Source organism: Aethalodelphis obliquidens, unplaced genomic scaffold (genome assembly GCF_003676395.1).
Source record: "Aethalodelphis obliquidens isolate GAN/ISIS:26980383/991018 unplaced genomic scaffold, ASM367639v1 scaffold74, whole genome shotgun sequence".
Classification (NCBI taxonomy): Eukaryota; Metazoa; Chordata; class Mammalia; order Artiodactyla; family Delphinidae; genus Aethalodelphis; species Aethalodelphis obliquidens.
Window position 1 is genome coordinate 7,030,881 of NW_020838018.1, and position 72,089 is coordinate 7,102,969.

Consider the following 72,089-nt stretch of genomic DNA (forward strand, 5'->3'; position numbering starts at 1 on the left):
TGTAGTATCATTTTTTTAATTGTTCATACTTTAGAAAAGACAAGGCACAGATGCTCTGCTACACATTCTGTAGTTCTGGGTAGCAGCTCCCAGAACTACATACAGAGCAAGGATATTTTTTAAACTGAGGTATAGTTGTTTTACAGTATTATTTAGGTTTCAGGTGTACAAGATAATGATTCACAATTTTTAAATTTTTAGTTATTATATAATATTGACTATATTCCCTGTGTTGTACAATATATCCTTGTAGCTTATTTATTTTATAAATAGTAGGTTGTACTTCTTTTTTTTTTTTTTTTTTTGGCGATACATGGGCCTCTCACTGTTGTGGCCTCTCCCATTGCGGAGCACAGGCTCCGGACGCGCAGGCTCAGCGGCCATGGCTCACGGGCCCAGCCACTCCACAACATGTGGGATCTTCCCGGACCAGGGCACGAGCCCATGTCCCCTGCATCGCCAGGCGGACTCTCAACCACTGCGCCACCAGGGAAGCCCCAGTTGTACTTCTTAATCCCCTACCCCTATCTTACCTCTCTCCCCTTCCCTCTCCTCACTGGTAACTACTAGTTTGTTCTCTATATCTGTGACTCTGTTTCTCTTTTGTTATATTCATTAGTTTGTTGTTTTTTTAAGATTCCACATATAAGTGATATCATATTTGCCTTTCTCTATCTAACTTATCTCACTAAGCATAATACCCTTCAGGTTTACCCATGTTGTTGCAAATGGCAAATTTTCATTCTTTTTTATGGCTAAGTAGTATTCCAGTGTGTGTGTGTGTGTGTGTGTATATATATATATATATATATATATAAAATGCCTTCTTTATCTATTCATCTGCTGATGGACATAGGTTTCTTCCATATCTTGGCTTTTGTAAATAGTGCTGTTATGAACATTGGGGTGCATGTATCTTTTTAAATTAGAGTTTTCTCTGGATATATGCCCAGGAGTGGGATTGCAGGATCATATGGTAACTCTATTTTTACTTTTTCAGAGAATCCCCATACTGTTCTCCTTAATGGCTGCACCAATTTACATTTTCACCAAAAGTATAGGAAGGTTCCCTTTTCTCCACATTCTCACCAACATTTTTTATCTGTGGTCTTTTAGATGATAGGCATTCTGAGAAGTGTGAAGTAATATCTCACTGTGGTTTTAATTTGCATTTCCCTGATAATTAATGATATTGAGCATTCTTTTAACTGTATCATGTAAGTTTCAATATGTCACGTTCTTTTTTCCATCAGTTGAAAATTTTTCTAATTTCTCTGGTTGATTCTTATTAAGAAGATATTTTGTTTAATTTAAAAATATTAGCTGATTTACCAAATTTCTTTTGATTTTTAAAATTTTTAATTTAATTCTGTTGTAGATAGAGAACATACTTTGAATTTTTTAATATTGATGAAGGCCTATTTTAAGGCCTAGCATAGAGTTTTCTAGAAAATGTTCCATGTGTTCTTGAAAAGAATGCATTTTCTTCTCTTCTGGGGTGGTATTTCTATAAATGTCAATTAGGTCACACTGGTTGATGAGGTTGTTCAAGTGTTCTATATCTTGGATGATTTTATGTCTAGCTGTTTTTTCTAAATATTGTAAGTGTGGCATTGAAATCTCCAACTATGAATTGGAGACAATTGTGAATTGTCTACATCTATCAGTTCTATCAGTCTTATATTAATATATTTTGAGCTTTTTAATGAGGTGTTCATACATTTTAACTATTATAGCTTCCTGATACATTAGCCCTTTTATTATGAAATGTCCATTTTGTTCTCTAAAAATATTAAAAATCTATTTTGTCTGATAACAATATAGCCACTCCAGCTCTCATGTGGATACTGTTTGCCTGCTCTATCTTTTCCATCCTATTAATTTCAAAGTAGTTGTTTTTTCTATCTGTAATGTATCTCTTGTGGATACCATATAGCTGAATCTTGATTTTTTTATCCATTCTGACAATTTTTGCCTTTTTAGTGACCTGTATAGTCCATCCTATCTAATCTAATTATTTCTTTTCTGAGATTCTTTGTTGAATCGTTATCATTTTTTCTTTAATTTTTAAAATATTTATAAAAGCTGCTTTGAAATCTTTGTTAACTGTCTGGGCCTACTTAGAGTATGTTTTACTCTCTGTATTGTTTTGTTCTGTTCTCCTGAGTGTGGGTCACAGCTTCTGTAAAATACTGGATATATTTAGTGAATATATTGTAGCAACTCTAATCAGCCTTTGACATCTGCCACTGGGCCACTGTAGCTCCCTCACAAGCCCAGTCTATACCATTGTCTTATCATTGTTTTTTTCCTTCTGTAGTCAGATAATTAACCTCAAATGTGATGTATAGGAAGAGAGTCAGGGATAAGGAAAAAAATCAGGAGCAAACACCTATAAGAACTATGTCTTTGGTAGGAGACCTTCAAGATGGTGGAGGAGTAAGGCATGGAGATCACCTTCCTCCACACAAATACATCAAAAATACATCTACATGTGGAACAACTCCTACAGAACACCTACTGAATGCTAGCAGAAGACCTCAGACTTCCCAAAAGCAAAAAAATCCCCATGTACCTGGGTAGGGCAAAAGAAAAAGCAGAGACAATAGGGACAGGACCTGCACCTCTGGGAGAGAGCCGTGAAGGAGAAAAAGTTTCCACAAACTACGAAGCCCCTTCACTGGTGGGGGTGGGGGGAACTTCGGCACCACAGAGGAGAGCACAGCAACAGGGGAGCAGAGGGCAAAGTGGAGAGATTCCTGCACAGATGATCTGTACCAACCAGCACTCACCAGACCGAGAGACTTTTCTGAGGCTCGGGCTTCAGAGTTCAGATCCTTGTCTAAGGGAGCTGAGGCTCGGGCTTCAGAGTTCGGATCCCAGGGAGAGGACTGGGGTTGGCTGTGTGAAGACAACCTGAAGGGGGCTAGTGCGCCACAGCTAGCCGGGAGGTAGTCGGGAAAAAGTCTGGAGCTGCCTAAGGGTCAAGAGACCATTGTTTTGTGTTTAGGAGGTGTTAGAGCACCTCCTAAATGAGCTTCAGAGATAGGTGCAAGCTGCAGCTATCAGCAAGGACACAAGAGACAGGCACGAAACACTAATGCTGCTGCAGCCACCAAGAATCCTGTGTGCAAGCATGGGGCACTATCCACAGCTCCCACTCCCCCACCCTGTAGCCTGTGCAGCCCACCACTGCCAGGGTCCCGTGATCCAGGGACAATTTCCCCGGGAGAACACACAGAGTGCTTCAGGCTGTTGCAACATCACACCAGCATCTGCTGCAGCAGGCTCGCCCCACATTGTAATTACAACTACCATACCCCTCCCTCCCCCTGGCATGAGTGAGCCAGAGAGGCCTAATCAGCTGCTACTTTAACCCCCTCTTGTCTGGGCAGGGAACAGACACCCTCAGGTGACCTACACGCAGAGGCAGGGCCAAAACCAAAGCTGAACCCCAGGAGCTGTGTGAACAAAGAAGAGAAAGGGACGCTTCTCCATGAAGCCTCAGTAGCAGCAGATTAAATCCCCACAATCAACTTGATGTACCCTGCATCTATGGAATACCTGAAGAGACAATAAATCATCCCAAAATTGAGGCAGTGGACTTTGGGAGCAACTGTAGACTTGGAGTTTGCTGTATGCGACTGACTTGTCTCTGATTTTTATGTTTATCTTAGTATAGTTTTTAGGGTTTGATATCACTTGTGGATTTGTTTATTGGTTTGGTTGCTCTCTTCTTATTTTTATTACTTTAAATTTTTTTTATTTTAATAATTTAAATTTTCTTATTTTAATCATTTTATTTTTTTTTCTTTCATTTATTTTCTCACTTTTCTTCTGAGCCATGTGGCTAACATAGGTTTGGTGCTCTGGCCTAGTGTCAGCCATGAGCCTCTGAGTTGGGAGAGCCAAGATCAGGACATTGGAACACCAGAGACCTCCCGGCCCCATGTAATATGAATCGGTGAGAGCTCTCCCAGAGGTCTCCATCTCAACGCTAATACAAGGCTGCACTCAACGGCCAGCAAGCTCCAGTGCTGGAAGCCCCATGCCAAACAACTAGCAAGATAAGAACACAACCCCACCTATTAGCAGAGAGGCTGCCTAAAATCATAATAGGTTCACAGACACCTCAAAACACACCACCAGATGTGGCCCTGTCTAGCAGAAAGACAAGATCCAGCTGCACCCACCAGAATACAGACACCACTCCCCCCACACCTGGAAGCCTACACAACCCACTGAACCAATCTTACCCACTGGGGGCAGACATCAAAAACAACAGGAACTAAAAACTCCTTTGTGAAAAGGAGATCCCAAAAACAGTAGGTAGAGCCAAATGAGAAGACACAGAAATAAGCAGCATGAAGGAGCAAGGTAAAAACCCACCAGACCAAACAAATGAAGAGGAAATAGGCAGCCTACCTGAAAAAGAATTCAGAGTAATGATAGTAAAGATGATTCAAAGTCTTGGAAATAGAATTGAGAAAATACAAGAAACGTTTAACAAGAACCTGGAGGAGCTAAAGAGCAAACAAACGATGATGAACAACACAAAAATGAAATTTAAAATTCTCTAGAAGGAATCAATAGCAAAATAACTGAGGCAGAAGAACGGATAAGTGACCTGGACAATAAAATAAGTGGAAATAACTACCACAGAGCGGAATAAAGAAAAGAGAATGAAAAGCATTGAGGACAGTCTCAGAGACCTCTGGGACAACATTAAACACACCAACATTCGAATTATATGGGTCCCAGAAGAAGAAGAGAAAAAGAAAGGGTCTGAGAAGATGTTTGAAGAGATTATACTTCAAAACTTCCCTTACATAGGAAAGGAAATAATCAGGCCCAGGAAGCACAGAGAGTCCCATACAGGATAAATCCAAGGAGAAAAATACCAAGACACGTATTAATCAAACTATCAAAAATTAAATACAAAGAAAAACTATTAAAAGCAGCAAGGAAAAACAACAAATAACATACAAAGAAATCTTTCAGCAGAAACTCTGCAAGCCAGAAGGGTAAGGCAAGACATATTTAAAATGATGAAAGGGAAACACCTACAACAAAGATTACTCTACACAGCAAAGATCTCATTCAGATTTGATGGAGAAATTAAAATCTTTACAGGCAAGCAAAAGCTAAGAAAATTCAGCACCACCAAATCAGCTTTACAACAAATGCTAAAGGAACTTCTCTAGGCAGGAAACACAAGAGAAGGAAAAGACCTACAATAACAAACCCAAAACAATTAAGAAAATGGTAATAGGAACATACATATCAATAACTACCTTAAATGTAAATGGATTAAATGCTCCAACCAAAAGACATAGACTGGCTGAATGGATACAAAAACAAGACCCATATCTATGCTGTCTAGAAGAGACTCACTTCAGACCTAGGGACACATACAGATTGAAAGTGAGGGGATGGAAAAAGATAATCCATGCAAATGGAAATCAAAAGAAAGCTGGAGTAGCAATTCTCATAACAGATAAAATAGATTTTAAAATAAAGACTATTACAAGAGACAAAGAAGGACACTACATAGTGATCAAGGGATCAATCCAAGAAGAAGATATAAGAATTGTAAATATTTATGCACCCAACATAGGAGTACATCAATACATAAGGCAAATGCTAACAGCCATAAAAGGGGAAATTGACAGTAACACAGTCATAGTAAGGGACTTTAACACCCCACTTTCACCAATGAAGAGGTCATCCAAAATGAAAATAAATAAGGAAACACAAGCTTTAAATGACTCATTAAACAAGATAGACTTAATTGATATTTAAAGGACATTCCATCCAAAAACAACAGAATACACTTTCTTCTCAAGTGCTCATGGAACATTCCCAAGGATAGATCATATATTGGGTCACAAATCAAGCCTTGGTAAATTTAAGAAAATTGAAATCCTATTAAGTATCTCTTCCAACCACAACGCTATGAGAGTAGATATCAATTACCAGAAGAAAACTGTAAAAAATACAAACACAGGGAGGCTAAACAATACACTACTAAATAACCAAGATATTACTGAAGAAATCAAAAAGGAAATCAAAAAATACCTAGAAACAAATGACAATGAAAACACGAAGACCTAAAAACCTATGGTATGCAACAAAAGCGGTTCTAAGAGGGAAGTTTATAGCAATAAAATCCTACCTCAAGACACAAGAAAAATCTCAAATAACCTAATCTTATGCCTAAAGCAATTAGAGAAAGAAGAACAAAAAAAAAAAAAAAAAAAAACCCCAAAGTTAGCAGAAGAAAAGGAATCATAAAGATCAGATCAGAAATAAATGAAAAAGAAATGAAGGAAACAACAGCAAAGATCAATGACACTAAAAGCTGGTTCTTTGAGCACATAAATAAAATTCATAAGCCTCTAGCAAGACTCATCAAGAAAAGAAGGGAGAAGACTCAAATCAACAGAATTAGAAATGAAAAAGGAGAAGTAATAACTGACACTGCAGAACTACAAAGGATCATGAGAGATTACTACAGACAACAATAAGCCAATAAAATGGACAACCTTGAAGAAAAGGACAAATTCTTAGAAAATCACCACCTCCCTAGACTAAACCAGGAAGAAGTAGAAAACGTAAAGAGAACAATCACAAGCACTGAAATTGAAACTGTGATTAAAAATCTTCCAACAAACAAAAGCCCAGGACCAGATGGCTTCACAGGCGAATTCTATCAAACATTTAGGGAAGAGGTAACACCTATCCTTCTCAAACTCTTCCAAAATATAGCAGAGAGAGGAATACTCCCAAACTCATTCTATGAGGCCAATATTACCCTGATACCAAAACCAGACAAAGATGTAACAAAGAAAGAAAACTACAGACCAATATCACTGATAAACTTAGACGCAAATATCCTCAACAAAATACTAGCAAACAGAATCCAACAATACATGTAAAGGATCAACAACCGTGATCAAGTGGAATTTATCCCAGGAATGCAAGGATTCTTCAATATATGCAAATCAATCACTGTGATACACCATATTAACAAATTGAAGGGTAAGAAGCATATGATAATATCAATAGATGCAGAAAAAGTTTTGACAAAATTCAACACCCATTTATGATAAAAACTCTCCAGAAAGTAGGCATACAGGGAACTTACCTCAACATAATAAAGGTCATATATGACAAACTCACAGCCAACATCATTCTCAATGGTGAAAAACTGAAACCATTTCCTCTAAAATCAGGAAAAAGACAAGGTTGCCCAATTTCACCACTATTATTAAACACAGTTTTGGAAGTTTTAACCACAGCAATCAGAGAAGAAAAAGAAATAAAAGGAATCCAAATTGGAAAAGAAGAAGTAAAACTTTCACTGATTGCAGATGACATGATACTATACATAGAGAATCCCAAAGATACTACCTGAAAACTACTAGAGCTAATCAATGAATTTGGTAAAATAGCAGGATACAAAATTAATGCACAGAAATCTCTTTCATTCCTATACACTAATGATGGAAAATCTGAAAGAGAAATTAAGGAAACACTCCCATTTACCATTGCAACAAAAAGAATAAAATACCTAGCAATAAACCTAGCTAAGGAGACAAAAGACCTGTATACAGAAAACTATAAGACACTGATGAAATAAATTAAAGATGATACAAACAGATGGAGAGATATACCATGTTCTTGGATGGGAAGAATCAACATTGTGAAAATGACTCTACTACCCAAAGCAATCTACAGATTCAATGCAATCCCTATCAAAATACCAATGACATTTTTCACAGAACTAGAACAAAAAATTTCGCAATTTGTATAGAAACACAAAAGACCCCAAATAGCCAAAGCAATCTTGAGAAATACAAATAGAGCTGGAGGAATCAGGCTCCCTGACTTCAGACTATACTACAAAGCTACAGTAATCAAGACAATATGGTACTGGTGCGAAAACAGAAATATAGATCAATGGAACAGGATAGAGAGCCCAGAGATAAAACCATACACATATGGTCACCTTATCTTTGATAAAGGAGGCAAGAATATACAATGGAGAAAAGACAGCCTCTTCAATAAGTGGTGCTGTGAAAACTGACCAGCTACATGTAAAAGAATGAAATTAGAACACTCCCTAACACCATACACAAAAATATACTCAAAATGGTTTAAAGACCTAAATGTAAGGCCAGACACTAGAAAACTCTTAGAGGACAACATAGGCAGAACACTCTATGACATAAATCACAGCAAGATCCTTTTTGATCCACCCCAAAAATTTCTCTTCACCTAGAGAAATGGAAATAAAAACAAAAATTAATAAATGGGACCTAATGAAACTTAAAAGCTTTTGCACAGCAAAAGAAACCATAAACAAGACGAAAAGACAACCCTCAGAATGGGACAAAATATTTGCAAATGAAGCAACTGACAAAGGATTAATCTCCAAAATTTACAAGCAGCTCACACAGCTCAATATCAGCTTAATATCACACACACAAAAAAATCCAATCCCATAATGGTTAGAAGGCCTAAATAGACATTTCTCCAAAGAAGATATACAGATTGCCAGCAAACACATGAAAGGATGCTTAACATCATTAATCATTAGAGAAATGCAAATCAAAACTGCAATGAAGTATCACCTCACACCGGTCATAGTGACCATCATCCAAAAATCTACAAACAATTTATGCTGCAGAGGGTGTGGAGAAAACGGAACCCTCTTACACTGTTGCTGGGAATGTAAATTGATACAGACACTATGGAGAACAGTATGGGGGTTCCTTAAAAAACTGAAAATAGAACTACCATACGACCCAGTAATTCTGCTACTGAGCTTATACCCTGAGAAAATCATAATTCAAAAAGAGTCATGTACCACAATGTTCACTGCAGCACTATTTACAATAGCCAGGACATGGAAGCAACCTAAGTGTCCATTGACAGCTGAATGGATAAAGAAGATATGTCACATATATACAATCGAATATTACTCAGCCATAAAAAGAAACTAAATTGAGCTATTTGTAGTGAGGTGGATGGACCTAGAGTCTGTCATACAGAGTGAAGTAAGTGAGAAAGAGAAAAACGTATATCATATGCTAACACATATATATGGAATCTAAAAAAAAAAAAATGTTTCTGATGAAGCTAGGGGCAGGACAGGAATAAAGACACAGACGTAGAGCTGGGACAAAATGAGAGAGTGGCATGAACTTATATACATTACCAAATATAAAATAGATAGCTAATGAGAAACAACCGTGTAGCACAGGGAGATCAGCTTGGTGCTTTGTGACCACCTAGAGGGATGGGATAGGGAGGTTGGGAGGGAGACACAAGAGGGAGGGGATATGGGGATATATGTATACGTATAGCTGATTCACTTTGTTATACAGCAGAAACTAACACACCATTGTAAAGCAATTATACTCCAATAAAGATGTTAAAAAAAAAACTTTGTGAGTATCCTTATATACTGCAAACATAGCATTGTGTACTCTGAAAGAAACGTTGAGAGATATTTTAAAGAGCAAAAAATCTCACCCATATTCCCACCTGTAACTTTAATATAATCTCGCCACCCTAATGAAACTGTTAGCACGTTTTAGATCCCCTCCCAGTCTCTATCCATATGCACTGATTTCACAACATTGTGATCATTTCTAAAAATAATTTCATGAAGAGCTTCTATCCCTACCAGTAACCCAAGTTAAGCCATCTAAAATAAATTTAATGTAACAAGACAGCGCTGTGTGACATGGATTCTGAGATTGTTTGTTTTTTTCAGACCTTGAATCATACAAGAAACAGTGGCCTGGACAGAACTGGAATTCCCAGCCTTTGGGAAATGTAATGTTGAAGAATGTGATGATTGATGGCATTGGAGCTCAGAGCCTGTAGATGGGAGTGGCTTCTTCATGGAGAGAGAAATGTTAATTCTGGAGCTGGGAAGAAGGATGTAAGCAGCCAGCTTTAGGCAACTGAGAGGGAAAGAACTTCCTCTTCTCTCTAGTGGGGGAGTGGGGTGCTAATTGGGCCAGTCCTAACATTCTTGAACAGCTTGACAACTTCAAAATGCTGCTCCTGGCCACAAGAAGGCAGGAAGGGTTCCTGGTGTGGACCCAGTCTGCAGTTTCCTGGGGTGCCTCTGGACCTACCCTCCGAATTACGGAGAGTAGTCGTAATTACTCTCTGCATTTATCTCCCCTTCTAGGATCTCCAAACTGTTAGTATAGATATTTAAAGGTTACAGCCTGATATCAGGTATCTGAGTTAGTTTCCCAGGGCTGTTAGAACAAACTACTGCAGACTTGGTAGCTTAAAACCACAGAAATCTATTCTTTTACTCTTCAGGGGGTCAGAAGTCTGAGATCAAGGTGTTGACAGGACTGTGCTTTTTACAAAGGCTCAGGGAGAATCCTTCCTCCCATCTTCCTGCTTGGCTCCAGGCATTACTTGGATTGTGGCTGTATCCCTCCAATCTCTGTTTCCCTCTTCAATAATCTTTTCTGTGTCTGTATCGTCTCCTCTTCTACTTATACGATCATTTGCCATTGGATAATCTAGGATGAGCTCATCTTCAGATCTTCAACTTAATTACATTTTCAAAGACCTCTTTTCCAAATAAAGTCACATTCACATGTTCCATTGATTCTTTTTGGCGGGGGTTGGGGGATGACCATTCAACCTGCTACAGCTGTGGTGTAGGGCATTAAAGTCAGAGATTATACCACTTTGGGACAAAGACGAGTGAAGGGCAGTATCCCCACCCCCACAGCCAGAGTTATGGGACAGCAGCCCCAGCAGGGGACACCTGGGCACAGTGGAGGTCTCACAGGGCACCAAAGGTAAAAGGGTCAGCAGAAACAGCACAGAACCATGACAAAGAAACCAATTCCCAGGACATGGGGGACTGGTGATTTCTCCAGAATTTCTGCCTATTAAGGCAGTGGGGCAGCAAGAAACCACTTTGATATTCTAGTGCTAATTCTGGTTCCTTCCAAGCTGGTAAACTAGTAGGAAGGGTGGATCTCTACCAAGAGATCACAACGGTATTCTGGTCTAGCCTCCACCCATACTCATAATTGATTACAAAATAATCAATATCTTGGGGCAGGGGGAGGCACACATGCCAAAATAAGAAGACATTTGAGAGGCACCACCACTTCACATAAAAAGCAATATGTTGGGTTACTGTGTGCACTAAAAGTGGAATAATTAAGAGAAAAGTATCAATTATTCAAAATTACTTCTAAAAACATTCAAAGAGGTTGCAAAGAATAATTTTCAAAAAAATGAAACTATGGTTCTCACACAAATTACAATAAAGACATATTTTAACTCTGATTCTTTTAGCTCAGTAAAACCAGCAGAGTAGTAAAGTTGGTTCAAATGAGAAGTTGAGAGATTGGCTATGTGTAGTTGATGGAAGAAAGATGACTGGAATATGACTGCTAAATCAGACACAAAACTGGTTAATGTCTTATAGAGCAAAAGAAAAAATAATAATAATAACCTTTCAGGTTACCTTTTTCAAACAGACAGAAATTAGCTTGTATTTATCAATTATCTTAGTTTAACCTGAAGCTTCACACAGCATGAGCCCTAGTTAGTTATAAATAGTAAGTCAAAAGTGCATTCTCCTACAGAGTTAGATAATCCTCCAATGGGACTAGACTGTACTCCAGTATGACATTGAAAGGCCTTGCAATTAGCCCTTGCCTTAGTTCCAAGTTTCATACAGCTTTTCTGAAGAGAGATAAGAGAAGATGTTAGTCACATGAAATAGAAATAAGATACAAAAATAAAAAAACAGAAATATTTGGCATAAAATATGTAAATGTTGTTAAATAAACACAAAAGACAATAGCAGAAGGAATTCAACTAAGAGAGGAACTTGTGATTTGGAAGACCAGATTGAGGAAATCTCTCAAAATAAAGAATGACTGATAGAAAATATAAGAGAAAAGCTATGAGAAATGGGGATAGAATTTAAACTACTGACATTTAGATTAAAAAGAAATCCCAGAAAGAGTGATAAACATAAATAGAAAGAAGAAAATATTTGAATAGTGGAGATATATTTTCTGGATTGAAAAGGGACGAATCTATCAGATAGAAAAAAAACCTGGTAAAGTGACAAAGAAAGGAGATCAAGAAAAACCACATCTAAACACACCACAGAGAAATTTAAGAATACATATTAAAAAGATAAGTCATAAAAACTTAAAGAGAAAGAGCAGGTAACATCCAAGAAATAGGAATCTGATTAATATCAGATTTTTTAAAATAACACTACATGCAAGATAATAATGGAGTAGTGATTTCAAAGTATTAAGCAAATAGACATAAAATTTAGAATAATATATTGAGTCAAACGGTTTTCAAATATGAGGACATAACAAAAAATATCCTAGGTATACAAAGTCTCAGATAAATTGCCAAAGAAATACCCACACTGAAAACAGTTTAAAATAAAGTACCTAAATAAATGAGAAGTAAATCCAGGAGATCTTGGGGTAAGATCATGAGGTAAGGTGATCAAAATTTTCATAAGAAGAATACTGGAAAAATTGAAATAATGTATTATAATATTATGTATTATAATATTATAATACATATATATATTATATGTATACATATATATATATTATATGTATATGTATACATATATATATTATAATATAATGTATTAAAATATTATAAATTGGCCCAAATACATGAGTAATTAAAATATATTTTAGACAATTATTAGGCAAAAATTGACATTTTGATTTTTTTTATTTTGATTTTTTTAACTTCTGGTATATGGTGTCCTAAAAGAGAAAAACTAAATCTTACAGAAAAAGAAGTTGAAAATAAAAGGATGGAAAATAGTGTATCAGGCAAATTCTAGCCAAAGAAAGATGATATAGATATTTTAAAATGACTTAAGCTAGACTAACAGAAAAAAAATGTTATTAGGGATAAAGAGAGCCACTTTGTAATGATAACAGTTTTGATTCACCAAAAATATATAGTAATTTTAAAAGAATATATTCATCTAATAAAATAACCTTAACATGCATAGAGGAAAAATGATAGAAATTTTGATAAATCACCATTATAGTAGGAAATTTCAACACTCCTCTCTATATTATTGATAGGTCAAGTAGAGAAAAACTATCAAGGATAACAATATGAACAACACAATTAGTCAACTTGACTTCATGAACATACATAGATTTCAGTATCCAACAACTATATAATATGCATTTTTCAAGCTAATATGAAGTATTTACAGAATTTAATCATGTACTAGGCACACAAGAAAACTCTCAACAAATTTCAAACTGTGTATCATATAGACCATAATTTCTGGCCATAGCTCTTTTAAATTAAGTATTTATAATAAAAAATATAAATTCCCACAATTTGAAAATCTAAAACTGCACTCTGCTTAGCTTGTGAGTTAAAGAAGAAATCATAAAATTTTAAAATTTTCAGAACTGAGTGATAATGAAAACATTTGATAATGAATAAAAGCAATGCTACAAGAGAAATTTATTGCTATAAACACCTATTTTGCAAAAAAAATGAAGCCTCAAATTACTGAGTTAATTTTCTTTCATCTTAGTGAACAAAAGAATAAACCAAAAGTAATAAATAAAAGAAAAACAATAGGAGAGGAAATTAACAAAATAGGAAACAAACATAGAGTTTATCAACAAATCAAAGCTGATTCTTTGAAAAACAGAAGCATAAAACTTGAGAAACCTCTGAACACTAACAAAAAGAGAAGAAGGAACATAAATGAAAACTACTGTGAATGAAAGAGGGGGTAATCTACAAAAAAAAACCTTCGGACAAAAAAAATGTGATAATAAAATAATACTATCAGAAACTATTTGTCAATAATTTTGAATAGTTCCATAAACTGGATAAAGAAATTGAAGCTGTGCTTTAAAATTTTCCCACAAATAAAATACCAGATCTGGTTTTACAGGTGATATTTTTCCTGTAAAACTTTTAAGTAATAGACTATCCCAATTTTATGCAACCCCTTCTAGAAAATAGAAAAGGAGGGCACATTCTCCAGCTTATTGATGTGGCCCCAATAGTAAAACCGCAACCCTAATACTAAAACCACACAAAGATGTTCCAGGAAAGGAAAAAAAATTATTTTGAATATATATGCAGATATTCTTTAAAATATTAGCAAATCTGACCTAAAAACATTAAAAATTATACCTTGACCAAATTAGCTTTATCCCAGGTATGGAAGAATGATTCACTACTATGAAAATCAAGAAATATAATTCACCATATTAAGAAATAAACAGGAAAAGACAGACAAATTTGTCAATAAATGTAGGGAAAATTTTTGATAAAATTCAACAACCATTCTTTTTTATTGAAGTATAGTTGATTTGCAGTATTATGTTAGTTTCAGGTATACAGCAGTGTGATTCAATAATTTTCAAGATTATACTCCATTAAAAGTCATTACAAGATAATGGCTATAATTTCCTCTGCTATACAATATATCCTTGTTGTTCATCCATTTTATACATAATAATTTGTATCTGTTAATCCCATATCCCTAATTTTCCCCTTCCCCCTTCCCCCTTCCCTCTCTCCTTTGGTAACCACTAGTTTGTTTTCTGTATCTGTGAATCTGTTTCTGTTTTGCATATACATTCGTTTGTATTGTCTTTTAGATTCCACATATACATATTTGTATTTGTCTCTGTCTGATTTTTGCTAAGCGTAATATTCTCTAGGTACATCCATGTTGGTGCAAATGGCAGAATTTTGTTCTTTTCTATGGCTGAGTAATATACATATATATCACATCTTCTTTATCCATTCATCTGTTGATAGACACTTAGGTTGCTTCCATATCTTGGCTACTGTAAATAATGTTGCTATGAACATTGGCATGCACGTATCTTTTCAAATTATTGTTTTCATTTTCTTCAGATTTATACCCAGGAATGGAATTGCCAGATTGTATGATAGTTCTATTTTTAGTTTTTGAGAAACTTCCTTTCCACAGTTGTTGCACAAATTTACATTCCCATCAAGAGTGTACAATGATTCCTTTTTTCCACACCCTCGCCAACATTTGTTATTTGTAGACTTTTTGATGATGGCCATTCTGACGGGTGTGAGGTGATATCATTGTTTTGATTTGCATTTTTCTAATAATTAGTGATGTTGAGCATCTTTTCATGTGCCTAGTAGCCATCTGTATGTCTTCTTTGGAAAAATGTCTATGCAGGTCTTCTGCCCACTTTTTGTTTGGGTTTTTGGTTTTAGATATTAAGTAGTATTAGCTGTTTATATATTTTGGATATTAACCCCTTATAAGTCATATCATTTGCAAATATTTTCTCCCATTCAGTAGGTTGTCTTTTTGTTTTGTTCATTGTTTCCTTTGCTGTGCAAAACTTTTAATTTTAATTAGGTCACATTTGTTTATTTTTTACTTCTTTTCCTTAGAAGACAGATCCAAAAAATTATTGCTATAATTTATGTCAAAGAATGTTCCATTTACATTCTCTTCTAGAAGTTTTATTGTTTCAGGTCTTTAAATAATTTTGAGTTTATTTTTGTATGTATTGTGAGATAATGTTCTAATCTCATTGTTTTACATGTAGCTGTCCAGTTTTCCCAGAACCATATGTTGAAGAGACTATCTTTTCTCCATTGTATATTCTTGTCTCCTTTGTCACAGATTAATTGACCATAGGTGCATGGGTTTATTTCTGGGCTCTTTATTCTGTTCCATTGACCTATGTGTCTGTTCATGTGCGAGTACAATGCTGTTTTGATTGCTGTAGCTTTTTAGTACAGATTGAAGTCTGGAAGGTAATATTTTCAGCTTTGTTCTTTTTTCTCAAGATTTCTTTGTCAGTTTGAGGTCTTTGTGGTTTCATATAAATTTTAGGATTATTTGTTCTAGTTTTGTGAAAAATGTCTGTATTTTGATAGGGATTTCATTAAATCTGTAGATTGCTTTAGGTAGTATGAACATTTTAATAATAATTCCTCCAGTCCAAGAGCACAGGATATCTTTCCATTTCTTTGTATCGTCTTCAATTTCCTTCATCAATGTTTTATAGTTTTCAGAGTATAGGTCTTTCACCTCCTTGGTTAAGTTTATTCCTAGGTATTTTATTCTTTTTGCTGCAATTTTAAAGAGGATTTTTTTTTTTACTTTCTCTTTCCGATAGTTCATTATTAGTGTATAGAAATGCAACAGATTTCTGTATATTAATTTTTTATCCTGCAAGTTTGCTGAATTCATTTATTTGTTCTAAAAGTTTTGGGGCAGGTACTTTAGGGTATTCTAAATAAAGTATCATGTCACCTACAAATAGGGACAGTTTTACCTCTTTCTTCCAATTTGGATGCTTTTTATTTCTTTTTCTTGTCTGATTGCTGTGACTAGAAATTCCAATACTATGTTAAATAGAAGTGGTAAGAGTGCGCAGCCTTGTCTTGTTCCTGAATTTATAGGAAAGGCTTTCAGCTTTTCAGCATTGTGTATGATGTTGGCTGTGGTTTTGTCACAAAGGCCTTTATTATGTTGAGATTTGGTTCCCCTTTACCCACTTTGATGAGACTTTTTATCATCAATCGATGCTGAATTTGTCAAATACTTTTTTGCACATATTGAAACAATCATGTGATTTTTATCCTTCCTTTCATTAATGTGGTGTATCACATTGATAAATTTGTGAATGTTGAACCATCCTTGAGACACTAGAATAAATACAACTTCATCACAGTGTATGATCTTTTTTATATATTGTTGGAATATTTTGCTAATATTTTTTGAGGATTTTTGCATCTATATTCATCCAAGATATTGGCCTGCAATTTTCTTTTTTGTTTTCTATATCTGTGTTTTGTAGTTCTTCTCTGTTCATTTCTTTTTCTTTTTGTTAACTCCCTTATGGTTTGATTATTTTTTTAGTAGTGTGCTTGTATTTCTTTCCATTTGGTTTTTGTGTATTTATTATAGGCTTTTGATTTGTGGTTACCATGGGGTTTGTATATGCTAACCCATAATTATATCTACTTGTTTTAAACTGGTTGTCATTTAAATTCAAACACATTCTAAAAGATCTATATTTTTATTCCTTTCTCTCATATTTTGTGTTTTTTAATGTTATAGTTTACATCTTCATGCTTACACCTTAACTGTTCATTGTAGTCACAGTTGCTTTTACACTTTTTTCTTTTAATCTATATATTGGCTTATTTGAGTCATCTTCAATCCTTACTATACATTTGCCTTTCCTAATGTGTTAGGGTTAGGGTTAAGGTTAGGGTTAGGGTTAGGATTAGGGTTAGTATTGATGAATTCTTTTGGTTTTTACTTGTCTGAGAAGTTCTTTATCCCTCCTTCTATTCCAAATGATAATCTTGCTAAGTAGAGTACCCTAGGTTGCAGGGTTTTTCCTTTCAGAGCTTGGAATATATCATTCCACTCTCTTCTGGCCTGCAAAATTTCTACAGAGAAATCATCTGATAGCCTAATGGGAATTCCCTTGTATATGATTCTTTCTTTTTCTCTTGCTGCCTTTAGAATTCTCTCTTTATTTTAAATTTTTGTCATTTAAATGATGATATGTCTTGGTGTGTCTATTTGGATTCATCTTGTTTGGGACCCTCTGTGCTTCCTGTAACTGGATATCTGTTTCTTTATTTAGGTTTGGGAAGTTTTCAGTCATAATTTCTTCAAATATATTTTCAAAAACCCTTTCTCTCTCTCTTCTCCTTTTGTATCACTTAGTCTGCAATTCATTCCTTTAAGTGTGTTTTCTATTTCAGCTATTGAATTACTAATTTTTGATTGGGTCTTTTTGAATATTTTCTTGTTCTTTATTAAAATATTCAGTGTTTAGATCAATTCTTTTTCCTAATTCAGTTAATATTTGTATTACCATGTTAGAATTCTTTACCTGCTAAATTGTTTATTTCTGTTTCATTATTTATGTTTTCACAAATTTTCTCTTGCTCTTTCAGTGGAGAGTAGTTCCTCTGCCTTCTCATTTTACTTAACTTTCTCTGTCTTTATGAATTTAGGTGAAACAGTTAACTGTTGCCATCTTGAAGGGGTGTTCTTATGTGGGAGCATCCCTATACAGAGTACCTGTGCCCAATGCCTTTGATGAGAGGGCTGGATTTAATTTGGATTCTCGTCACTTCTTTCCTCAGGGTGTTCTGGCAGCTATCATCTTGGTAGGGGGTAGACCTGGAGATGGAGGGGCTGGAGCATGCACCAGGTGAGAGGTGAGACTTTCTCTTGGGTCAGTGGCTATCACATCCTGTTAAGGATGGGGTCTGATCCCAAGTTGCTGGGGCAGAAGCCCTGAGAGCTGGGCTTGAGCTGGCTCTGTTTCTTTTAACTGTGTGTTTTTCTTTCTCCCTGCATTGAGAATTTTGTCCCAGAGGAGGGGAGGGCTGAAGCAAATAGGGTCTGTGCGCATACAGAGGTCCGATGCACTGCCTGTTTAGGCATCTGTGGCTTTGCTAAGATGCAGCCCACAGTTGAATCTTTTCCTCGGTCATGGCTGCCCCATATCCAATGCTGTTCTGTGGCATAGTCTGAGCAGGGCCAGAGTTTTCACTTAGCTTGGACTGGGGTTCACTGCGCTGTGACCCACGGTGAGGCTGTTGCAAGACACCTGGCAACTGGTAGTGCAGAATTCTCTCTGCCCTGCCTTGGGGACAAGACTCATTTGTCTCTCACAGCTGATCACTGCCCCCCATCTCTGCCACTCTTACCCTGTGGTGGCACTGCTCCATGGGGGATGTGGGGCCTGTGTGGTTGCTCTGTATGAGTCGGGGTGGCAAGTTGCGCTGTGGCCAAGCAGCTGCTGTCAGAAATCTGGGTTCCTTCTGAGGTGCTGTTTGAGTAAGTGTCAACAAGGGCCACTGCAGCTCCCCCTAGGCTATGCCCTAGGGCCAGGCCACCTCGGCATCCCAAGGTTAAGTTTTTTCCCTGGACCTGGCCTCCCCAGATCCAGTGCTGAGGCATGGAGTGAATGGGGCTGGAGCGTTCACTTGGCTCAGGCTGAGGCATGTGGCAAGGTGGTCAAAGGAAACCCAGAATTTGCTAAGGCAGACCTCTGTCCACCCTGCTTCAGGGACAAGCCAACATGTGCTCCTCATGAGCAGAGTCCAGGCTTTTTCAGGCTTTTAGGCTGTCCCTGTGGTCCTCCAACCTGCCAAGAGGGCTTGTCTTCTCTGTGTAGGACCCCAGGAGTGGGACACCTAGTCTGTGGCTCAACCTGCTCACTCCCCAGAGTGGGCGTCCACTGGTGTGATCTCTCTTTTCCTCTGAGTCCCTTCCCAGGGTCACAGGTCCCCACCCAATCACTTTTCTTCCCTTTCCATCTGGTTACATGTGTATCTTTCTTATAGCCTTGGTTGTACAGGAGTCCTTCTGTCAGTTCCCAGGTAGTTTTCAGTGAGAATTGTTCCACATTTGTTTTTCTTTCCGTTCAGGATTTTATTTTTTAAAAAAAACATCTTTATTGGAGTATATTTGCTTTACAATGGTGTGTTAGTTTCTGCTCTATAACAAAGTGAATCAGCTATACATATACATATATCCCCATATCTCCTCCCTCTTACATCTCCCTCCCACCCTCCCAATCCCACCCTTCTAGGTGGTCACAAAGTACTGAGCTGATCTCTCTGTGCTATGTGGCTGCTTCCCACTAGCTATCTATTTTACATTTGGTAGTGTATATATGTCCATGCCACTCTCCCACTTCGTCCCAGCTTACACTTACCCCTCCCCATGACCTCAGGTCCATTCTCTATGTCTACATCTTTATTCCTGTCCTGCCTCTAGGTTCTTCAGAACCTTTTTTTTTTTATATTCAAATATATATATATATATATATGTATTAGCATACCATATTTGTTTTTCTCTTTCTGACTTACTTCACTCTGTATGACAGACTCTAGGTCCATCCACCTCACTACAAATAACTCAATTTTGTTTCCTTTTATGGCTGAGTAATATTCCATTGTATATATGTGCCACATCTTTATCCATTCATCTGTCGATGAATATTTAGGTTGCTTCCATGTCCTGGCTATTGTAAACAGAGCTGCAATGAACATTGTGGTACATGACTCTTGTTGAATTATGGTTTTCTCAGGGTATATGACCAGTAGTGGGATTGCTGGGTCATATGGTAGTTTTATTTTTAGTTTTTTAAGGAACCTCCATACTGTTCTCCATAGTGGCTGTATCAATTTATATTCCCACCAACAGTGCAAAAGGGTTCCCTTTTCTCCACACCCTCTCCAGCATTTATTGTCTGTAGAGTTTTTGATGATGGCCATTCTGACGGGTGTGAGGTGATACCCCATTGTAGTTTTGATTTGCATTTCTCTAATGATTGCTCCACAGGTATTGATAGATGTATTTTTTGATGTGTTTGTGGGGGGAGACGAGCGCCATGTCCTCTTACTCCACCACCTTAATCTCAACAATCATTCTTAATTCTCACTAAGTTAGTAATAAACAGGAACTTCCTTATCTCATGAAGAGTATCTATTTTGAAATCTAAGGAAAATATGATCTTATGCCATTCTTATAACTGTAGAATAATTACAATTACCACTTACATTCCAGATTTTAATGGAAGAATTAGGCAGCAAAATAAACCAAGAAAAAGAAATTAGACTCATAAGGATTTATAGATGATATGGTCTTTTAGATAGACAATCTAAAAGAATCTACAGATAAATTACTAGAATATGAGAATTTAGCAAAGTAGCTGGATATAAGATCTAGCTTTACTGCATTAAGAAATATAAAAAGAAGACATCATTTACAGCAATATCAAAGAATATCTAAGAATGTATCTAACAAAAGACATGAAAGACTCTATGAGGAAAATTTTAAAACTTTATTAAGAGATATTTTTAAAGAATTAAATAAATTGTGAGATTGATAAATTTAAACATGTTAAAATAAAGAACTTTGTTTTTTTTTTTGTGGTACGTGGGCCACTCACTGTTGTGGCCTCTCCCATTGTGGAGCACAGGCTCCGGACGCGCAGGCTCAGCGGCCATGGCTCACGGGCCCGGCCGCTCCGCGATATGTGGGATCTTCCCGGACCGGGGCACGAACCCGTGTTCCCTGCATCGGCAGGCAGACTCTCAACCACTGCGCCACCAGGGAAGCCCTAAAATAAAGAACTTTTATTCATTAAAATATTCTTTAAGGAAAGTAAAAATAAAATTAATATTGATGGAATATATTTGTATTGCATGGCTCCAACAAATAATTAACATATAAAATTTATAAAGACTTTCAAATCAATAGGAAATATACAAACATCCTATTATAAAAATAGACAAACACAAATAGACATTTCACAGAAGAAATACGTGACCAAGAAACATAAGAAGATACCTTTAATCATTGAAATGAAAACTAAGACCATGTTTTAAAGTTATTTAACTGTCAAGAACATTTAAAAATCTGACAAAACCAAGAATAGGAGAAGACATGTTGGGATTGATGCAGTAAATTGATGCAATCATTTTGGATAAAACTTTGGTGATATTTCCTAAATTTGACCATGTATACATCATATGACACAGCAATTTCTCTCTTAATGCATACTTAAAAGAAATTTTTGAGCATGTGCAAAAGGAGATGTATACAAGAACATTCAAATGATCACAGTTCTTCATAGCAAAAAATCTTGAAAATACGCAAATGCTCATCAATGGGAGAATAAATGAACCAAGTGTGAAACGGTCACAAGATAGATAAGCAGTAGAAGTGAATAAACTTGCAATGATATGCATAAATCTTAGCATTTTTATATTAAGTGGAAAAGTAACCACCACCCCCCCAAATTACATAGATCTTGATATTTTTGTTGATTCTAAAATAACTAAAATCAAAATAGGCTTTTAAAGACTACATACAGGTGAAATAAAACGATTTAAAAAGCAAAGCAAGAAAATGATGGATACAGGTTTCAGGATAAAGTTTGTTTCAGATGGGAGGAGCCAGAGATGTGATGAGATGAAATGCAACCATGTGGTTAGATATAGGTTACAGTCCATATCCTAGCTTTCATTTGCATTGGTGGTTTTGTAAATGCTCATTACATTATTAAAAATACTAAATAAATTTGTATGTTCCAGTGATGAGAGTGATGTACTAAGGACATGATTAATCCAATTCTGTGCACCTAAGGTCCATAGAGAGTTTAAAAATAGGAAAAAGGAAAAAAAGGGCTATTTGGTGGAGATACTATCAGATGTGAAGTCACTTGTGGAGAGTCAGGGAAAAGTTGAGAAAGAAAAAGTAAAATGGAATAAAATAAATAAATGAAGATGAAAGTAAAGAAATAAATGATAGCTGTGAGGGGGCTTTCCCCATCATATCTGAGTTACACGATGTTTTGTAAAAGGCGTTTTTTTGATCCACGATACCAATGAGCCATTCTTGCCTTTCCTGATAAAGCCAGTTGACATGAAAACACTCTGCTCTATTATAAAGAGATATTGCTAAGTTGAACTCCGTTTCTAGGACAGCTTCTACTAGAAAGCAGTTGCTAAATGTTTCTAGAGGGAACCAGCTGTGGGAAAACTGTTAATTAGTCCCAGTCATTATATGCAGATTAAATTGGTTAACTCACTATAGAAAGCAGATAAGAAGAGTTGGAATGATGTTCTCTTGATATGGTAAGAAAAGCATACAAGATTTTTATTGTTCCCAGTCGACTAGAAAGAGGTTTTTAGCTAAGAGAAAGCCCAAAGTAGCTCCTGACTAGAGAAGCAATACAGGATATTTCTTGGATTGGGGAAGAAACAGTGAGATTACCCTTGAAGAGAAAGGCAAATTATCATTAGAGAGATACGCTTAAAAGACTATGGTGGCTCAAACTCATAAAGGTGGGCTCCAGAAATTTGTAGAACATTGATAACCAAAATAAAATTTGAGGCAAGTTCCAAGACATAATACAGATTATTTTTAAAAGTTACAGTAAGGGTTAGTAGGAAATTACATTTAAATGTGCCACATAGGGGCTTCCCTGGTGGCACAGTGGTTGAGAGTCCGCCTGCCGATGCAGGGGACACGGGTTCGTGCCCCGGTCCGGGAAGATCCCACATGCCACGGAGCGGCTGGGCCCATGAGCCATGGCCACTGAGCCTGCGCGTCCGGAGCCTGTGCTCTGCAACGGGAGAGGCCACAGCAGTGAAAGGCCCGCGTACCGCAAAAAAAAAAAAAAAAAAAAAAAGTGCCACATAATTTTTTCATTAAGAAAATTCTAAACCATTTCAAACTTTTCCACCATTAAAACTAAAAAGAGAGACCTTGAACCCCTAGGTGTCCAAGGACACAGCAGTGGCCCACCACAAGACAGTTTTTTATTTGAAGTTCCATTTTTAATCTTAAAAATTCATATAAATTTTACATTCTACTATGTATATATCCAGATTTGCTTCAATGGAAAAATGTTAATGCCTTACTATTTTTTTTTCAAATTGCTGGAAAACTTTAATCTTATTTTAAAATTGATCTGACTATTTAGGTTTATATTAATATCAAAGGCCAGAAGTGCCTAGATATTTTAGTATACAGGAAGTCCTATAGACAACTAAATGTTAGGGAACCTTCCAAAAAAAAAGAAAAAATTTAAACAGGTATTAGCTGTGGGTACAAAGAGTTCCCCCATTGAAAGGGAGAATTTTTCTTTCCTATATCCATTTTCTAACATTTGTTATGGCACTAAATTATAGGGATGAATGAAAACAAGAGCATTAACAATTCAAGAATGAAAAAGTCCCTCCCAAAATATCAGAAAGTAACAAAAATTAATGGAAACCTTGAAAATAATGCTGACTCGCTCTTTAAATGATGGTACTAGATATTACATATAACATAATTTGCAAAGGGCGATGTCACTCTTTCATATCCTTACATCCATCCAGATTTTGCCCCACCATTTTGCTGTTGAGCAGTGTATAGCAGTTCAATTTCATAGGTATCATTTATGAGTGGAGACCTCTCTGAAGATTATAAAGCTAAAAGAACTTGGTAGCACTATATAGCCCTTTTAGTGGTCATTTATATATTATAACCAAAAGGCTAAAATCAATTCAATTGAACAAATCTTCATTAAGTCACTACTATTAAGAACAAAATTGCTAGATGCAATGTTCAAGGAACTCACAGCCTAATGAGAGTAGACAAACAAACATACATACGTACATGTACAAACAAATAATAGATGTCTTACTATTAACCAAAAATTAATCATTCAGGTGTGCCAAGCTTATCCTAAGGTTTTGCATCTCCTGCTCTTTAACACATACTCAGTTTTGAGAAGAATTGCTGTAATTATCCCTTTGGGGTTCAAGTTTTGTCCAAGTTTGATTTTTATTTCGTAAAAATATGTATTTCTGGTATATACTTGGAAATTCAAAAACATAATTCCAAGCAGATTGAAGAGAAATGAAATTATGGCCCAAATTGAGAAATTAGCTCCCCTGTTTACTTTATGTGCCCACTCATTTCCTCATTTGTAAAATGGGAACATTCATACCTACCTGTGGCAGAGATGTTCCCCTTCTTTCTGAGAACATAGTTAGACTCTGTCTCCCAGCTCCCCTGGCAGGTAGGTGTGGCCACATGACTGAGTTCTGACCAAAGAAACAGGAATGTGGGGAGTGATGTCTGTGTCTGGCAAAAAAAAAAAAGAGCAAAAAATCCTGTCAAGGGCAGTGATCCCTCTTTCTCTCCCTTCCCTTTTCTACAGTCTCTTTCCCCAGCCAGGGCCACCTGGGAAGCCTGGTGCGAAAACTCAAAACCCTCATCAGCCCACGTCCCTGTGGGCAGAGAGAGTAACCTCCCAATCCTGGGCTCCACACAGTGGGATTTTCCTTTGCAAGAAATTAAGTCATGGACATATCAGAGTTTATCTATTATAGAAGATTAAGCATTTCTTAAACTAATACATACCTCTGAAAACGTGGAAACGAGTGAGATAATTCATATAAGATAATTAACACCTCAAGTGTTATGGAATGTGCTCTCCTGTCAATTTCAGGCTGTGAGACCCTGGAACTAGGCTATCACCTCCTATCAATCTACTTCTTAAATTGCATGGTAAAGTTAACAACAAATAGCAAAGTCACGGAATCAAGCTGTCACAAATTGGCCTCCACGTTCCTGAGGCATCTGAAGTGTGTGTATTGACAGGAAAAAATCAGGAAGAACTCAAGAGAGGAGAGGTGGAGAATGTAACTGGAGTTGGAAAATAATGTTCAAATGCATTTGCAAACCTAGCTGTGGCCCCAAAGAGTAGGAGAAAGAGAAGGGGCTTTTGCTGAGATCCATTAGATGCCAGTTGGAGGAATGAGCAATTCACATTGATTGTCTCATTTTTTCTTTGGAATAATCCTAAAGGTACATAATCTTTTCTCCATTTCCAATTAAGAACTGATGCTGTGAGAAGCAAGATCTAACAGTTTATAGGCAGCAGAGCTGTATTCAAACCTGAGTTGGTCTGGTTCCAAAGTCCTTGCTGTTTCTGATGTAAGCACTTAAACTTTCAACAACTCTGATTCTATGCTGAGGACCGGCCAACCATTCTGCTTGGGGGACAGGTTGCCTGTGATGACACAATTCATTACTGACAGTGTTCAGTGCTATGCCAACACAGAGGCCATTGAAAATGGGCTCTCTGAAGTGAAAGCTGGGCTCAAACTGTGCCCACTTTCAAGGTAGCCTGGTTTAAATGGCCGACTGCTAGAGAAGAAAGGCATTAGCAGTTCATACAGCTCAATAACAAAAAAACAAAAAACCCAATCCAAAAATGGGCAGAAGACCTAAATAGACATTTCTCCAAAGAAGATATACAGATTGCCAACAAACACATGAAGGAATGCTCAACATCATTAATCATTAGAGAAATGCAAATCAAAACTACAATGAGATATCATCTCACACCGGTCAGAATGACCATCATCAAAAAATCTACAAACAATAAATGCTGGAGAGGGTGTGGAGAAAAGGGAACACTCTTGTACTGTAAATTGATACAGCCACTATGGAGAACAGTATGGAGGTTCCTTAAAAAACTAAATATAAAACTACCATATGACCCAGCAATCCCACTACTGTGCATATACCCTGAGAAAACCATAATTCAAAGAGAGTCATGTACCACAATGTTCATTGTAGCTCTATTTACAAGAGCCAGGACATGGAAGCAACCTAAGTGTCCATCAACGGATGAATGGATAAAGAAGATGTGGCACATATATACAATGGAATATTACTCAGCCATAAAAAGAAACTAAATTGAGCTATTTGTAGTGAGGTGGATGGACCTACGGTCTGTCATACAGAGTGAAGTAAGTCAGAAAGAGAAAAACAAATACTATATGCTAACACATATATATGGAACCTTAGGGAAAAAAATGGTCATGAAGAACCCAGGTGTAAGACGGGAATAAAGACACAGACCTACTAGAGAATGGACTTGAGGAGGGGGAAGGGGAAACTGGGACAAAGTGAGAGAGTGGCATGGACATATATATGCTACCAAACGTAAAATAGATAGCTAGTGGGAAGCAGCCACATAGCACAGGGAGATCAGCTCGGTGGTTTGTGACCACCTGGAGGGGTGGGATAGGGAGGGTGGGAGGGAGGGAGACGCAAGAGGGAGGGGATATGGGAACATATGTATATGTATAACTGATTCACTTTGTTATAAAGCAGAAACTAACACACCATTGTAAAGCAATTATACTCCAATAAAGATGTTTAAAAAAAAAAAGAACAGCTATCATCCAAAAAAAAAAAAAGAATCAATGAGTGAAGAATATGTTTCTAAGGACAAAAAGAAATATGGTATTTTCATCCAGTTAGTTATTCAACAGGAGGAACTGTGTCACACAATATTATGCATGAACCTTAATCATCCCATTTTGCTAAAAAGACATGTGACTTTATTCTTTCATCTCTTATAATGTTTATGCACTAAAATGTACTTGATATATTTGCCATAACAATGCTGAAGACAGGTGTGTGTAGCAAGGCAACTGGAAAGAAACAGATGATATAGAAATAAAAACATTCATTGGTTTATTTGGTATTTATAAGTCTAAAAATGAAAATGTTTTGCAATTATGGAATAAAGATGGTACACATACATATGAAAAAAAAAAAAAGAGGATGCCCCTTTCTGCGGGGCTTGCAAAACTTCAGGTTCATGAATTCAAGAGCAGATTAAGGAGGAGAAAACAGGGTTTCAACTGCAGCTTCAGGAGCTTCCTCCATCTCTCAGGCCAGGAGGTTGCCTTTTCCAATGGTGCAATTAAACTGTGCTATCCAGCCTCACTCTCAGTTTTCAATTAACCTGCAGTAATGAATTCAACAACTAAAACGCATTTGCTAATTGAGGTGCATGCTGGCCAGGTCATCTCCCCTTCCCCATCCAACAGCAAACTCCCCTAGCTAAGCCAAGGTCAAATGGGGAGGTGGGGCCCACTGTTACCCCTGGCTAAGGGGAATGCCCAGTGGACAGGAAAAGGAGATGCCTGGGAGAGAGTGCCTCAAAATATTAAGTCAGAGATGGAAATTGCTTCTTGGGGCACAACATTTGATTTTTGCTTCTAAGTGAAAGCTCATGACATGTCCCAGCTGTATCATCTCCCTGGCCTGTGGCAGCTGTTATATAACAGTAAGGGCATTCAACTTGTTGATAAAGAGCGTGGACTGTTGTTTCAAAGCAGACTGACTTTGAAAAGTTAGTACCTCTCTCTCAGTTTGCTCATCTAGACAATGGAAAGAATAGAACTGACCTCGGGGGTCAGAGTGAAGGTGATGAAGGTGATAGGAACACATCACACTGTCTTATTAGATACCAAGGGATATGGTCAGCCTGGGCCTGCAGGGAATGGTGCAAGGGGAGCACAGTGGCAAATGTATAATGTATGACGAAGGGGGCGGGGTGTGAGCTGGGGAGGAAGGAGTCAACTGGCAGGAGATCACTGGAAAGTGAAGATCAAGGGGGTGCTTGACTGGAGAGTTGAGATTCTCCTTGAAGGAAATGCACAGGCAGGGTTGGAGAATGAGATGTAAGGAAGGTAGAACAGTGGGAGGACAGTAGCAACATCAGAGTGTCCCCATGTCCTTCTGCTCCAGCCTCCCGGCCATCTGCAGATTACAAATTCACAAAGTACAGTGACCGCAGGTGCTGGATGTGAAGATGGCCCACAGAATGCTCCAAAGCCAATTTAGAGCCTCAAGAGCTTTTTCTTTTCTTTTCTCTCCTTTTTTCTTTTCTGACATAAAGTACTTGAGAGGATCGGCCCCCTGGCCAACCTTCCTTTGTCTCTATCTGTCTGGGGAAATGTCTTCAGCCAGCTTTAGTCAGTAGCTGGGAGCCTCAGCCAGGCGGCCAGCTCTGGAGATCTGCAGCCCAGACCATCCACTTACCACAGCGCTGCCCTTGGGGCTGTGATTTATAAAAGAAAGAGAAAAAGGGACTCGAATGCATTTCCCCAGGGGAGGACAGGGGCCTCGAACACCTGCCAAAGTAGAGAGAGAACGTCAGGTCCCTGAGCTCAGACTCATTTCCCTCAGTCAGAAACATGGGCCGTGGAAGGGGAGGTCCTGGGAATTTGATTTGACTTCAGTTCTAAGAAGGGTGAGGATACAGGACAACAGAGGAATCTGGTCCAGGGGCTGGGAATCAAGGAGTATGTCCCGTGTAGGATGACACCTTGGAGAATGCAGTAGGTCAGGTCAGAAAAGTGCACAGTGACTATGGGATGCTGTTGCCTTTGCTGCCAGAGACAATATGCCCGATGCTGGGATAAGGGACAGTATCCAGCATATTCCAGCTGTACTCACTGCCACTGGAAGAGCATGTAAGTCACATAGGCTATCATACTGACATCAGATTGCCCTCTGCAGACATCTAACTCAGACTTAGGTATCTGCCTCTGGATTTACCATACTTGAAATGGGGAATTGATTTCTTTAAAAATCATCTTCCCCAAGAAACATAGCTCAGGAACCATGAGCATCAGAGGAAGAAATGTCACAGTGAGAGAGGGGAGGGAGCTGACTCTCCCTCATGATGGCCCCATGTGTCAAACCTATGGGTAGGTGTCAAAGAATATTGGCCGCTCTTCATACATTCATTCAATAAATATGTATTGAGTGCCTCCTTCATGACATATATACACTATGAAAAATAGAGACAAATTCCCTGCTTTCAGAGATCTGGGAAAGCAGATATTAAACCAGGAATTACAGGAGACTATGAGTAATGTGTTCAAGCACATCGATGACAGGCAAGGGTGGCATGTCACCAGGGTAGAACTGGGGAGGAATCCTACAAATTATTTAGTTCAAACTCAGGTGTTTCTAAGAAGGAAAGAAAATCCTCAAAAGGGGAACTTAGTATAATTTAATGCTGATGGGAAATAATGAAGGTGCCTCTAGATGTTATCATCTGGCTGGTCCTGATCCTGGAGAATTAGAGGAGATGGAAACTTTTGAGTCTGAGTATTAGTGCTTCCACAAAACTGTCACCAATGACCTCAACCTTAAAGAATCCCTCTCTTCTCTGCAGTCAGTTCTCTGCTTTCTGATTGTCTGGCCTACTCAGCCCTAATGCACCTTATTCCAACTAGAGTGTACGGACTAGATGCCTCCATAATGAGCTGTTAGGCTCCCTGCCTTCTGCTCACTTTAGAGCTATAGTTACTCAACCCTGAAATATAGTCTCACTTCCCTACAGAAGAGGGAATTAATATCCTCAGGGAGATGAGCTGTGAGAACCACTAGATCATTTCCCCTGAGATCTTTGGGTCCCCTCTCTAACCTTGGACGCCTACTCCTAAGAAACCAGATTCTACTCTTGAAGCTCAATACTTTGTTCCCTATAACCCAGGACTGAGTTTTCCTTGATTCCTTGGACTATGCCTGACCTGGAACCTATGGCTAGACTTCCCTTTCCAGAACTCCCACCTCCTCAAGTATGGCTAATTGTTGCCTCCTGCCTGCTCTCACCTGAGCTGACCATCACCAGTCTGGACACTGCACAAAGGGTCAGTTCTCTGAGCCTTGTCTGGATAGATGCTCCAAATTCAATGTCTACTGGATTTCTGGTTAAGTAACTCACTTGTTACCTCTCCTTTGCCCCTCAACCTCTGATTTGTCAGTTTCAAGTTTCCCATCGTTTCCACATATGCAATTCCCTCTGGTTACAGGTCTGTAGCTAACACCAACCCTTCCTCAGAGTCCCACTTCTGGATTCTCAACAGCCTGCCCTTCCAGGACAAGGCTGCATCATGGGATTCTTTGTATTCCACTGCTGGTCTCACATACAGATGATTCTCAGGGGCTCTTTGAGTGGTGGGCTTGTCCTTCTCATGTAAGTGCGCTTCCCAAGGGGTCACTGAAGCAAGGGTGCATTGAATGACCCAGTCAACCTCCAACTGCTATGATGACTGCACAGCGGCCAGAGAGTCCATGTCTCCTCTGCCAGCCCAGCCTGGTCCACTGTCCTCAATTCCAATTCCCAGCCAAGTGTCATGCTGTCAGCCTCCAGCTTCCCTCGTCACAGTTGCTTGGGAGTCACCAGGATGCTGCCCATGCTCAAGAGGCATAGAAAATAAAAACACTGCTCAGGTTCTGCCATTTTTCCCCATGTTTCCACCGCACCCTGCTCTCCCCTCCTATTTTCCCTTTCTTCTCCTCCCCCTTCCACCCCACTACTTACAAGGAAAAGAATAATAACAAACAGGAAGGCTAATTCTAAGTCTGTGCAGTCCCAGCGTGTATCTTGGTCCACCTTTAGTCATTATTTTCTCCTGTGTCTGGCTTTGACAAGACTGATGACATTTACATTTTCCAAAAGCTTCAGTAAGAGGCGCTTTAGCTGCAATCACCTCCATCTAATTTCCCTAGTCAAATTTTCTTTTTGACTTAAATCACAAAACAAAACTACAGCCAGAGCTGTTCTGACAACTTGTCATCAAATAAGGCTCAGCCCAAGTGGGCAGTCTTGAGGACCAAGGACATAAGGGAAAAAAATGGACTAAGTGGCCTGAAATGAAGTGGGAATGGCTGGAGGAAGAGAGGAGATTGGCATAAGTCAATTTGTCAAAGTTCTAGAACAAGTGGCTTGGTACTCTTTGGGGCCCAGAACAAATGGAAAATGTGTTTTATTTCTCTAGAGAGGAAGTAACAGGGTGCTGGGGCTTCAGGGGTCTATCACCCAATTGTGTATGGGAGCCTTCATCCTAGAGAGGGAAGGCAGCTAGCTCTGGTGGCTCTCCAGCCTATGGGATAGAACCCCTAGGGGAAGGTAAGAGTACCTTGCTTTCCACATAACTCTGGATAGAAGGATTAGTGCCCTGGGGAAACTAAGGCCCAGATGTATTGCCCATAGCTGCACAATGACTCAGAACAGGGAGGAAACATTGCATCCTTTTTTTTTTTTTTTTTGCATTACGCGGGCCTCTCACTGTTGTGGCCTCTCCCCCTGCGGAGCACAGGCTCCAGACACGCAGGCTCAGCGGCCACGGCTCATGGGCCCAGCCGCTCCACGGCATGTGGAATCTTCCCGGACCGGGGCACGAACCTGCGTCCCCTGCATCAGCAGGCGGACTCTCAACCACTGCGCCACCAGGGAAGCCCTACATCCATTTTTTAAATAAATGTATTTATTGAGGAATTATATACATACAGAAATGTATTCACATTATATGGACTTATCTCAATAAATTTTTGCAAGATAAACTCACTCATGCAACAACCCAGAGCTAGGGAACGACAGCACTTCAAGAAGCTCTGCTCATACTCCCTCTCAGTCACTAAAAAGGACTAAAAGTCTCCAAAAGATATCATCATCCTGATCTCTAAAACCATGGATTAATTTTGCCTATTTTTGTACTTTATATAAATGGAATCATATAGGTAATATGTACTTTTCTTTGTCTGATCCATGTTGTTAGATATGGGAATAAGTCATTTTCATTTTTATATAGCATTCCGTTTTATAACGATGTCACAATTTATTTATTCATCAAACTTTTGATAGACATTTGAGTTATTTCCTGTTTGGGGCTCCTGTAAATAATGTTGCTAAGAACATTCCTTACGTCTTGACACATAAGTATGCATTCTTGTTTTGGTGCACACCTGGGAGTAGAACTGATAGCTCACAGGGTATTTGTATAGTCAACTTTAGTGAATGACGCCAATCAGTTTTCCAAAGTGTCTGTAGCACTTTTTCCTCCCGCCATCAGAGTATGAGACTTTCAGTTGCTCCGCAGTCTCACCAGCACTTGTTGTTTCATTTTAGCCACTTTGATGAATGTACGTGGTTTTAATTTGCATTTCTCTAATTCCTAAAGGTTTGCATCTTTTCCTATGTTACTGACTGGATATATATATATATTTTTAACATCTTTATTGGAGTATAATTGCTTTACAATGGTATGTTAGTTTCTGCTTTATAACAAACTGAATCAGTTATACATATACATATGTTCCCATATCTCTTCCCTCTTGCATCTCCCTCCCTTCCACCCTCCCTATCCCACCCCTCCAGATGTTAAGGCTTCTGCCTATTTTGTTCTAATGGATTACCTGTCCCTTTCTCATTGACTTATAGGAATTCTTTATACAATCTGGAGACAAGTTCCTTATTGGTTATATGTATCCAAACAGAAAGTGTGACATGTCACTTACAAAGAGAACTTCATGCCAACAATCTCAACTCCCCATTCTTTTCTGCATCCAACTCCCAACTTTGTTTTAGGCTCAATGTCACTGCTGACTGGAAAAAAATGCACAACATGAGGGCTGTGAGTTAAGTTTTATTGGGGGCAAAATGAGGACTATAGCCCAGGAGACAGCATTTCAGATAGCTCTGAGGAACTGCCCCAAAGAGTCAGGGGGGAAGATCAGTGTATATGTGATTTTGGTGAAGGGAGATCCATGCAGTCAAGCACACATTTTGGCAGGAAGTTGCTGCTAGTCACAAGAAAATTGCTGCTAGTCACGAAGAGCAGATGTCTCCGTTAATGATTTTAGTGCTTTTTAGATATGAGAAGATGCAAGAATTCGTGTTCATAAAATCTCCTGAAAATATCTAACTATCTGAAGACTTGTTCTGCCAGTTTTTCCCAGAACACAGAGTGCCTCATTCCTAATCTCTGTCCTGAACTCCTTTCAGGGTGTGTTGAAGGTCAGTGACTACAGTGGCTAGTGACTTCATCCCAGAAGAGGCAGGTGACGAGTAACAAGTTTTAGCTCGCTTCCCATTCTCCCTGCCGTCAGCCCAAGCTCCCACAAACATTTCTTATTCTATCTCCCTTTCCTGTGGCCTGGATGCAGGTACCCCTAGCATCACATGCCAGAGGCACTATGGCTCTCAGCAGACGGATGCACACTCATCCAGTCCTTGTGCTCCAGTCTTGGGTCACATGCTGGCCCTACCATGCCAAGGCTCACCTGTGACTATGAGCTCAGAAGGATCGGGGTAAATGCGGAGGGAAGCCCAGTGGAGAAAGTAGTAGAGTGCTCACATATCCTCTGAAGCATAAGAACAGCATAGGGGACCAGACGTATCAGTGGGAGGACATTTTCAGAACAGTAAGCACTAGAGAACAGATCCACTTGTATGGAACATTTGCTTCATAAGTGAAAAGGCTACTGGTTTGGCTGGAAAACAGGTTGCCCAGACCTTGTCTCATCACTGCTTTGGGTGACCAGCTTAGTTTGGTTTGCCCAGGATGGTCCCAGGTTTAGCTCTAAAAGTCCTGCATCCTGGGAAACTCCTCAGTGAGAGAGAGTGAGTGTTCACCCTCTTGTTGCCTCTAAATAGCTGTGTGCCATGGGGAGAACTACTTTCCTACTCTGGGCTATAAAACTACCATCTATAAATTGAGCTGGGAATAGGATAGCAGAGCTTTACTTCTCCCTCCATATCTGACTGTGTTGTTGTTCTGGGATCTTTTAGCAACTTACAGTCAAGAGGCAGATGCAAAAATTCTATAATGGAGGTGGGTGTATGCCTATCTCTGGGTTAACCTTTCCCTAATAATAATGTACCAAGTACTGAGAGTCACAGTGTGCCAGGCACTGTGTTATGTGTTCTGTGTTCACAATTCCCTTTAATCCTCAAGGCAACCCTGGGATCTAAGCATTACTGTCATCATTTCATTCCTATATAGGGAAACAGAGGCTCAGAGAGTTTGAGCACCAGGACAAATATAACACATCCAGTCAAAAAGAGACGAGCATTCAGCCCCCAGTCTGCCCATTTCTAAAGCCTCTGGCATGTTCTACCAACTCACATCTAATTGCTCTGTGCTTTCATGCCATTGCTTATAAAATGATGCTCTTTCACTTCCCACCTTACACCTGTCCCAGAACAAGGTGCTTTCATATGCATCATCTCATCTGATAACTACCCGACAGGGCTGTCATGTGATCAAGTAAAAACCTTGAAAAATTAAAAACTTTCTCTAAATAAAAAGGATTATTATAAATAATGCCTGAAGAAAACCAAAGTACATCCACAAGGTTTGGACAAGTAGGATATGGCAGGTCTGAACAAATGTTTCCTCTCTGAAATAAGCTTTCCAGATCTGATGTTCCATGCGCCTAAAGAGACAGGAAGCTCATCTAGAAGATGGAAAAAAGATATGAGGACAAAAGAGAAGGCAAGAGTCAGGGAACCCAGCAACTGATTTCTGTGACTCTACTCCCAGAAGCAAGAGAATTTACTGGAAACGTAAAGGTTTGGACATTTAAACCACGTTGTCCAGGCTGTGTGCACATCTTGAATGGTATGAAAATTTATGTCAGATCGGAGTTGAATATGGAGATTGGACTCTAACCATTGAAAGGCTAGATAAGCCTTGGTCCAGATGGCAAGAAAGAGAAAACGACAAAAACCAAAACCAACAAAAATCAAGGTAATAATAGGACTAGAAGAAGTGGGTGAAAAGCCCAGCAGAGCTGGTCTGGGATGGTCACATGCCTGAGTTGTGGACTCTGAGAGGATTTTTAGCTGGCAAGGGCAACAGAGAAATGCCTACTCCAAGGACCTCCACTTGAGGTCCTGAGGAAAGTTATAGACCTTTGCCCCAGAAAAAAATATACAAACATAAAATCACATACACAGAATGTTCCATACAGTGCAGGGGATTTACAAACCCAAAACCTATCCCCAGGACCTCTAATCACCACAAAACCCCATTTTTAAAAGAAGGAAACTTAAGACTCATAAAGGTATGCTGGTTTCTCCAAGATAAGCAAGATCGTGGATGGTAGATTCTAGACGGCTGCCTAGGTTTCCTGTCTCTAGACCAGAACTAGTCCCAGGGAGGAAGCTGGAAGAAATTCCTGTCTTCAAGGCTAGAGTCTGCACCTACTGCACTCCTTATAGACAGCCCACAACTGTTCTCAACCTTGCTGTCTATATTGGAAGGTCCACTTCTGCCCCGATGTACCCACCAACCTTGGTATGTATTTCTGGTGTGATTCTTCACCATGAAGGTATATTAAGAATCAGGGGAAACTGAGCTGCCTCCCTGAAGCTAATAGAGATTTCCTGAGCCCTTGGATGAAGACAGAAAAGGTAGGAACAAATGGCCAAAACAAACTCCAGATGTGACACTGGTCTTGATTTAAAACCTACTTTTCCATCCTTTGTCCTGGCTCCATCCGTGGATGTTTTCCATATTCCTGGAGCCCATCAGGGAGGGAAGGGGCAGCTGGCCCTTTACCCAGAGGATGCCTAAAAGCCCCGTCCCCTTCAGCTTCTTGAGGCCATGGCAGGGAGGGTGGGAATATGAGTTGCTGTGCAGCACTCCTGGGGGCAGGGGGGCATTGGTGGGGAATGCCAGGTAGTATCACCCTAAGGGAGGCTACAGCCACAGCAGGGCCCAGTGTGGTGAGGTCCAGAGGGAAATTCGCCATCTTCAAGCCCGGTGCCCTGGCTTAGCAGGAACTTCTACAAACCCCTCAACAGCTGGCTGATGGTCCACACGGCAATGCACCCAGATAGAGCCCAGGCCTTGGGGGGGATTGTTAATTTTATTATCACCGTTAATTGTGATCATAACTATTGAAAAGTTTCACATGCTTCTCGCCGTCCCAGCCCAACCCCTGCCATGGCTTCTTCCCTCTCTCACTTCCCCTCTCCCTCCTCTTCACCCTTTCGCACAGCTGCTCATTTAACGTACTTCCAGAAAACAAAATCCACTGTTGGGAGCTTTGCTTTTGAAGGCCGATTTCCTGCAGCCTCACGACTACTCCTAACAGCAGCATGGCAAGAGAAAGTCATTAGGAAGGAGAGGCAGTCTCCCCAGCTCCCTGGTAGCCATGGGCTTCTGTTCTATGCTGGGGCTGCAGAGCAGCTTAGAGCAGATGGAGGCACAGGTGGAGAAGCTGGAGAAAGGAAGAGGAAGGGAGAGGCTTTGGCCTGGGAAATGGTGTTGCCTGGGGGCAGCAGGAGCTCCAAGGCCTGGATCCAAATTCCAGAGAAACAGCTGTGGCTACTGGGTAAGCATACACGTCCATGTTAAGACCCCTCTCTCTTAATCCAAGCTCACATCTCCAGTGGCCTGCAGTTAAAATCGATACCTCATTGGTTGTTTGACTGGTTGGTTGGTTGGTTGGTTGGCTGGTTGACTGACTGGCTGGTAGGTTAGTTGGTTGGTGACTGCGTGGGTTGGTTGGTTTTAGGCCAAGACTCATCTGTAAACCTATAAGGCCATAGAGAGGTCACCACATCTCTCGCCTCCATGGTCTCTGCTCTTCCATCCTCTGCTTTCTGTTCAAAATTTGGCACAAAGGAAAGAAAATACTTCACAACGTTACAGCTCACTCACTGCATCACGGACTTTATTGTGACATCTGGAGGTTTTCCACGGCCCTGCCTGGGAAGCCCCGGGCTTGTGTGACAGCTCTTTGGGGAGAGGCCCTGCCTCCTCCAATCTATCATGCCCCACAACCCATGCCTCATCGTCTCCATTTCCTCTGCACCATCTAACAGGTGATGAGCCCTTGCATCTTCTTTTTTCTTTTCCAATTTTATTATATCCTTTACTTAACACATATGCAAGGTTTACCATGTACCAGGCAGTATCCTGAGCATTTTGTAAAGATTGACTGATTTAAATCTCATCCCAAACCTCATGATACAGAGAGGGAAACTGAGGCAAGAGTAATTTAAATAACTTTCCCAAGGTCACAGAACCACACGTAGCGGAGCCGGGATTCTCAGGTAAAGCTGTCTCCCAAGCCCGTGTCCTCAACCATGATGATATGATGCTTCTCTCCTGCTGTGGCCAGAGGCCTCCCCATCCAAGACTCAACTGTCTGTTCACCAGCCTCCCTGCCTTCTCTCCCCCCACTCCCAATCCACACCATATTTGCCGCCATAATGTTGTGTCTCGAGATCTATTTCCTTCTGCTGCTTTTGCCTGGATTTCCTGGCTCTGAAATGAACAGTGTAAACCACCAGCTTGCACACGTCCCAGGCTCACCTTGTCATTGCTCTCCAGTTGTTTTACTTGCACAAAAGCTCATCTCCCAGTGTGGAAAACTGTGACAGTTATACCTGGATGTGCTCAAGGCCAAGGCCTTCAGACCTGCAGGGACGTTGTTGCCCAGGCCTCGAGTTTAGCCTCGAGGCCTTCTAAAAACCCACCTGTCAGATCCAGCCGTCAGCAGAGTCTGCCCCTGAGAATCTGCCCAAACCCAACAGACGCACACTTCCGAATTCACTCAGCTTGCCTTCTCAGGATGTCCTCCAGCTCTCCATTGTCAATCCCCACCCGTCTCTGTTTCTGGCAGCTCCTCAGACTTGGCAGCTACAGGCCGACCATATCAGTACCTGACCTGGGCTCTCTCCCTACACATGAGGCTGATGTCTGGCTTAGCCAGACCCTGCTGGTGTCTGACTTTGGCCCGTTCACATTTGCAGCCTTGTTACTCTCACTCAGATGCCAAGATCTTGAATGGTCCCTCTGTTGCCCCTTCTGCTCAGCCTGGGCGAGGCCTCTCCAATTTCAGCCTCATTAAAAAACACCCCATCTTGTAGCTTTCACTAGGAATAAGGAACTGCCTGCTTCTCTTCCAAAATCTGCATCTCATTTGTTACCAGTACTTTCTCCCTTTGGGTCCCTTCAGTTTTCCAGAGCCTATTAAACCAACCACGTCTGCCTTATTCATATAAGATTAGGTTACGATATATGCAATTCCCTTCCTTTCATGTCTCAGGTAATTTATTCTTCATCTTCCTCAGCGTGTCACATGTGTTTTGTCCTTCTCCAGCATTCTATTTTATTTTTCCCAGGCTGGGATTTGAGTTTGATATGAATATTGCCACCAGCCAGGCTCTCTATTACTCAGTTTGGGTGGAATGGGAGGAAGAGGGGTCCCCATATGTTTCTGATGTGGAAACTGGGTACTTTATTGAATTTGGCCCTCCACAGAGGAAAAGAAATGCAAGCCATGGGCACCAGATTACCGATAACTGGGGGTGAGTGTAAGGGATGGAAAATAATCCTGAGATGGTTTTAGCTGCAATGCACTGGTTTTTCCATCCTTCTCCACAATGCCTGTCTTAGAAATGGGTACCTCCAGATTCATAAGTGCTGCTGAATATATGAAGGAAGGGGGAAGGAAGGGAAAGGAAGCGAGGGAGGGATAAAAGTAAGCTTTATGAGATGTTGAGAATAAGCCTCTAGCACTTCCTAGGTTGCCCAGGGAATCAGCCAGAAAAAGTCTAGCCTGAGTTAAAGAGCTGCATCTCTAATCTTCAAGCCATGAGTCTTAGCAATTGTAATTATTATCATTAGCATCTATATATTTTCAGTTTCCAAACCACTTTCTCCAGTATTTAAATTAGCACTAGTTAACACTCATCTGATCCTTTCAAGACTAAATAGCTATGGTTGCCCAGAGCTAGAACATGGCTCTTTGGGACTCAGATGCCTGTCCCCCTGTACCACACAGCCCCAGACAGAGAGTGGCACACCTATGTTCTATTCTGTGCTTTCAGGGTGGTCCAAAGAGCCCACCAGCCAGAAGACAGACATGTGCAGGACTTCACGGTACACTGGAATGCCGAGTCAGCCTTGGTCTTGGCAGCATTGTTTCAGGAGCAGAGAGAAGCCACCCACATCTTCCACCTTGCTCAGGAATGCACCAAGTGCCCTTGCAGGAGAAAGCCCTCCTAATCCACTCCTATGGCTCAGGGTTATAAAGTAAGCCCTTCCAAATGTGTCATAGATGCTACCATAGAGTCATACTAAGTGTCAGGATTGAGCTTGCATTCTTTTTGATCCTTGATAAGAGAAAGAGAGAAGAGCACTAAAGTCCCTGTTAATGGCAGATAAGAATATGGGCTCTGGAGCTACACTGCCTAGATTTGAACCTTACAGCACCACTTCCTATCTGTGCAAATTCAGGTAAATTACTTACCCTCTCTGGACCTCAGCTTCCTCATCTGTAAGATGGGCTTGATAATAATGCCTTACTCATAGGGTTTGTGGTAAGGATTAAATGGAATAATGCATGTAAGTTACCTGTAACAGAAGTTGGTACACTGCAAGTGTTTCATAAGTGAAGTTGATGTTAACCTAATTTTTATTAATATTACAGAAAAGATATGTTCTTACCTAAGGAGAGAAGGAAATTTGGATACACTTTACCCATTTCAAAATCTTCCACTTGGGCGTTTTATCAGCTAGTTACTGCTGCATAACAAACCACCTGAAAACTTAGTACAGAAATCAGTTTTTTCTCAGAATCTGTGGATTGGCTGGTGTAAACCAGGCATCTCTGCTTTAAACTGTGGATCTGGCTGGACTTGGCTCCCTGCTGTGGTTCAGACTCAGATCTGCTCCACTTGGGTGTGTCCTAGGACTCCAGCTGAGCCAGTGCAGCCACTGGGAGGAAGCAGAAACATACAGCTCTCTTAGGGGCTAGGCTCAGAACTGTCACACTGGCACTTCTAGCCACATTCCTCTGCCCAAAGCAAATCACTAAGCTTCACCCAATGTCAAGAGGTGGGAAATTCACTGAACATTTAATGGGAGTGGGAAGACTTCAGTTACATGGCAAAGAGTATGATGGGATGGAGTGAGAGAAGAAGCAAGACCAATAATTCAGTCCACTACAAATGGGTCTACTTGTGTCATACCCTCTGTGCTCCTCCCAATATCTGTTCTTTATCTATCAACCTCTTAGTTTCCATTCTCTCCAGGCACAGCAGCCACCTATAGACACAGCTGATTTGCACACCATCAGGGGTGGAAATTGGATCTTTTTCTTTGAAATATGGGCACCTCCAATGATAGAACTATACTTTAGCACTTGACAAAAGTCCAGACCATGAGGAGCTCAGCCAACTGCAGAGGGTTCCCTAATGAGCCAGTGCCAACACCCACCCCTAGGAGGCCAAGGCTTGGGTGGGCCAGCAGAGGGGCTGGGAGCATGTGCCTATTGCACTTCAAGCTCAGGTAGGAGCAGAAGGGACCTACTGCCCTCCCAGAGCTGGACCTACCCCCAAGAAGCATTTGACCCCCAAGTAAGGGCTCAGCCCCATTTTGAGGACAAGGTACAGTTAATAGCTTTGAAAACACACAACTGGAATAAAAACTGTTACCAAAGTGGGGTCTTCAAATTTTAGATAAAAGTAATTGCCTTTGAAAGCTTCAGTCAATCAAGTTGAGCTGAATGCAGTGAGATGACTTAATGTAGCTGGGCTAGAGAGTCAGGAAGAGGCCAAGGGAAAGGTCAAGGGGACGGTGCATGTCTGAAGCACAATACCCATCTGTGTTTGCCATCAGAAGACAAGAGAAGGCTAGAGGGTGGAGAGAATGGTTCCTCTCCTTAACATTTGTCCCCGGGCATGTCTGCCTTAAAGAGGCTTGTTTGGTGAGCTCTGGGCATGCCGGGCAGTGGTGCCCCTGCGCTTCCTCTGATGACCTCACAGTCCTGCTCAAACCTGTCACGTTCCTCAGTGTCAACAAGAATAGAAGCCTGCCTGGCACCTGGCACAGTGCCTTCATTCATTCTAACATTCTTTCTGGGGCTTCAAGAATAAGACAGATTCTTTTCCTTCAAGAAGCTCAGTGGCTCTTCAAGCAGACAGATGAGAAGATCAACATTTCAACTGAGGTTGATAAGTGTTGTGATAAAGACCTGCTCCCGGTGCTGTGGGAGCCTGGAGAAGAAGCCCCTGGCCAGAGCAGGATGGGAAGGCCAGGCAGGAGATGCTGACATGAGTTGTCTGGTTGAGGGAGGGGCTACTGAGCAGTCTAGAAAAGAGAACAATGCAAGCAAAGTTGAGATATTTGCGCACTATAGGTGAATCTCCATGCTAGGACGAAAGCTGTGTCGCCCAGGACAGGACCAGTGACCAGTTCACAAAAGGGAAGGCAGTGACTAGTCCACAAAAATTCAATTTCAACCACCAGAAAAGCATCAAATAAGGGCTGTGTCCAGGATTCAGGGCACATCTGTGCTACTCCATCCACCTTTGTCCCCTCTCTAGTTCCCACAGAAAGATCCCACATTTCCAATTGCCTTTTTTTCAAACATCTTTAATGGAGTATAATTGCTTTACAACGGTGTGTCAGTTTCTGATTTACAACAAAGTGAATCAGCTATACATATATCCCCATATCTCCTCCCTCTTGCGTCTCCCTCCCACCCTCCCTATCCCACGCCTGTGGGTGGTCACAAAGCACCAAGCTGATCTCCCTGTGCTATGCAGCTGCTTCCCACTAGCTATCTAATTTACATTTGGTAGTGTATATATGTCCATGCCACTCTCTCACTTCGTCACAGCTTACCCTTCTCCCTCCCCATGTCCTCAAGTCCATTCTCTACGCCTGCATCTTTATTCCTGTCCTGCCCCTAGGTTCTTCAGAACCTTTTTTTTTTCCTTAGATTCCATATATATGTGTTAGCATACTGTATTTGTTTTTCTCTTTCTGACTTACTTCACTCTGTATGACAGTCTCTAGGTCCACCCATCTCACTACAAATAACTCAGTTTTGTTTCTTTTTATGGCTGAGTAATATTCCATTGTATATGTACCACATCTTCTTTATCCATTCATCTGTCAATGGACACTTAGGTTGCTTCCATGTCCTGGCTATTGTAAGTAGAACTGCAATGAACATTGTGGTACATGACTATTTTTGAATTATGGTTTTCTCAGGGTGTATGCCAAGTAGTGGGATTGCTGGGTCGTATGGTAGTTCTATTTTTAGTTTTTTAAGGAACCTCCATACTGTTCTCCATAGTGGCTAATCTCCAAAATTTACAAGTAGCACATGCAGCTCAATATCAAGAAAACAAACAACCCAATCCAAAAACGGGCAGAAGACCTAAATAGACATTTCTCCAAAGAAGATGTACAGATGGCCAACAAACACATGAAAGGATGCTCAGCATCACTAATCATTCGAAAAATGCAAATCAAAACTACAGTGAGGTGTCACCTCACACCAGTCAGAATGGCCATCATCAAAATATCTACAAACAATAAATGCTGGAGAGAGTGTGGAGCAAAGGGAATCCTCTTGCACTGTTGGTGGGAATGTAAATTGACAGCCAATTGCCTTTTGATTTCCCAACCAACCAGCAGGTTCCCCAGGTTTTCCTGGCAGAAAGACTATTTCAGGTTCGGTGTGAGCAACAGCCCAGGGGCAGGGTCACTGTCAACATCCAGTAACTGTGAGTCCCCAGGACGTCCTCTGCCCTGTCCCTTGAACTGGAATTAGTTTGAACAAGTCCACTTGTCCCATGAGACTATGAGCTCCTTGACAGCCTCTGCCAGACACCATATCTGGCCTGTAGTATGGGCCAGATGAATAACAGAAGGAAAAAAATGTGAGGAAAGAACAAATCAATGAAGGAAAACTTTCTCCAGCAGTGTGAGAGAATAGTAACGTAAATTTTACCCTAAATGTCATTGGATGAGAAACTATGTTCTTGCTTATAAAAGTATAAAAATACTCTGTTATGGAGACAGACTATAAGAGAGGTGGGGCGTGGAGGCTTCTGGGAAAGAGGCCCTTGAAAGGCAGACTTTGAAGAAAAAGATTGACTCTTTACATCATGTATTCTGGGGGTGGCTGGACACATACCCATTTAGTGAGTGGTTATTTTCTGTCAAGCATGATGGTAAGTAATTTGCACGTACAAAGATTCCTATAGTAGATTTGGTATTTTCACCATTTTGGCTATGAGGAAATCAAGGCACAAAGAAGTTAAATAAATTAAACAAGAAAATATAGGTAGAAAGAAGAAAAACAGTGTTAGTAGTCCAGCTGTTAGACTCCAGATCCTGCCATCCTAACCCCATGACTACACAGCTGTGCTGTACACACATGTGCACACACACACAATTGAGAAACAGCCTGACTTGCCCCAAATGCAAGTCATTCCAATAGGGTGACAGACATAGGCAGAGGACCAAGGAGAGGCATAGGTGTATATGGAGATATGGTGACCATCTTACACAGACAGATGTCAAGATCCCAGGACCTGAACTACGCTTCATGCTCTATCAAGGGCACCCGTCACTGTGAAGTTCACAAGGGAAATCTATACGCAGAAGACAAGGTCAGCCAAGCTCTACTTTATAACTTTGAGGACCGAGGTCCAGTGCATCTTCTAGTGACTTGGGCTGGACCACGTGATGAACTCCTTCTGTGTAGACCACAAGCATTCCTTCCAGCCTCTCTTCTGTATTTTGTCTCTCCAAGACTGAAAAATATCTAGGAAGAGTAAGCCACCCAGGGAGAAGCAAGAGCCAGAGAAAGCTTACCCCAATGGCAGGGTCTGTTCTACAGACCTTGGGCACAGAGGCTGGATACTGAGGCCTCTGCTCCAGACCAGACCTCCATCTGCAACTGTGTCTGGACAGTTCAGAGGCATCTCACACTAAACAAGCCTCAACTCAAATGTAGGACCTCCTCTGCAAACTGGATCTCCTATGCTCCCTCTTTCAGGAAGTGGTGCCACTGCCCCATGAATTGTACAAACCAGAAACGTGGGAATCACCCTTAACACCCACCTTTCCCCCACACCCCAGATCCTACCCATCAGCTAGTGATGTCAGTGTTACCCCCAAACAGCACTTGGGTTTATTCACTTTGCCCCTTTCCATTGCTATCACCTAAGCTACTGTCCCATCTCACCACCTTTGGGGATCTCTAAAACCAGCACTATGTGGCACTTTAGAATCCAAAGTGTCCCACAGGAAGACAGGGGGCACGACTCTGCAGAAATGGCAATGCCCTCTCTCTCACCCTCCTGACATGCTCTGGTCTTGTTTGGTTTATGATGGTATTTTCTTATTTGCTACTAGAATCCTCCTAATTCTTCTTAACAAGATGGGACGTGACTATGAAAATCTTTTGTACTTTTTTTTTACCACCCAAAGGTTAACACCTGCCCATGTGCATAGGGTCATCTAACTTAGTAATTACTAATTCTTCCTTTACAAAAACGCAGGTGCTCCCAATTGCCTGATCTTTTATGAAGGCATGTAGCTATTAATAATATGCCTCCTGGCAGATAGTTTCAAAACACAAACACAAAACACTGAATCAACTTCCTTCAATGTTTAATGTTTTAGGAATGAGTGAGAGGATTCTTTTCAAAGAAACCTGTGCTAAGGCAAGAGCATCTTGAAATGAGTATTTGAAATGTTAAGATTATTACATGATTTTATGGCCAAAAATGATATAAATGATTCACTTCTAAAATTTATCATGTAGACACACTTTACAAAGTTGAAAATGGACTATTCTACTAGGTCTAAAGTCTTTAAAATTAAGTATTTAATTTTTTAATCCATTTGTTAAAAGTATAAAAATGAAGCACCTTCAGATTTGTTTTCAAGAACAACTGACTTGACATCAAGGAAAATAGAAATTTATTAGCCAAATCTCAACAAAAACCTTCATATATTTCATGGATGTAAAAGCAGCCAATGACATACATTTGACCTTCTTGTACTCTGACCTACATATATTTACAAAATGTCTTTTTCCAGCAATAGACAGACGATAAAACTAAAGATTGAAATGAACTATTTAAAAATTGAATTTCTATATTGCAAAATGATACACTAAGATTCAATAAATACTATGAAGCATATTCAAGCATATTTTTGAACCATTAACAAAATAAACAAAAATATTTTAAGCATTATTTCATTGTTATGTCAATATTATTAATTTCTATATATGATATATGTGCACATATTTTTTATAAGGCACATTATATGTCAGTATACTTTTTAGAAATAAAGAAACAAATACATATTGTGGGGACATCTGCTCAATGTTCCCTCACTTCTAGAGCACATAATCTAACAATGTGGGCACAATATTGTAATCTGAGCTGCTGCAGAGCCCCCTAGGGTCTCCCCACACCCACCCTTTCACCACTTCAATCCACTCTCCATCCCACAGCCTGACTCATCTGTTCAAACTCAGCTCTTATTATGTCCCTCAAGACAAAGACCCACATCTAATGCCTTGTCTTCACTCATTGTCTATGTTCACCTCCCTCCTATAAGGCAGGCCCTTTGCACAAGCTGTTCTCTCTGCTTGGAATGCTTCTCCCTTTCCTCTCTGATGAAAGGGATCTGGAAAGGATCCTTGGTCCACTACCATCCACTCCCAGTGGCCGCATGGTGCCGCTGTTATAGAGTAATGCAGCACAGTGCAAAAGGTGTGAATGCATGGTGCGCTGAGGATCCAGACCCCACTGAAATGATGGGAGAGCCCTAGATGGGATCCCAGCCTCGGACTCATGCTTAGCAATGGTTCTCTGAACACACGCACATTATAAACACTCCAAGGATAGAGACCATATAGGCTTTATCCATCAACATACTCTCAAAGCCCAGCACAGTGCCTAGAATATTCAATACATATTCATTCAATATTTGTTGAATAAATCAATCACTTTGTGGAGAAGTTGGGGCCATCAACCACAAGCTGTGTCAAAACATCCTTCCTCCTGCAATGGGTCCGGGCCCCCAGGCTTGGCACACTTTTCCTTAACTCTGTTTCATTGCACAACATGTGTGGCCCGTCCTACACCCTCCAGCATGCCATAGTATTTTCTGGATCCAACTCCCAGGGAGAAGGTATTAGGAGCTTCCATCTCTTCCTTCCCCCTGGACCCTGGAGCTTCTTATGCAAATCAAACTACCTTCTTCTTTGACAGTCAAAGAACAGATCACAATACCAAAGGTTATAATTCCAGAGTAATGGAGGTGTACTAGGCTTTGCAAAACCAATAGAGCCACATAAGAAACCCTCAGCTGTCTAAATGTCAGTTTTCCTTGGAAGAAACTCTACCCTGATACGTTTAGAGCTGATCTCAGCTCCAGGGTGTTGGGGGTGAGGGTGTTGTCAGATGTGTGTGACTGGCCAGCCATGTGCAGACAGTGTCATGCAGGGTGTTCAGCTCAGCAGGTCCACAGGCATGCTTTTCCTCACTGGGGGTGACACAAGGACTTCTTAGCTATGAGGCTCCCTAGAGGATCCAAAGTTGGCTTTTGAGAGCAACAGAAAGGTATAGAGAAACAGAGGAACGAAACAGCCACTACCAGGAAAACAAGTTACATACTCTTCTCCCATCATGAAGTAAGTGCAGTGATGTACCAAGTTCGAGCACAGAGCAGACTGGACTGCACACCCGTGGGCTTCACAATCTAAGGATGTACCAAGGTGAAAAGTAAAGACCACAGAGGATGCCAGGCTGACTCTGCAGAGAGAAGAGATGGCAGTTCTGAGAGGATTTTCCTGCTACCTCAGAGATTGGGGTCAGGGCAGGTCTGGTGAGGATGTGCCCAGAATGGGTCTAGAGGCAGGAGGGATGAGAATCAGTGGATGCATGAAATTCTAGAAAAGTTGGAAAGATGAATGACTTACCTAGAGAAGCAAGCCTTTCTCCAGGTCTCATGTGCCATCCTGGGGGAGGGAGATTAAAGAAAATACCATTGGCTGTGGACGAGATGAATGCATTTCTAAGCTTGAGGCTGGCCGGGAATTGGTTTCTCTGTGCAGACTCTACATGTAATGCTTGATATTTCCACTATGGAGTGTTTTTCTGTGAATTTAACTTCTAAATAAAGCTATGTGGTGAGATTTCTTTTTCGGGAGTTCAGATATTCCCAGAAGTGCTTGGAATGGAGAGAAAATGTGCCAAATGGCAAAACTCCATAAAACTAATTACCTGGGAAATTTTATGGAGAAAATGCATTGTGATACTGGTGTTCCATGTAGTTTATAAGTCAGGACAAGCCCTGCACTGATGAGCCATAAATGAAAATACTGAATATGCAATGTCTATTAAGCTGCAGCCGTGGAGTCTGAATCACTTGTTCAATGTGCCCTTAACACATGAGTAACACCAGCCACAGTGATGAGACCACCAGCCCCCTCTCTGCTCAGTGCTGAAGCGCTAGCCTCCTTTCAGTTTGCATTTTGGTTTGGGTTCTGATTTTCCCTGTGAGCTGAATGGGTCATCTTAGCCTCACCTGAAATGTTCCAATCTGGCCTCTGGCCACTCTATGCTAGAGCTCTAGGTTACCCATTCTGCCCCCATGTCCTCTGACACTGACTCTATAGATTCTCTTTTCCATCTCCATAAAGATGGGAGTACAGAACAAATTAAAGTGATGATATAAATGCATTATACTAAACATATAAATATATATTAGCCGTATGATAAGACATATGAACACATATTGAACTAAACCTCCACCACCTCCTCCTGCATCCTCATACTCACCCAAAATGCCCTTGCTCCTATCTCACTGAGAAAGTTGAAACAGAAAGAGAGGCCTTCACCAAGCTCCACCATCGCACATATCCAGCTACGGGCATCCAATCACTTGGCCTTCCTTCCTGCAGCTCTGTCCATGGATGTTTGTATTCTGAGCTCAGCCTAATGCCTCTTCTTGTGCACTGAAGCCCATCCCTTCTCACCAACTTGGCCTTGGTCCAGCATTCTTCCCCTTTCTCTCTTACATCATCAAATTTTTTCCTCTCTATCGCATTATTCCCATAGATCTATGTTAGACACACCCTAGAGTGACTCATCCAGGGAGTCACTTTCTTGGGTAATCCCAACCCTGTGAGTGCAGGCAGAACCTATGACTTGATTCTAACCCATAGAATAGGACAAAGTTGGGAAAGGGGGCAATGTAACTCCCTGGATTATACTATGTTATCTGAAAAAGGTGAAAGGATCTTGAAGATATAATTAAGCTCCCTGCTCCTGTTGACTTTGAGTCAATCAAAAGGGAGGTTATCATAAGTGGGCCTGACCTAATCAGAGTGAAGCCCTTTAAAAAGGACTTAGGTGCTATACAGTAAGTCCTTATTAGTTTTCCATTTTATATATAGTAGTGTGTATATGTCAATCCCAATCTCCCGATTTATCCCTCCCTCTCCCTTTCCCCCCGGTAGTCATAAGGTTTTTTTCTACATCTGTGACTCTATTTCTGTTTTGTAAATAAGTTCATTTGTACCATTTTTTTTAAGATCCCACATATAAGTGGTATCATATGATATTTGTCTTTCTCTGTCTTGGCATTATTTCATTCATTTTTATGGGTGAGTAAATGACCTATATGGGAAAAAAATCTAAAAAAGAGTGGGTATGAAACAGAACAGGATACTGTGGTCCTTCCCCACCATGTCCTCAGCCTGCCTTTTGTCCGTAGAAAACCTTTAGCCAAAGAATAAGTTTAATCAGAGAAGTGAGAAAATGCAGAAACAAGGGAAAATAGTCAAAGGAGACCAAATAATAATATTTTAGTCTTTATCAAGGACCCTTAGTTCCTTCTCAAGGGCTATAGATAACATTATGAGCCATATCCTGTGAGCTATCCTATAGATACTGAAACCTCTACCAGGTGGAAGAAGTTAACTACATGATGACCAGACTGTAGCCATGACATAAGCTGCCACAATTCTGAGAACTGGATTCAAGGAAATGGGAAAAAACCCACTCTGGAACTGAAGATTAATTGTACTTAAAACAACCAAGATGACACTGGTTAGACCATCGATGACCAATTTCAAGATGACGGTCAGAGCTGACTATGCTGTTTCTGCATGTAGCCCCCTCCCTCTCTCTATAAAAGCTCTTGCCCCTTGATTGTCAGGAGAAGGGAGTCAGCCTTTGGACAGGTGTCAGCCCTCACCCTTCCCCAGTTGCAAGCATCCAAAATAAAGCAAAATTTCCTTTCCACCAACCTTGCTTCTTTACTGGCTTTTGAGCAGCGAGCAGCCGGACCCCACTTTCGGTTACAGATATATGTATATATATAACTGATTCACTTTGCTGTATACCTGAAACTAACACAACATTGTAAATCAACTATACTCCAATTTAAAATTTGTTTTAATTAAAAAAAAAGGATTTAGGTGATCACCAAGCTGAGAGGTCCTCCTGCTGGCCTTGAAGTGACTTGTTGTGTTGGGAGAGGGAACTGTCAGGGTCCACAGGTCAAACAGCCACAGGTGGCACCTGATTCCTGAGAGGGGCCCCAGCTGACATACAGCAAGGAAACAGGGACCTCAGTCCTACAACTGCAAGGAACTGAATTCAGCCCACAACCACATGAGCTTGGAAGGGGACCTCTAGCTCCAGAAAGGAAGGAGCCCAGTGATGCCTTGATGGCAGCCCCATGAGAAACCCTGAGCCAGAGGCACCAGCTGAGCCATGCCTGCACTGCTGACCCTCAGAAACCATATTACACGTGCTGCTAAGTGTGTGTAATTTGCCACACAGTGACAGAAGACTAATGCAGCATACAACACATTATATCTTCCATTGAGAAAACCCTCCTCTGACCTTACCTCTACTGGAGGTACCACCTCTTTTCTCTTTTTCCTCTGACAGAAAAAGCCCTTAAGACAGTGGGCTAACTTCTCAAATTTCCTCCCATTCTCTCTGGAACCCACTTTAATCAGGCTTTTACTCCCATCCCTCCTCAGAAACTGTTCTTACCTGGAGACACCAATGACCTCTCAGTTTCCAAACCTGGTGATAAATTCTCAGTTCTCTATCATTGACCCATCAGCGGCCTTTGGTACGGCTGACTGCTCTCTTCTTGTGTCAGTTCTTTTTTCCTTGACGTCTGTAACCCTGCAATTGCCTGGTTTTCCTCCCGTCCTTCTGCCTCTCTCCTCAGTCTCGTTTACTTGTTATCTGTCCTATAAACACTGAAATGCCCCATCCTCAGTCACTATCTTGCACTATCTAGACTGATCTCATTCAGTCTTGTGGCTTCCAATACCATCAATGAGTTGATTCCCAAGTGTCCATCTCAGCCTAAGCCTTTCACTTGAACTCGAGACTCACATGTCTGACTGCTTTCTCATCACCCCACTGTGGGGGCAGACGGGTCTAAGAAGCATCGCAAACTCATATGTAGAAAATGGAACTCCAGAATCTTGCTCCCCATACCTGCTACATCTCACCTCCATTTTAGTTCATAGCAACACCATCCCTTCAGCTGCTCAGTCCCAAAACCCTGGAGTCAGTCTTAACCCCTCTTTATCTCACACACCACATCCAATCTGTCAGAAAACCCTTTCTGCTTTCAAAATATGTGTAAAAGCTGATGGTTCTTCAGTTTCTACTGTTACCCCTTCTGCCTAAGCCATTGTAATATTTCCCAGATTATTGCAATATATGCCTGTGTGGTAACTTGACTTCTGCCCTTCCCCACTGTAGTCTATTCTCAACACACTATCCAGAATGCAGTATCAACATATGATATCATATCTCTGCTCAACTCTTCCAATAGTGATCCATCATGCTCAGACTTGGAGCAGACAGACGACATCATATTATGATGTCCTTCCATGGAATTCAAACCACTACAATGATCTGTCCCTGCTGCATCACTAACCTCAGTTCCTACCACTCTCCCCTTAGCTATTTCTGCTCCAGCCTCATTGGCATCCTTGATGTTCTCAGTACTTGCCAGGCGAGTTTCTGCCTCAGGGTCTTTGCACTAGGTATTTTTGCCTGTCTTTCAGACCTTGTTCTCTAGATAGTCAATGATTCCCTCCTTCAATTCCTTCACATCTTTATTCAAATATCACCAGCTTCTCTGGCCATTTTGTCTAAAATTTCAACATCCTCCAACACTTCCCATTGCTCTTCTCTGCTTTATTTTTCTCCTTAACATTCATCACTATTCAACATACTCCATACTTCATTTAATTTTGTTTGATGTCCGTCTCTGATACTGGAACATAAACTCCATGAGGGCAAAGAATTTTGTCTGTTTTGTGAACTGATGTGTTTCTAGTGCCTAGAACAGTGTCTGGCAAGTACCACTCAATACATACTAGTTAAGTGAATCATTGAGTGAATATGAAACCTTCAAAAACATTCTGCAACACAGGAGAGCAAAGTGCTCAGTTGTCAGAGATGAATCCTTTATGAAGTAGATTAACTATAAGAAACAGAAGAAAATTAAAGAAAATACCTTTTTCACATTTGAAATAAAAATTCAGGAGTGCTTTGCCAACTTTAGACAAAAAATGAGACATTGATGAAGAAACATAATAACTAAATTACATTCCACATTAGATTCATTACCATAGAAAATCAATCAGTCTCTAAAGGATAGAATTGATAAGAATCTCTAACCAGAAAGAACAAAATCTGTAGAGTAAAAAGGATGTGACTTAATTATTTTATACACAAAGACATCCGTCTTTAAATAATGTAGGTTGAGAAAATATACTTGAGTTCTCCTTCTTAAAAATGTTCATGGGGCCTTCCCTGGTGGTCCAGGGGTTGGGAATCTGCCTTCCGGTGCGGGGGACATGGGTTCGAGCCCTGGTCAGGGAACTTAGGATCCCACATGCCGCAGAGCAACTAAGCCTTCATGATGCAACTGAGACCTGACGCAGTCAAATAAATTTAAGAAAAATAATAATAAATATCCATTTAAAACATTCTCCAGATCAGTGGAATCAATAATAGGGAAGTTGTAGGGGGTGGGGTATACTGAAAAAGCCTGATGATGAACGGCAAAACTAAGTAGAAATAGGTGTAAATAATTTGCTTTAAATGTGGTTATAAAGTTGATGAAAAAAGATAAGTCAAGATTACCGTAACAAAGAGTAGAAAGTGAGGAGAGTTAAGGGAAGCAAAATCCTCACATTGCTTAGGGAAGTCAGAGTTTTTATTTTTGGCTTTGACTAAACAGTTAGAAATGTGAAGGTTTGTAAGCTTTAAAGTATCCAATACTTTAATTAAAAACTGCATGTTAACTCTATCAAATCATCATAGATGCTAAAAGCAAACAATACATAACCTATTTAATAAAGGCATGATTAAAAATACCTTCTGAGTACAAAGTTTATAATGCTTATTAAAACAAAGTTATTAATATATCATTCAAGTCATCTAAATTCTTTTATTTGATCTACTTGATCAAAGACTGAACATCGTTTATTAAACTGTCCCACTATGGTTATGGTCCTATCACGTGTAAGCATATCTGAAATCTCTTGTAGATATTTCTTATGAAGTACTTTTCAATAAAGAAGAGAGGGCATTTGACCTACAACTTACTTCTCAAGAAGGGTGATTAATGGCCAAAGTAAGGAATGGGGCTCTCTCTGGCTAATAGAACAGAAAGATCTCATCTAAGATAGCAGAACACCTGGAGGTCAGAGGAGGCTGGAAAGGGGGGGAAAGTCCAGGTGGCCAAGGCCTGAGATGCTAAAAGCACGTGAGAAGGATCAAAACTGGTGGGAGGTCAGAGACAGGTGTCAAAGTCAAGAGGCTGAAGCAAGTGCTTGGAGCAAGAGGCAAGAATAAGAAGCGGGTCGGGAGCAAATTTTGGCAAGAGGTATATAAGAAGGGATGGCCTAAAAGTGGCCTCAAGCAATGAAATCCAAACAGTTTTAGCAGTGAAGACTTTCCTCAAGTGAAAGTTGAAAGTAACACAGATAAAAGAGCAACAACCCTATCAAGAGTGGGGGGCCTGGAACTCACCCACCCAGGGGCAGCCTCAAAGTTACTGCCATTGAACCCCTACTACTCCTGAAGCCAACTTTGTAAACTGTAAACAGGATTACCCTGTGCTTTTGTGTGGAGTTTTGTCTATATAAAAAATTTTGATTTTTAAAGGTACTATAAATCCATGGATCCAATGTCAATTTCCTGACTTGATATTTTACTACAGCTATGTAATTGGTTACCGTGGGAGTTATGAAGGTTAATTTTATGTGTCCATTTGGAGAGTGCTTTTGAACCAGATTAACATTTAAATGAGTGAACTTTGAGTAAGCAGATTGCCCTCCACGATGTGGGTGGGTCTCATCCAATCAGTTGAAGACCTGAATAGAATACAAAGGTCAGCCTCCTTGGAGCAAGAGGGAATTCTCCAGCAGACTGCCTTTGGATTTTATTCATACCATCAGCTCTCCTGGGCCTCGAGCCTGCCAGCCCATAGGGAAGACTGTGGATTCACCAGCCTCCAAAATCACATAAGCCAATTCCTTTTAATAAATCTCTTTATATACATATACATACACACACACCATTGGTTCTGGTTCTCTGGAGGACCCTGACTGATAGAGGGAGAAACTGAGCAAAGGGCACATGGGCCATTTCTGTACTATTTTTGAAACTCCCTAGGACCATAATCATTTCAAAATAAAAGCCAAAAAAGGAGGAAAAAAAAAAGCCCAGAGTCATGAAAGTGCACTGAGGAACTGTTCCAGATGGAAGGAAACAGGCAAGACATGGCAGCTGGGTACAATGTGAGACCCTGGACTGAATCCTTTTGCTGTAAAGGACGTTGTTGGGATGAGTGGAGAAACTTGAAAGGGGTTTCTGTGTGATGAATATATGAGAGTTGTCACTACTATGCATGTGCTTTTTCCTTGTAAGTCTGAGACTATTCCAAACTAGAGAGTTAAAAAATAATCCATGGATGCATGTGAGTTAGTGTGATTTATCAATGAAGATTTAGGACATGGGCCAGATAATAAACATTTTTTTTCAGCCTTGTGGACCATATGGTTTCTGCTGTTACCACTCAGCTCTGTTGTTATAGCACAAGAAGCAGCCAGAGAAAATATGCAAACAAGCAGGGGTAGCCAGGTTTGCCCTGTGGTAGGCTCAGGCTGGCAGATCTTGATAATGAGGGAGCTATGAGTGTGGGGTGAGGGCAGGGGGTATATAGGGAATCTCTGTGCCTCCTTCTTTATTTTATTATAAATCTAAAAGTGCTCTAGAAAAATAAAGTTAAAACAGAAAAGATTCTTTATAAAGTCCAGACAGCATCTTTTTCTTTTCAGGTCTAGAAACCAGTTCCTCATGTTCTTTATGCTAAAATGTGCTATTCCTGGCTGATTTTATATCTCCCACCTTAAGAAAAATATAGAAATGTTGTTATTTACTCACCATGCTCTGGTTCTTTGAAACCTGTTTGCATTGAAAGAATTAAGATTTTCTTGCCTCTGCAGGTCTCTAAAATCGTGTCTTTAATGCTGGTTACATCATAAGCACAGTGCCCTGAACACTGGCTTCTGGCAACTCTCAAAGCTGCTGCAGTGCTTCACTGGTAATGATCACAAAGGCAAGTCTACCCAGAGCATACAGGAAAATGTAAATGTTAGCCCATCTTGTGCTATCATGTGAGATGTACCATTTTGAGTTTTAGAGCATCAATGCAGAACAACGCATCTCCCAAGTCTATCCTCTCTTGAACTTTTGAAGCCATAATTACTGAATTCCTCTTATGCGATTTCTTGATCTCTTTGAGTGTTTATGGCACACCTGCCCTCCTATATTACCACCTGGGGTAAGGATAGGCAAGGGGCCACAGGAGCAGTGAGAAAAGAGGCCTCTTTCACACAAGGAATGTCCGTTGCTCATCGGACACACGACACAGAGGGCATGGAAGGCCACTTTGGGTGCCAGCAGCAGCAGTGCTCAGTGGGAGAGACACCTGCCACCACCCCCATCATCCTTGGGTGCTGTAGGCCAGAGGTAGTCCTGCAGGCAGGATATATTCAGGCAAGAATCAGTGCACAGGCCCACACACATAGCTTATGCTTACGGTTTGCTGGTGGACCACAAGTAGCCCAGAGCCCAAAACTCATCCTCTGACATGAGAGAGAGTTTCCCAAAGTCTGTGGCCCAAATCATGCCATTTCAAAACAGAAACACCCTGCTGGCCAGTGGGAGAGATCCACTCACCAGGTGTTCCTCCTGGAGCCCAGCCCACAGGGCCTTGGGACAGCCCCATAAGTACACGAGTTCTGGAGCGCTCAGGATATTGCTTCAAGCCCATGCTTGAAGGGGATAGAGGGTCAAAGAGTGTCCCCAAAGGACTGGGACCCACGTGAGTCTTGGTTCAGGCTTGAGGCACCCTGTCTAAACACACTACCAGCTCCAGCTGGCCCCTAGTATGGAAAGGGACTTAGGGTACTAGAAGCAGGAATGAAAGGGGAAGTTTCCCCAGTCTATATCACCCCATCCCAAGGTAATCATCACAAAATAGAAGACAATTTGATCACAACAGACAAACCAACAGCACCACGGGGGTGCAGGGAATGGAGCTATTTATTTCTGCTTAGGGTATTAGGATAAGCTGTGGGAATGTAAACAGGGTATCTAAGTTAGGACAGCATTTGAACCGCTGAATACAGTCAGCAGAAGACTTTTTAGGGGGCAGGCTTGCCAATAAGTGCTGTCTGAGGAAACGGGGTCTGGAAGATGAGCCTGGATGGGCAGTGGGGGTCAGAGTGCAGAGGATCCCAAATACCAGGAACTTCCAGGAAGGCCTTGGCGCTGGATTCTGAAGATGGTTGAGGAACACTGAAAGTGGAACATGATCTGAGGGCAGAAGGGCTGGAGGGAAAAAGGAGCGGTAACACCTTAAAGAGCCTTTAAGGTGTGGGGTAAATGTGTGGGGTAATTGCAACCCAAGCCTTTTCCACCTGGCCAGATCTCTTTCAGACACACACCATTCACTCTGCAGAGAAGGAGGTGAGCTCTAAAAGGGCTGTCAACAGCTGATACTGTGAGAGCACAGGGTTATAACTGACCAGACATTGAGTGTGAGCAATAAGGGGAAAGGAAGAACCTTTTATTAATCACAGATTAATATTGAATTCATCATGGATTTCTTTTCTGTATTTTATGAGGTTTTGACATCTTAAAGTGCTTGCTGGCAAAGGAGAGACTGCCTCTCCCAGGGCTAGCCAATTCTTAGAGATTATAAAGAACTCTCGCTGGGAGCACGTCTTTCCCATGAGTCTAAACCCTCCAACTCTTCCTTATCTGACACACCAAACCAATATTTCCCCTGCCTTAAATCGCCCCAGGGCCAAGTACCAGGCAACCGGAGACCACCCCTGTGACCTACAGCCAACTGGAATTATTCAAACCAGATAATCCCCAACGCTTTACTCTGCCCTCCCTTGCATTTCCCATGGAATCCCCCGTAAAGTATCTGGCTCAGGCTTTCCCTTCCCTCCTGTCTTCTACCCCCTTACCAAAACCTGGAACTTCCCCTGTAGCCCTGTGTGGTGTGTGGTGAACCCTCTAGGACTTATGAGAATAATAAACTCTTCCTTCCAAGCCTAGTTCTCATTTCCTCCTGTGGCCAAACCATTGTTACCATATTATATCCAATGTGTACATCCATAAAACAACCATCTATTCCTTTTTATTATTTTATTTTTTATTGAAGTATAGTTGATGTACAATATTATATAAGTTACAAATGTACAATATAGTGATTCACAATTTTTAAAAGTTATACTCCATTTATATCTATTATAAAATATTGGCTACATTCCCTGTGTTGTACAATATATCCTTGTAACTTATTTTATACATAATAATTTGTACCTCTTAATCCCTTACACCTATATTGCCCCTTCCCCCTTCCCTCTTCCCACTGATAACCAATCATTTGTTCTCTATATTTGTGAGTCTGCCTCTTTTTTGTTATATTTACTAGTTTGTTGTATTTTTTAGATTCCATGTATAAGTGATATCATATAGTATTTGTCTTTCTCTGTCTGACTTATTTCACTTAGCTTAATACCCTCCAAGTTCATCCATGTTGTTGCAAATGGCAAATTTTCATTCTTTTTGTGGCTGAGTAATATTTCATTCTGTGTGTGTGTGCATATATATATATATATATATATATCACATCTTCTTTATCCATCCGTAAATGAGTATCTGGTGTCATGTTCTAAGTGCCATCTCTTGAGGTTGTAGACTGAGGAACTGGAGAAATGGTGGCTCCTTTCATAGAAATAGAAAATGATGAAGCTGACTAAGTTTGACGGTCAGGATGAGTCTGATTTGGGGATGCTGAGTTTTGAGGTGCTGGCAGGACATACAAGTATAGAAGCCCCCCAAAATGGGAAATATAAGCCTGGAGCATAACCAAAAACAGTATCCCTCGGGCCTAGGACCTACTCCAATCATTCAGAAATTCCTGCCTCTAGGTTAGTCCATACTCAGATGTGCAGGGGTCATGTCGGTGTTCAGGAAGTGTTTAATGAATGCATGAATGAGTGAATGAACGTATGAATTAGAAAAGACAGTGGATGGACCACCAAAAAACATGTGCGAAGGTTCATCATTGTCCCTAGGTCTCAGTTAAATCATTCTCCCTTCTAGACTTCAACATCCTTCTCTGTAAAGTTTGAGAGTTAAACTATTTGATGTCTAATGCTCCTTCCAACCATAATCCCCACCCTCCTTTTTAATTGTCTCTTGACTTCAAATTGAGCTCAAGGTCAAGTAGAAGAGTCATTTGGAACTTTCTCCTCCCCAAACTTCAAAAGGTGCCCCTTTACTGACCCACCCTGTCCTCAACACCACCCTGTGTGATAAAGCTCGCTTAGCTCCTTACCTAGAGAACTGGCCCTTTACAAGTTCATCCCAACCTGGTTTTACAGCCTGTCACCTCCATGTGTCCCGTGCTCCATTCAGACCCACTGGGACCTGTCCTCATCCTTAAACACCTGCTCATCCACACCTCAGAGCCCTGGATAGCTGGCTCTCTCCACCCAGCAAACTCACCTCATTCTTGGGACCAGATCAAAGGTGTCCTCCTCTTTGAAGCCTTACTTGAGCCCATCAGGAATTTAGTCACTCACGCCACTCAGTGGTAAATCCACATCAATTTGCATGATTCTTTCATTAATATCTGCCTTCCATGCCTGCATTAGAATCTCTGTGTCATTGGGACTGACAGAGAGTTTAAATTCTTCAGGCTCACTCCCATAACCTTCACACCCACAGCATGCAGCCCATTACTCTCCAGAAGTGTTTGTTGGATGAATTGATGAAAAACCCCACGGACCTTGGAGCAACCCCTACGATAGCACCTACTGAGTGTGCTATAAGAATTTCCAGTCTTCTCCCCCAATCTCCCGGAAACTAAATACTGCATGTGGTGCTAGGTGTCTTTGCCAGAGGCAGTAGAGAGGCACGGTTGCATCACTGGCTCTGGACTCAGGTTCCCTGAGTTTGAGACACTCACTCTCCTACTTTCACTGGTAACCTTCTTCAGCACGGTAACCTCTCTAAGCCTCAGTTTCTTTATATGTAACAGATACAACTACTGTGTATAAAAGAGATAAGCAACAAGGATCTATTGTAAAGCACAGGGAATTATAGCCATTATCTTGTAATAACTTTTAATGAAGCATAATCTGTAAAAATACTCAATCACTATGTTTTACACCTGAAACTAATATAATATTGTAAATCAACTATACTTCAATAATATATATATATATATATATATATATATATATAGAGAGAGAGAGAGAGAGAGAGAGAGAGAGAGAGAGACTAATGGGAGCACCTACATCATAGAGTTGTTCTGAGCATTCATTGTAACAATCTGTGTAAAGCACTTAGCATAGCACCTAGTAAACACTAAATATTAGCCAGCATCAGTAGTCTCAGATATAGTACTCGTGCTAGTGGGAGCAATGTTTTCCCCAACACTTCACAAGGCCCAGGTGCAGTGAGCAATCAATAATTTCCATGTATGGAAATGCCATCTGTGTTTCTACCAGCACTGAGCTCTGGGAGGGTCTTGTTCCAGCTTCCAGGTCAAGTCTTTACAGAATATTCCTCCACCCAGGCAACAGCAGTTCACAACTGCAACTCAACCCTGCATCCTCTCTGCTGAATTTGATCCTATAGATTGGTTGCCCTAAAAGATAGAATTGGCAGCATGCATATTGCAATAAAAGTCCTTGCCTCAGTGCTCCGAGTAATGTAATCGCATTTCTAAGAACGTTGCATTAGAGGACGGAGGCAACACACCTGGGCCCCTGGCTGCCAGCTTTAATTGAAGCTTCTCTGAGCTCAGGGAAGGAGCTTGGACAGGCCTGCATATGGGCCTATGGGGGAGGGGTGAGAAGCACATCAAGGCTGAACTGGGTTCCCCAAGGTTCTGTTCATGACTTCAGGGTCTTAGAAGTGAGGAGTGGAAAGCGGGGGGCTGAAGGAGGGGAAATGAAGTTGAATACTGAGTTATGCAAGCAGACAGGGCCCTCCAAGCCTCAGCACAGTTGGGATGTTGGCCCTAGTTGCTCATTTGCAGGAATAGGGGTCTTGCCCTGAACTTCACGTGGGCCCGCCTGCCCCACCAGCACTCCAGACTTTCCCATTTCCCAGCTCCTTCAGAATGTATCTACCAGATTTGTGATGTCCTCAGCCAGCTGCCTCTCTGGAAAGTTGTCTGCTAAACTAAACTGCTGAAATAACTAGTGCCAAAATTCGTTTTAATTAGAAACTCCTGAATTCAGTAATATTCCACTCAAAGGAATGACTTTCTATGATGAAATTTCCAGCTAGAAGCACAGAAGTCCAGGAGAGATTAGCTGTTAAGAATAGCTCAGATTATACAGGGAGAAGACCACTCATCCCTGCTGTCTATTCACCCATCCCTACTTCCTGCAGGGATGGCACAGCAAGGAAATAGTAGTGCTATTGGGAAAAGGAAGGATGTTTCTATTTTGAGAGTTTCTTGCAAGATGCCTTTCCACTCCCAACCCACATCAAAATCTCAGAGCCGTCAGAGAACCATAGGGCTGTAAGGAACCTTTTCAGACAGAGCACCACAAGTAATTTTGTGACTTATCCAAGATCACACTGCTCGTGAAATGCTTCCCTCACTGCTCCGGAGGTGTTCCTTCCACTCTGTGTGAAAGATAGGTAACACCTCCACCACCTCCACCAGGGACCACAGAAAAAGGTAAAGATGTCATGCAGAACTTTGTCTGTTCTGCCCATCCCCTTCTAAAACTTCATTTAGTAGAAAATCAAATAGTAAACATTTCCTCTGCCACACTTTCCCTGCTAACTACCATGACTTAACCACTTAAGGTAGCAAGGATGTTAAAAAAGAAAATTCCAAGAGTTCTGGGTACCAGCGCTGCTTAAAAAGATTGTGCTCGAAGCTCATCTTTTTTAGTAACGGGAAGAGTCATCCTGACCCACGTAAAGCAGAGAACCTGAGTGTTACAGCCCTGCTTTGAAGAAGAGCTGTCTTAGTTGAGTTCAAAGGGAATGAAAAACTAGGTCAGTTGCCCAGGGTTTTTAAAGAAGAAAAAAGGAAGAGGGGGAAAGTTATATTTTTAATGAAATTGGTATATTCCATCCTCCATTGTCATGGTTCCTAACCAAGCGTAATAAATAAACTAGTAAGTTTTGACTTTATATCAAAGGTGTAAGCCTGAGTACTCAAGAATCAGCACTTAATTCACTTTTCGGTCACTTCTGCTTTGGTCCACTCCCTTTCCTCTAGTCCTTGCCTGGGAGCCATCTGTATAGAGAGCAACACGGTGGGAGGGGGAATCGATCCCTTTCTTGTTGGAGTTAGAGGCCGCTCACCATGGAGCCCACTCCCACACATGGGGGCAGCTGCTTCTCTCTTCTCTCTCTTCATTCACTCCTTCATTCCTTCACTCATTCATTCATCAAATGTTTATACATCAACTCCATTGTGCCAGGTCCTTCTCCCCTGGGACTTACTAGGACCCCCCAGCCCTAGTACTTTGCACACGGCCTCTCATTTAGGTCTTCCAAGCCTGCCAGCAAGGTATTATTTTTCTCAGTTCACCAACAAGGTTCAGAGGGTTATTAAGGACCCCAAAGACCCAAGCACATCTTCCTCCTCTAAAACCAGAGTTCTTTCCCCATCAGGGTCCATTCCAGTCTGGAGGCATGTGGCTGGTGACTTCCACATCCAGCCACACCTGGCACATCCATCTTGTCCCCTTCATATACCTTCCAGTGTAATTCATTCATGTGTCTCTCATTCCCTTTATACTGTGAGCTCCTTGGAGAGTAGTGATATCTTACTCATTTTTTGAATGAATGCCTCTTTAATGAAATAAAAGACCCCCAAAAGACCAGTGGCCAGCTAAGAAAGGGGAGGATGGGGAAGTATTCTTCTGACCCACACTGTCCCCCATGTCCAAACTCAGGGGCAGGCTCAGTGAGATCCCCAGGTGTTCCTCAACATCTGGCATCATTGCCAAAAATACTTGGGCCCACACTATCTTCCTCCCCACCAGTCTGGTCTTGTGAATTTCCTTAAGACTTTACATCACGCCAAATCCCAGCAGAACAGATGTCTTGCTCAAAGAGGAAGTTGATCCAAGGCCTATTAGAGGGTGTGGGGAATCAACAAGGGATGGAAGCCACCTGTGACCACAATAGCAGGAAGACAGCATGGCTATGGTGCCTAAGGGAGCACCAGAGACAGACCAGTGTAACCTGAGCCAGGTAAGAGCTAGAGCCTGAGGAAGCAGCCACCACAGGAAGTGGAGGCAGGCACGGAGGGCTGGAGTCAGCGGGATAAATACCTTGACCTTCCACTCCTTTCTCCACTGGCTGAGTCCACCAGGAACCAGCCAGCAGGGGAGTCCAGGTAATGCCCTCCAGGTGAAGTCAGATTCCAGGACACAGAGCGGGCAGAGGAAGACAGAGAATGGATCAGGGAGAAGGATGTGGGGTGGCACAGACCCCCTCCTTCTAGGGACCCTCAGACATTCCCAAAGGATGGTCCAGACCTGCCTTCTGGGAGACATAAAGGCACACCCTCAACAGCCAGCCCCCTGCTCTGGCTCTCACCTCATGCATCTAAATCAGTGATTTTGTCCCCCAGCCATCACTGCCCTAATGGACAGAGCAGACGGAGATGGAGAGCAAAGAACTACTTCCCATCTGAAATGTCTCGCATCAATGATTCTTTATTGAATAACTACTATGGGTCAGACATTTATACTCAGATAAATGAGATGTTCTATGGTTCAGGTTTCCCAGGAGCTTGTGATTTTATTGGAGGAACTGGTCATGTGCTGAAAAGTTAAGTAGTACAAGAGACCCCATGTCCAAGGGCCTGGGTAGGCAAATGCCGTGAAGGGAAGAGCAATGGGCTTGGGCCAGGCCATAGGGAGTGTGGTCTGGTTTTGCTGTCCCCCACCTGTATGACCCCAACAATTCATTCCCTCTCAGTTTCCCCTCCTATTAAAAGAGGGGTGGGCCCACGTGACCTCCATGGCCTGGCTCTATGTTCCATGAGTATTTAAAAGGCAGAGAACATGAGCGTTTTGTGAGTCCCACAGAGCAAGATAGCCTGCAGTGGTCAGGGTGACTCCACAGATGCAGTGGGTCTTAGACTGGGCCAAGAAGGACAGGCAGTATTGGAAAAGGCAGGGGTGGTGGGGAGGGCTCTGGGACAGAGGAAACAGTGCATGCAATGGCACGGAGCCAGGACAGTGCACAGCAGCCCACGAGGTGGAACAGCAGGGGCACAAGGCCAATTGTGCCTTAAAATCAAACTTGGTAATGGGGAACCTTTTAGGTAGAGTGGGGGCAGAGGGAGGTGACAAACAGAAGACGATGTGACCCACTGAGTTATGAACGTGGCCACCTCTGAAACCCAAAACTTGTTTTCCTTCACTTTGCTTAACTGGGAGGGTGAGAACTTGGGAAATCAAACAAGAGCCAACTTTGAATAGTTAACGTGGGAATCAATTGCCCTAGAGTTTTATTTCTAAAACACAAATCAGATTAAGTCATTCTTTTGCTCATAAGCCTTGCATGGTTCCTTTTGCCTATGGGACAAAGTCCAAACTCCTTAGCTTGACATGCGATCTCACCCAGTCCCACATGGCAAGGCTGCTCATCCCTGCACCAGGCAAGCTACTTGTTACTGGCCACATTCACCACGCCCCTGAAACAACCTCTTGAAGCATGATTTATGCAAAGATTTATGCAGCATTTATTAAACATCTGCTCTGGGCCAGGCCCTGACATTAACAAAGTGGTCAGGAGAGATACAGTCTTTCTTTTCATGGCACTTCAAGTCTGGAGATGGGGAGATGGGTTTTAAACAATAATTACAACGGTGATCATTCCAGGGGGAGAAGCACAGGCTGTTGGGGGCTCTGAGATGGGACTGGAGGGCCTAACCCATTCTGGGAGGCCAGAGAAATTTTCCCTGTAGATACCTGAAGGATGAGTAGGACTCAGCCAGGCAATGGCAGGGGCAGGCATGGGGGTGAGGTGGGCACGAACAGTCAGAGGGAACAGCAGGTGTGAAGCCTCAAGGCTGGACCAGGCTCAGTGAAGCCACACCAGCCTTCCCTGGGGTGAAAATCAGGGAGCACATCCTGGATGGGGCTATAGAGGTCTGAGGGCAATGAAATGCCCCTGGGGTGGTAAGCATGGGAATGGCATGATCATATTTTTATCTAATTGTTCTATGGAGAATGGAACATGAGGGAGAACAAAATTCTCTCTTTTAGCATCTGCTTCCAATCCCTCTCTCCCTATAGCAAATGCTTGGTTTGTCTTTCCAGAACCTACCTCCTTTCCTTGCTCCATCATGCCAAGTAATCACTTCCTCGTTTGCTCCCCATTCTCACCCCATGGACTGCAACGTTCTATTTTAATACGTATTACACTGTACTGTGAATTCTTATTCTACCAGTCTCCCCACAGTAGATGATCAGAGCAGGGACTGCATTGTGGGGTTTTTTGGTTGTTTTTCATTGTTTTTCTTTTTTTTAATCCTTGTGCCCTTGAGGTGTAACAGATCCTGGAACCCTGCAGACAGCCAATAAATATCTATTAGTTAACTGATTAAATGAATGAAATACCCAAATCTCTAGGAAACACCTCTTGTGGTTGACTTCTCTCTGGAGCTGCATCTCCATACACATATAGTAATGTCTGAATTGTCCTCTCAAAGACTGAGAGAGATCCTTTCATACTTGCACTGAGAGATTCTCAGTACATGCCAGAGCCTACTGACCCAGAAAAAGAGCTTTATCTTAGCAGGGATGAAGGAGGCAGCTGGGGGCTGCAGCAGGGCATGGGCCGGTTGTTTTTTTGTGTAACTCAAGTCTAAAGAAAAAATATTACAGTGAGAATATATTCAGTGGTGAACGTGTTTAGGTTAAAGGAGGAGTGAGAGTAGGAAGTCTTCCCAGTGGCTGTGAGCAAGCAAAACATAATGGCAGATTGCTTCGGTGGCACAAGTTCAAGGCCACCCAACCAAGGCCAGCCCCCTCTGACTCTCAGGCCTTTGCGCTCCATGCACTGGACCAAAGACCAGGAGCCCCGCGCGTTCACCTACGCAGAAGGAAGGCACACACCTCGCTGCATTTACATTCCTGTGTGCGCACCGTGTTTTCAAGTCCTGGGATGTGATGTTGATGAAAGACAGTTAATTCAATTTCTATGGAGAGATTGATTAATGGACTGGGTTAAAAGAAGTCCCTTGTGTCCGTGGCCTCGGCCCAGCATACCAAGTCTGCATTATCTCCCCTGGTTTTCTCCTTCCCTCCTCACTTGACATTTTGACAATACATGCTGGGGCCCAGCGGGGAGAAGGAGGGAGGCGAGGAAAGATGAGAAGTCAGAGATTAGGGCTGGAGCACATCTCTATATTTAATTAGTTCTATTAATATTTTAAAAAATAATAAAAAAGTCCTGTGGGGAATATCCTGATCTTGGGGTTGTTCTAGCAACTGACAGCTGGTCTGGAGAAGGGACTCTGTCAGAGAGTCCTTCAGAGTGAATGAACATTTTATTTGGTGAGAAGGAGAGAAGTCACAGCCTCCTTGAAGTTCCCGCTGGTGTGAGAGCAAGACCCAGAGTCACAGGAGCCCTTCCCCAAGCCGCCCTCTCAGAGCTCCTGCCTCTGGGAGAAGGTCGCTGCCCACCATGACCCATCAGAGAACATCAGTCCTGGAAATGCCAGGCCAGCCAGGGGCAGGCAGCTCACTCCCCAGGCTAGGGGGTTCTTTTGTCTCATACTTACCTGCTGACGTTGATGAGAGGACTAGAGGGAGTGGAGGGACAGCATGGCCCCAGTGAGCCCTTCCTGACCTCAGCCTTGGGGTGTGGGGGAGGGGTAGTATTTACAGCAACTTTCACTCTCAGACTAATATGCATCAGACCTTTGCACTTTTCACAGGCCACCCAAATCTGGGATCAGCTTTGAAACTACATTCTGCATCATAAAATTAGGGTCCGGTGCTATGGTCCAAATGTCTGTGTCCCTCCCCACAAAGTCCATATGCTGAAGCCCTGACCCCCAGTGTGCCGTTGTTAAGAGGTGGGGCCTTTGGGAGGTGACTAGGTCATGAGGGTGATGACCTCATGAATGAGATTAGTGTCCTTATGAAAGAGAGACCACAGAGGGCTCTCTCTCTCTCTCTCTCTCTCTCTCTCTCTCTGCCATGTGAGGACACAGCAAGAAGACAGCCATCTATGAACCAGGAAGCAAGGCCTCACCAGCTACTGAATATGCCAGAGCTTGATCTTGGACTTTCAGCCTCCAGAACTGCGAGCAATAAATTTCTGCCATTTAAGCCACCCAGTCTATGGTATCTTGTTATAGCAGCCCAAGAAATTACTTCATCCACCTGAAGAAATCAATAAATATGCTGTCCTTTGGGTATGTACTGGCTGGGCCTGCTTTCACAGTGCAGCTGGTTACCTTAGGATAATAACATGGGATAGGTGTGTAAGTGGGCACCACCTCCTGACTCCACCCTTCCCACGCCCTCATTAGAAATGGAATCCATCAAGTGTCCTTATAAATAACCCAGTCCTTCATAGCTTTAGTTAAGAGCAACTTGCTCCGGCCTTTGATTCATGTTGTTTGCCATGGCTGTGTACGTCTCCTGCACCTCAGTGGCAAGAAGGGACCAATGGAGCTCCAGCAGGCAGGAACTGGAGCATCACTAAAAGAAATGCTGATGAATAATTTATTCAAATGAGGCTGTGTATGTTAGACAATATTGTATTACAAAATAAATCAATTATGATTTTTAAAAAAGAGAAAGAAATCTCAGTTCGTTGAAAAACATTGCAAATGCGGGCAACTTTCTCTTCATTAAAAAAAGAAAAAGTGAAATCTCATTTAAATAAGAATCTGTTACAACAGCTACAGAGCCATTTCAGTGACTCCTTAATAGAATGACCCCCTAAACACAGCACATCTGCCAGATGCCTGCCTTACCTTTTTCAATTAAAATTCTGCTCCTATTGTTGGAAGGTTAACTTTGAACTCACAAGACTATGTAGCTCACTAGGGTATGGAGTTAGTTGCCTGTAAATATGCATAAGTTAGCATCGTTTATCCCATATGGGGTTTCCAAGAAGAACTGTGAGTACCTCTGTAAGTATCTGGACGGATCACCTTTTTCCCAATACCAGGAGAAGGAAAGTGTCATTCAAGAATGCCAAGAATCTCAGAGGTTTACATTTTTGAGAGAAAAAAAGATAAGAACCAATTTTAGCTGCAGTTAAAACACAGGAGGAGTAGAGGACTCATTTGTTCATTTAAAAAATGGAATCTCCATTCATTCATTCAAAAACCTTCATGACCCACCTTGCCCCATCCATCCTTTGCTTATCTCTGAGGCAGGCACTGGGATGCGGAGGCAGTGTGGCCATCAGAGAGCTCATAGGCTGTGTCCACTGTCTGCCCTGACCAGCCTGCTCCCCAGCAGAGAAGGTGCTATAAGGTGACCTCATAAATCCTGAAGATCCATGATTCGGAATTCACCCCGTCGCCCATGTGAGTGTTTATAAATTACAATGTCTGGTAGGATAACTTGACAGGTGGAGATCAGACCTAAAAGCCATCCATGGAAGCAGGAATGAATGAAGGAATGATAAAGCCCACCGAAATAGGGGGTTTGGGGCCATCACTGAAGACAAACTATGTACCATACAATCTTGCTTCAGATGGATTCTGTTCTTTTTGTCCCTTCACAAAGGAAGAGACTCAAGGCAGCTGCTAAATCCTCAACCCTCAGAAGATGAACCACTTTCCCATCACTTCCTTCTAACCATCACAAAGCACTCACTTTGCTTGGGGCACTAGAGAGGAACCACGAATGAGAAGTGTGTGTGTGCTCTGAAGGTAACTCAGACATGGAGCAGGCAAGTCCTGGGAGGCTGGGGAAGACAGAAGGAAGCCCCTAGCCCAAGCCCTTGACCCCACTTGGGAGGCACTGCCAGAGTGGTAGGTTGGAAACCAGGGCAGGAGCGAGCCAGGCAAAGCACTAGAGACAAAGGTGTGGCAGGAGCAGAGTGGGTTCTGGGAGCAGCAGAAAGAATGCACACACGGAAGTCTCGGCTGAATGTTTCAGGGAACTGACTGGGCTCCTTATTTAGCCAACACTCTTCCCCATCTCTAAGTTCCTCCACTTAATGGTTTGTGATAATACTTATACCTTTGTTTTCTCTCATTCAGCTTTGTGCAGAGGTTCCCTGGAATGCTGGAAAGCACCTAGCCCAGTCCATGACAAATTATTTGCTGGTGAAGAATGGATGGTTCAAGCAGGAAGTATGCCAAGTTCTAGAAAGCTCTACAAAGGGAAGGAGGCCAGGATTGATCCTGGAGCATCGGGGGACAGTGGGGACTAACTGGGGCCTCTGAGATGCCCTGCATACCTGGCTTGAGGTAGGTCAGGCAACCATTGTTTCCTGTTACCTGACAGTGGACACAGCAGGAGCCAGGGGCCTCTGGTTGGGGTTTAGAGAGGGGTCTGGCCCTTCACAGCATATTTCCAACCTGTGACAATGGGTGGAGGACGAGGTTCACGCTCTGGGGAAGCACAGGACAAATCCAGCAGTGCATCGTGGCCTCTGGTCCAAGGTTCACAGCCTGGGGAAAGCTGGCTAGGACACTCAGATTGCAAATATGCAGACAAACCCAGAAGAGAAGGTAGAAGGGCACTGAGTGTACGTGTCATTTCAATCGAACCTTAAAGGCCACAAAAGCAAGAAATATCCCTATTCTACCTCTTTAAATACCTATATTACTGGACACAAAATATAATCAATAGTGACATGTGACCTCATCATTTCCCTGCTTAAAATCCTCCGGAAGTTCCTCGTTACCCACAGAACAAAGTTGAACGACCCTGTGATCATCAGGACTCTACCCCTCCAACCTCAAATTCCACCATCTTGGGCATTCTGCTACCAACTGCCACCTCAGGCCCCCTGTGCCCACCCAAACCTGCACACATCCTAACCCCCACCCCACCTCCCCGCATGCACACAGCCCCTTCTCCATCCCTACCTTCCAGCCAGTCTGACCTAGCTCCAACCTCTTGAACTTGCCACAGTTTCTCATGCCTCCAAGCTTTGCATGAGATCATCCCACTGTTTCAGGAATCCCCTCCCTACACCCATGCAATCCTTATCGTGTTGGGAAATTCCTGCTGTCCTTAAAGACCCAGGTTACAGTTCACCTCTGGGAATCCTCCTCTGTGCCCCGCCCTGTTTAACATATGCCTCTGTCACACTATTTATCACACAGCTCAACAAGAAGTGATGCTCTGATCTATTCTTCCTCCACATCCTAGACTGAAGACTAGAGCTGGAGCCGCAGTAGTCACCTCTAAATAAGCACCATGATAGATGAATGAATGAATGAACGAATGAATGATAAGCACAAACTCTAGTTGAATTGAATAGCCAAGGAGTTTCCACAATCACATGTGCTCTGAGGGAAGACAAAACTTTCCCCACAAGGTCTGGATCTGAATCCTTCTCCTCTCCTCTTGCACCATTGTCTGGCCTCTCTCTCTAGGGCCCTTACATCCGTGGACAGAAGCAGGAGAAGGATTTAGAGAATCCGAGTCCTATCTCAGCAGCAGTCTGGTCCTGGACATCCAAGTAGGTACTTAACTGTACCCTTAAAACGAGTTTGAATGCTCAGTGTATTCCCACTTGGCTTTCACTAGTCCCAGGCTCAGCAGAGGACCCCCAGGCCTGCAACACTGCAGCCATTAGCTCAGATTCCATTGTGGTGAAGGAAGCAAAAACATTTTTGGAATAAACAAAATAGAGAAATGAAAGAATTCTTAAAGAGGGTCCTTAGGGAAGGATGCATCACTTTATCTGGACAATTTGTCTCCATATTTGGAAGGAGAGGGAAAAAGAAATGTGAGCTGATGGAGCAAGTCCCACCTGGCAAAGGCATTCACATACATATCTCATTAAATGGTCCTCACCACAAGCCTGTGAGGTTGGCGCAATTCTGTTTCACAGACACAGAAGATGAGGCTCAGAGACCTACAGCAGAAGCACCCAGGCACACAGCCATGCAGCAGCAGTGCCAACATTACAACCTAGGGCTAACTCCACAGTCTAAGGGAAATTCATGTTTCTTCTGGCCAAGAGTATGGCTTTGCCAAGTGACAGACTGCAAAGGGACCCCCTTATTAAGAGAAAACAACACTTCCCAAGGTATTAACTCAGCTATGACAGCCTCTGGTGGGTATGGGGTGATAAAAGTAGCTGGAGCAGACAGCTCTGGCATCATTCTCCAGTCACCCAGCCTTGGGATTCTTGAATCCCGTGGCCTGGGGGTGCCACCTCACTGGCTCCAAAGAACCGTTTCCCACCTTTAAAGCACTAGTTCAAATATATATATACAAGTTATGCCTTTGGTTCCTCTTCAAACAGCTGAGGCATTTGGAATAGCCAAGAAGGTTTTACCAAATGTTATAGAAAAAAAGCTGAGAACAGAGGAAGCATAAGAACATTGAAGTCCAAGGAATAGGCTTCTAATATGGCTAGACTAAGTCCATCTCCTGGCTTCCAAGTTCCATCCCTTTCAGGGGTCTCCAGGGTCCACTTGCAACCAATCTCTGCAGCTGAGCAGAGGCCAGAATGCCCCAGGAAGAAAGGAATGGCCTGCCACTGATGACAAAGATGAAGAAGCACAAGCTGCATCATGCTCTCTGCAATTCAACATCCTCTGTGCTTCCCCATCACCTGAGCAAGCCCACAAGACTTCCAGGATCTCCCCTTTTGTATTAGTTAGGGTTCTCCAGAGAAACAGAACAAATAGGATGTGTGGTATGCGTGTGCATGTGAGTGTGTGTGTGGGGTGGGGGGGAGAGGGAGATTGATTCATTATAAGGAATTGGCTTATGCAATTATAGAAGCTGAGAAGTCACTAGATCTTCAGTCATCAAGATGGAGACCTGGGAGAGCTAAGGGTATCTTCCAGTCCAAGTTCAAAGGCCTGAGAACTAGGAGAACTGAAGTATAAGTTTCAGTCTAAAAGCCAGGAAGCTTCAAGATGAGTCAATGTTTCAGTTCAAGTACAAAGGCAGAAAAAGACAGTTGTCTCAGCTCGCAGCAGTCAAGCATACTCATAGGAGGCCAGCCTTTTTGTTCTATTCAGACTTTCAACTGATTGGATGAGACCCACCCACATTAAGGAGGGCAATCTGTTTTACTCAGTATCCTGATTCAAATGTTAATCTCATTCGGAAACACCCTCACAGACACACTCAGAATAAGGTTTGACATCTGGGCACCCTGTGGCCCAGTCAAGTTGACACATGAAATTAACCATCACACTCTTCAACTTTGCAGCTGCCCCTCTTCCAGCTCCTACAACTCACATCCCCTGACCAAGCCACCTGGTCTCAGACCCCTGACCTCAGCATTCATGTTTCCCTCCTTCTCTCACCCTTGAACTCTTATTCATACATCAAGACCCAGGTCATGGGTGACTTCCCTGACTCTTCAGTCTGTCTTTCCCCTGTGATGTCAGAGAAGCTCAGTTCAGCTCCATAAGCTTTCATTAAACACTTCCTATACTGTGTCTTGTCCACCAAGAAACAAGCATGAGCTAAGATGGGGCCCCTGCTTCTTCTGCACCTATAGCAGCAGGAGAAAATTCATGAAAAAAGACAATTTCTGAACAAGATGAGAGGCATCTAATCTAGCCTGGGGAGGGAAGTGGGGAAGGGGTACAGGGGGTCTCTCTGGAGGACCAGGAGCAGAGTAATGAGTGGAGTCATGAAGTGAGAGTTAGAACCATGAGTCAGAAGAAGCTGGCATTTCGAGCTTGGAAAGCAACATAACCAAGGTGCAGAGATGTGAGCTCACCTGTCTATGGAGAATCCCATACAGTTTGGTATAGTCTAAATATGAGGCCAGGGCTTCCCTGGTGGCACAGTGGTTGAGAGTCCGCCTGCCGATGTAGGGGACGTGGGTTCGTGCCCCGGTCCGGGAGGATCCCGCGTGCCGCGGAGCGGCTGGGCCTGTGAGCCATGGCCACTGAGCCTGCGCGTCCCGAGCCTGTGCTCCGCAGCGGGAGAGGCCGCAGCAGTGAGAGGTCCGCGTACCACAAAAAATATATAAATAAATAAATAAATAAATAAATAAATAAATAAATAAATAAATAAATAAATATGAGGCCAAGCGAAAGACGTTCTTGGGGAAGATGTGGATGCCAGATCCAGGTCGCAGAGACACTTATAAGCCATGCAGAGGAGGCTGGCCTTTATCCTAACACAGACAAGGGCAAGGCTTTATGCGTGTTGCTGTTTGAACATTTATCCCACTGAACTTTAAGATCTGTCCATATATATGACTCTCCCATGAGACTGAGCTTCTTGAGAATAAGGACCCTGT

The 72,089-nt window shown here is 41.8% G+C and overlaps 1 long non-coding RNA gene across 1 annotated transcript; it reads right to left on the bottom strand.

The window, feature by feature from the left end:
• Positions 1-21,149: 21,149 nt before the first annotated feature.
• Positions 21,150-48,021, bottom strand: LOC113612255 (uncharacterized). Its single transcript, XR_003429792.1, has 4 exons — positions 47,865-48,021; positions 47,003-47,041; positions 24,589-24,721; positions 21,150-21,200 (listed from the first exon to the last, which is right to left on the bottom strand). It is a non-coding gene; the product is annotated as an uncharacterized LOC113612255 (long non-coding RNA).
• Positions 48,022-72,089: the final 24,068 nt, after the last annotated feature.